This window comes from Haliotis asinina, chromosome 14 (assembly GCF_037392515.1).
Source record: "Haliotis asinina isolate JCU_RB_2024 chromosome 14, JCU_Hal_asi_v2, whole genome shotgun sequence".
Classification (NCBI taxonomy): Eukaryota; Metazoa; Mollusca; class Gastropoda; order Lepetellida; family Haliotidae; genus Haliotis; species Haliotis asinina.
In genome coordinates this window covers 6,070,556-6,142,644 of record NC_090293.1, presented here as the reverse complement: position 1 = coordinate 6,142,644, position 72,089 = coordinate 6,070,556, and the positions used below count along the sequence as shown (strand labels likewise).

The window sequence follows — 72,089 nt, the reverse complement described above, 5'->3', positions numbered from 1 at the left end:
CTGCTCAGGCACCACAACTTCCACTTCCATGTGCCTGACTCTGAGGGAGCAGGTTCGAATACCGAATGGTACTCAACCAAAAAAACGTACCAGAATTTGTATACTACTACGAAAGTGAAATCGGAAATATGACATGTTGCAAATAACTTTAAATAATCTTTAGATAATCTTAAATTCTCTTCTTAAATATAATTTACAAGTCATCTGTCTGTCTTCATAGCAAATGTTGCATGCTTTGTGTAAAACTGTGAATTATGATGAAAGTCACTGAGCAAAATATACAAGCTCCACTAACAGACATGGAATAGTTCCTCTCTGAAGGTAACAAACCCACAAGTCTGGGTTCAGTTCTACACATGGGCAGCCCAGCTGTGAATCCCATTTCTGGTATTCCCTGTTGTCAGTATTAGTGATCTATATTCTATTTATTTCTGTGAACGTAACAGTGAAACACACAAGAAGACAATGGCACTTCAGAATGAATGTCAACATCAACCAGCCCCTGCCATCTGAGGCAGAAGGGAAATAACTCATCCTAAACCTGGGTTACTGCTACAGCATCAGATGAAGGAAGCCCTGGTCTATGTAAAATCCTTGATCAGTCTAATTTTAAATATACAACACCCATACTATTTGGCTAAATCAAGAAATGGTAAAGAAAAGAATACTTAAAATGAAATCAAACTAAAAAGTATGCAAGTGTTTCATCGTGATCCTATCTTCTTGGATGAACTACTACTATGCATGTGTGTGAATCAAGCCGTGGCCATCTGAAGCTCTGATTAACTGAACTTAAATCACAAATTCAAGTTTCAGCAATGTAACTCTGTAAAAGAAGATTTACTAGCACAACCTTCAGAGTTCTCTAGACGACACTGTGGATTTAATGATGGTGAGAGAAAATACAGTACCAGTTCACAATATAAACCACAAATTGACGCAGAATATTAGGTTCACAGGCTTACCTGGTTCACGGGGTGGACTAGGCTTAAAACAAAGATTTGGATGGCTGATAATGAGTGAAATAATTTACAAAATGCTTTGAGCAATAATTCAATCTTTGTGTCAGCTTAATAGTAGTTATTTATGACAATTGCCTAATACAAAATGCATCATGGTATTTTGTATACCATATATATAAATAGCAATACAGTATGCTACCAGCAGACATACAACTATCCCAGATACAACATGATATCAGAAGCTTTGTATACCATATGTACAACAAAAAAACAAAAGCAAGATTTATTGATGTCACCTTCTTCATTGTGGATGAATTCTATACTATGCTTATGAGCAAGCATACACACAGAATGGTTGTTTTATTCACCATAATGAAACTGACATCCCAGATTGTTGCTTTTCTTATTCATTCCACTTCTAAATGCCCTTCGAAGATTTCATATGCATAAATAACAATATAGTATACTAATAGTAGATATACAACTATCCCATGATACAATATGTATAGCATATCTACAAATAACAATACAGTATGATAACAGTAGTTATACCACTATTCTTGATACAACAATTATAATGATACATAGTATGGCATATGTATAATTTATCATACACTATGATTAGATATACAACTATCCCATGATACAACACATACCATGATACCTATTATAGCATGTGCATAAATAACAATACAGTATGCTCACAGTAGATACACAACTATTTCCTGATACAACACGTATCATGATACTTTGTGTATTGAATGTACGCAAAAAAAAACAGTAAACAGTATGAAAAACTCTAAGAGACAACCAATTCAAGTTCAGTATACATATGTACCAAAGTATGTCTACAGATAGGGGCTGGAACCAAAAACATTTCCTTGCACCAAGTAAAACTATATCTATCTGCCAGTCATGAGCTTGTTACAAATACAGTTTACTTGCTTAATTCACAGCAATGTTTTTCATGAATTCAAATATTTCCCATGGTATCAATGCTAAACAACAGTTATGAAACTTCCTTAATATCTCCTTTCAATGGTGCTGCAGAACACTTTCGTATCCGGAGTTTCTTGTCACTAGCCTAGTACCTCATACTTAGTGATTTACACATCTTACCAAGTCTTTTCACATATCAAACATATATTGTTAATGTTTGGCATCAGTTGCAGCATTCACTGAGATTATAATGTAAAAACGTTTACCATTTGCATATTTATCCTTTGTCTAAATCAATGGTCTGCTCTACTAGCTGTCATGAAAGCTTACAGGTAGAGTAAAGCTTAGTCACTGAATATATATCACTTTGACAGTAACAAATAAACCTGTTTAAATTGAAAAGGAGAACTCATGAGCTAGGACATTGAACCTGGTGAAATCTAGACTTGCTTCATTTATGGCTTTAGCATTGCAGGGATCAGCGAAAACAATGGGTTTCAGAAACTGTGGGACAGGCTATTCTACAGGGATGAGGGATCATACAGTCGCTTTGCGGAGTAATGCCATATTGTCTGCACCATTAAATCATTAATTATTAACAGCAATATGTGAATATGTGAAGTGTGGCAAAAGGTCATGACAGCAAAAGGCTCTATCTAGGGCTGGGTTGGCTTGACAATGTTCACTACAAAGGTCGTCAATAAACTACCTGGACACATTGTCACTTGACTGCTCAGGTGTCAGTGACACTCTGACATAGAGAAATAAAAAAAAAAGAATCAAACTCAGTTTATATTCGTTCTTCAATGAATAAAATATGCATGGCAAAATTGCTCATTCATTTTGACTTACAACATCAGTGACTTAGGCAGGGGCACGAGTCCCTCTCAGTGAATGAATGAGGTTAGTTTTACACCGCTTTTAGTAATAATACTAATATTCCAGCAATATCACTAACCACTAGGCTACCCAACTGAACCTGTGTTACAGTCAACCAATCGGAACCTATCATCCTGTCACTGCACATACTGACACTGACGAGGCAAAACATTTGACTTGTACAGTTTGAACACATTTAAATCATCCATAAATGGGTGATGGAATTATAAACTCAAATAATAATATTGTGACTTGTTTTGTAGAATACATTGTAAGATGATATTCTTTGGAATTTTTTTATTCATATGGAAGCAAACACAAAACCATGATGAGGAAGTATAGTTATAGGAAAAAAGAAATGTCAATCATGATGTTCGTCTTGCTGAAAAAAATCATTTAAGTGACTATAAATTATTATAAAAGTAAGGCTACACATTTATGGAAACATTTGCTTGACTCTAATATATCCAAGAAAACAAAAAGTAAATTTGTATTTTACAACACAACTTCAATTTGAAGTTAACTGATGATCATGTTTAGGGAAAAACTTGTAAGGAATTAAAACTTGAGTCTAAACAAGGAAATTAATTCTAAACATAGCTGTATCAGGTACCCGAATGGATCAGGTCAGGTACTGAAACCTTGGATACCCAGGTCTAAAAACTGAAATGTCCCTTATCCCAACCTCATTCACTGAGCATGACTGTTACACCTATAAACAATACACTGATTCCTGTTGCCGCGTTGTAAATATACATATCAGACATATCAAATGTTTGATTTCATATGCACACCCAAGACTTTTCCAACAGAACATCTTATGAAACACTGCTCTAAACAGAACTCAAGTTTGCAAAATACGTTATTAAACATTTCCCCTGCAAATCTCCTAACATTTATAGCCAAACATTAACAGCCTCATGCTACATCTGTTAGTATTGATTCGTATTAAAGTTATTAAAATGAAATCGAAATGACTCAATAGCCACTCTACAGCTCAACACACATTGATTCTCAACACAGACAGTTCCATGCTCACTGAATACATTACTAGTATGTCGTAGAGTACAATGCTCTCATGATATATGTTATATACAACACATGGTCTCATAGGAGAATCCTGTGCACACTCTCATAGAATAATATTTTACAGACCACCCTCCCATGTTACAGCCATGACAATGTTATGCATTATACAACCCCGTATGACACACTGTTCTATAAAGTGCATCCTCTTAGAGGATAATGTTTTATGCTGAGTGGATGAGTTTATTTTCACACCTGACTCGGCAATATTCCAGCCATCTGAAAATAATTGAGTCTGGACCAAACAATCCAGTGAATAACAGCATAAGCATCAATCTATGCCACTGGGATACAATAACAAGTGTCAAAGGATCCCGTTAATCGGAAAAGTTTTTGGAACACACACTCCCTTGCCCATTATCATGAAAATATACAATCACTGTACTTTTAGTCATAGAATTTTTATTAAATGCTTCACGAAGCCACAAATTCTGAAGATAGGCTGTTTGGTCAAGGAAAAAATGTTAAAATGAGACAAAATTACACCGAAAAATGCACTTGATTCTCATTCATTGCAATTCTTATTACAATTTCTCACATTCTTTGGACTTGATGCAATTAAGATTAGATAAACATTGACAAGGTGGTATGTTTTTAGTTTGAGTCAGCTGTGTTGAAAAGAAATAAAGGAGTTGTGGGGAGAGGATAGACAATAAAATTAGAAGGGTTGGTCAGGTGATGAGAAATATAAAAAATATAAATGCTGGCCCCAATTCCAAGATTTATCAGTGATTATCACTTGCCTAAGGTCAATAAAAAATACTGAGGTCACCGAATCAACCTCAGTCAAAGTCAATAATTGCTTTCATATGTCACAAATGTGTCATGGCCATGATTTTCAAATGCTGACAAATCTTTAAAATTTGTTATCATTCTAGATTCAGCTGAGTGGGATCTACAGATTTTTATATACATGCCTCGTATGAACAAAATGTTGTGTCAAGTCATCCAACTGACAATTCAAACAATCAGATGAATGGAATTATATCCATGACATTATTACAGTATATATAACATATCCTCATACAGTCTAATGTTTTAATTAACACACACTCATGAGATAATCATGCTGTTTCATACTACACACCCTCATACAATATAGAGAACATCACATTTAACAAATATTTTCATGGGACAACATCAGACAGAACCCATGCTCTCTTATTACACAAAGATGAAAAAGAAATTTCCATTTTATAAATTCACATGGAATAAAAACAAGACAGAATGCAACACTCTATGGTACTGTGAGGTATATTTTGCCATAAATATAACTTTCAAGGACCTGACAGGAAATATGAGTACATCAAATAATAATCTAATTAAGCAGTATGGTGTGTTTTAAGATTTCAGAATTACTATGAATGCAGGACCATATACCTGGTTCACACATGGTCTGCAATGGACTGTGGCATCCGTACAGGCGACAACTGTACGATTTTACAGTTGAATTTCGAAATAGCCTCTACGATTGTAGAAAGTTTGACAAAGTTGAGATCTGTAAGTCTGGAGCCAATGGGTGGCACTGCATGTTCACAAAACATAGGCCATAAACGCACAATTGTTTCTAAACTAAATGATCACAGGAATGACGGATATCTGCACTCAGCCGTAACATTTCCATTAATATCTGTACAATTTCTGTGCAGCATCCATGCAGGTTTGCCTCAGAATGTCCCCAAGGAAATCACAAGATGCCCATAGACAATGTGAACACAAACGTTGTAACCCTCAGACATCCACGATGCTTTAGAAATCGTAAGGAAAGTCATAGACTACTTCATCATGCGGTGCCTGTGGCAAATGTGATCCAAGTCTTAATACTCCATGTCAAGAACTGGTACAAATTAACAATCATCATGATCATTATTGTGGCATGCAAACATGCCTTTAGAAGTAAGGTAAAAATTCTGAGAATATCTGTCAACAGTTTAAGTCAACATCACTTCAACAACAAGACAAAGTCATCAATATCCCCTGCAATGGCAAAATACTCTTCATTAATATATCTAATAGTTATGACTAAGTGGAAGGAGAGTACTGAAAGGTTTTCAAGTTCTGCTCCAGAAAGGAACAATACGACCGAATTCAGTTGAAGCCAAACTTGTAAAAATGGAAGCACAAAAAACATTTTATTCAGAAATCCAACAGATACCAGTATACACCCAGACCTATCTTTGCGCCAAGTTTGGTGAAGAAATAGTGAATGGTTTTAAGTTCTGCTTCAGAAAGAGCAGTACCACCAACTTCAGGCAAAGTCAAGCTTGCTGCCCTGGAAACACTAAATATACTAATTCAGAAATCAAAAAATACAAAAAGGCACCCGTACACCACCAGACCTATCCACATGCCAAGTTTGGAGAAGAAATAGTGAACAGTTTTAAAGTTCTGCTCTGGAAAAGAGCACACCCACCAAATTTGGTCAAATTCATGCTCGTTGCCACAAAAACGCAAAAATGTTTTAGTCAGGAATCCCAAACTACCAAAAGACACCAGTAAACCACCACTAGACCTATTGATGTGCCATGTTTGGTGAAAGACAAATATGCACGGACAGATGCACGCACACACAGAAGGCATTTTAATAACACACCCCCCATCCCCGCAAAAAAAAATAATTAAATCCATCTTTGTACTTCTGTGTATTACAATATTTGTCATCAGTTTCTCCAGAAAAAACATGTTAACACACACATATGAATATGTACCTTCAACTGAAACATTCATACTGCATTTGTAAGGCTTGCATGGAAATCAATATGCAGATATATCAATAGGATTAGGAAAGGTCTCCATGTTTGATGTCAAAACCCAATCTAAGAGTATAGATCTCAAAATATTTATTGCATCTTGAACATAATGGCTTAATTTCAGCCGACCTTCATTAATTCAAATATTTTATATTTTTAGCTGCAAAAGCTTATTAATTAAAAGCCTCTGAAAGTCCACTCGGCAAAGGAAATTGATCAGCACGGTTATTGTATCATCAGTGATGTTAGCAACTAGCCTAAGGCCTGTGTCCAGTACAGTTCAATTTGGTCAAGTTACTAAGCTCAGCAAATATGAGTCCAGGTAATAATGTCTACTTCAAGTTCATGCTCAGTGTTTCAGATGGCATTTTTTACAGCTGGACATTGTGATGAGCTTGCATACTGGTCATTTGTACATTTCACTGGTCAAGTGACTACACTTTTCATTGTGTGCGAGACCTTGCACCCTAACAACCAATCAAAAAGGTATCACAAAGCGTCAATGCCCCTATTTTTGGCCTTGCTTTTTATTTGGCATTTGATTTCACCTCAATGTCATTGTGAAAACAGAATCTTTTTCCAGAAAAATAAAACTGACACTGAGCCATTAATGGCCAACAAAACTTTGCTTCTTGGTGTCACACACAGTAAAATTTTAGCTGTGGGATAGCAATCAGTCAAAAGTCTGAACCAGACAATCCAATGACTGACTTAATGATAAGCAATCCATGAACATACAAGTGAGTGAGCGAATGTGGTTTTAAGCCATGTCTAGCAGTATTCCAGCAATATCACAGTTGGGGGCAGCACAAATGGTTGCGGGGATACGAACCCAGATGTTCGACATCACGAGTGAATGATTTAACCACTGGGCAACCGCATTCACTCTCTCTAGTAGGTAAATGACACTACTTGTCCTTAACTTTATGTTGAAAGTGAGTGAGTGAGTTTAGTTGTACACCGCACTCAGCAATATTACAGCTATATGGCGGCGGTCTGTAAATAATCGAGTCTGGACCAGACAATCCAGTGATCAACAACATGAGCATCGATCTGCGCAATTGGGAACCGATGACATGCGTCAACCAAGTCAGCGAGCCTGACCACCCGATCCCGTTAGTCGCCTCTTACGACAAGCTGAGTCGCCTTTTATGGCAAGCATGGGTTGCTGAAGGCCTATTCTACCCCGGGACCTTCATGGATATTATGTTGAAAAGGTAAGGGTGTTGCCTATAGGTGGAATAATACACTGCTACAGACTCTCACACCAGTGAACGACACATTCCAGCTACATAGGAACCTATTGAGACTTAGTTTAATAATATTCAACATGAACTGGCTCCCCAACCCCGTCTTGTGCCCGACCAATGTATAAAGTATAATGACTATAGGCAATGACTTGATCCTCAGACTTTCTCAAATGATTGGTTTGTTTGTTGTTAAATGCCACACAGAAATATTCAGGATGCACTCTGTAAATAATCAAGTTTGGACCAGACAATCCAGTGATCAACATCATGAGCATCGATCTATGTATTCGGGATACAAGGAGGTGTCTAAACCAAGTCAGCAACCAAACAGTTCCTGATACATACACAGAGAATACTATACCAGGTCTCAATACATACAAATTATACAAAACGAGTGTCCTTCCAATGATACCAAAGGAAGGTCATGAGTTTCACATAATTCATATGTAATGAGACCACATGTGGTATTTTATCTATTACCCATGTTTTATATGGATTAAAATGACAAAATAGCGGTTTTTTGTATTTTTATGGTTTTAAACCGAAATCAATTTCAGAAAGACGTTGCGGAAGAAAGTTGTCTTTTTGCATGATGTCACACTGTAATGATGTCACTACATCTGCTCCCTTGGTAACCGATGACACAATGCATTTCAGTTGTCATTGCCTCGAACATCCTCCCCCAGTAAACTACTCTGTAGCACCCCATTTCTTGTTTAGCAGTTGCTTGACTCGGCTAACATCACTGGTGGAAACATTGCGTTTATTTTTTTCAACAAAGATATAATGTCTCAATTCGACTCACAATCAATGCATATAGCTTGTAGAATGAATGAATTTACATGTTTGTTAGGAATGGAAATGCAGTTCAGTCTCAACATGACATAACTGAGAGGTCATCAGTGATCCAATGAAATTGTTAGAATCTCAGGTCAAGTTGTTAGACACAGGTGAACGCGACATGACACGTGTGACGTACAAGTGAGTGAGTGAGTTTAGTTTTACGTCGCACTTAGCAATATTCCAGCTATATGGCAACAGTCTGTAAATAATCGAGTCTGGACCAGACAATCAAGTGATCAACAACATGAGCATCGATCTGTGCAATTGGGAACCGATGACATGAGTCAACCAAGTCAGCCAGTCTGACCACCGATCCCGTTAGTCGCCTCTTACGACAAGCATAGTCACCTTTTATGGCAAGCATGGGTTCCTGAAGGCCTATCCTACCCCAGGACCTTTGTGGTTCGTGACGTACAAGATTAGTGTGCAACTACCTATACGTTGACCATGTGGGTAATAAAAAAATACCACACATGAAGGCATTCTGACAGGTCCTGACGATCACTGTCATAATAAATTTTCAAACAGGAGCCACTTGACTCCCTGTAGATACAAACGCTATCACTGACCTTTCATGAAGTAGCAGTCATAATTTGATAAGTGATGTTGTACATACATTGTATTCCAGCCATCAAAACAGATGTGCATGACATGGTTTCGGTTTATGTGATTCAAACTCGTATGTCATAATATTTATAATATATAGCTGGACATTTGATGTCAGAACTCGTGAACTGAACAACGATGTTTGACTGGAATCTGCAACTAATTTTACATTATCATGAAAAAACAGTATCATTCAGTTCGCCCTTGAACCAACATTCATCGGCTACATGATATGTGATTTCATCCAACAACAAAAGCAACAAATGTCGCTAAAAACTCATCACATGAACTGCTAAAACAACTCCGTCCCTCTCATGATCAACATGACCATTTGGAACCGTCGATTCTCGTCAAACACAACATGCAACATATCTATTACTACACTTACCAGGCTGTTGATAATTACGTCTTGTCTACAACTAGTTTGTCGTTAACGGATACATTGGATAAACTTATAAATAGAAAAGCTAATTATCTACCATTACTTTCTAATGTGGTACATCCGTCTGACTCGCTAGTTTGTTTATGCATGGGCTTGGAAAATGGCTGATAAATTCTCCCTCTGAAAATCCTTATCTTCTTCGATTTTGGTGATAATTAATGAGCCTATGCTTGTGGTTCTTCCCCTGTCAATGCCTCATGTGACATGTATTAGGTATGTGTGGTTATAGGGCGAAATATCTCTACGTTATTGGGATATTTGATTCTGAACTTTTCGCCGACAAGGGTTCAAACGGATGATGGAACAGCGGAAGTGAAGGACACGCGAGAAATATTCTCTGAAAATATTTTTCCACATGTTTTCAGACGTCACTGTTCTGTGTTTTTATTTGCACTTTAATACGAGGTTAATATGATAAGAGTTTCTCTGCATGTTTATTTTTGACAACTACGATACGGTATAGGCGATGACCATTTGGACACCTGTCTCCTCATCCTCATCCACGGGCCATTTGCCAACAGCAGTGTATTAAGAGTTACCTCCCCTAGATCGACGAGCACCTGTTTCTGAACGTTTACGCAATTCAAAGATTCCAGGGAAATACTTGCCATGCAATGATGCATAGATAATTTGGCTTTACTTCACACCCCACCCCCATATGATATTGTCATGTATTTTTTATACGGAAATTATATTTTCATCGTTTATCTTTTTACTGTCTTTACAGATATACTATCTCTTGTGAAGGGAGAAAAGAACACCGTTGGATATATTTGGATATATTATCCTCTCACTTAGAAGGATGAAAAATTCAGAGATACGTTGTGACTTAGGAAGTGCAGTTCTAAACGGTTTGTTTACAACTACTTGGACATGTAAGGACGAAATGAATAATATAGTCCGTCACACACACGCGCGCGCGCACGCACGCACGCACACAGACACACACACACCAAGTTTTAACTTGACTTTTGAAAGAATGAATTTTTGGAGTGTTTTATATATTGTTCATATAATTAACGATTAGCTGACTAATTAAGCTGATTAACGAGGTAGCTGACTTTAATGAAGTGAAAAAGGTGCTAAAACTTCTTAAAAAGTTGAAGCTCAACTTACCCCCAGAAATTAACATTGTACTGGATGTTTTATACACATGTGATTTCTTTTTCTTTTTCGGTGCTTGTTGGTGGTGTGTGCTGTATGCCAGAATCTTGACCACACTTGTTAACGTCATGCGATCATATAGTTGTGAGAACTACAAGTTATTCATCTGTTTGCCACGTGTGCCTCTTTGAATAAACTAGAGGCTTCCGTTCCTTTTGCATTCAGATTTGCTATCTAATTGTTTCTTGAGGGTCAGTTTATACAGATAATAGGTTGAATTTACTTTTGAATAACCTCACATGCATTGGTTAATAATAACATTGATACTATGAAAAATATGGGGCCCTACAATATTTATGTTCCAGAAAGTACATGTGCGTGCTTCTTATGAAAAAGAAAATACTCGTCCACCACTATCTTCTCTCTGAGAAAAAATCTACGAACAAATGCATTTATATGTTGTCTTAGGTACGACTGAGTAATATATTACACACTCATTTCTGAGCGGTAAACTTTTTCAGTCTAGACTGTTGACACAAACGCTTATAATCTATGATGTAGCTTTGGTGATGTGTTTGCATGTCCGTCGAGTGTTGTACACGTTGTTATAAACTTTGATCGTTTACTTGCATTAAAGAGACAAGCATTGTCACTAAGGTGACATAATCCCCCGCCGCATATTATCAAATCAAACTTAAAAAGAAATGAAAGTGAAGGTCGTAGTTTAAGATGAAATAAAATGTCAACAAAAACATTACTCTCAAACTCTCTTGATTATCTTGCACTGTAGTTGTTCAAACACAAACATTTTTTGAAAAGTCGCAGAGACCTTGACCAGTGTATGAAACTCCTGAAAACACAGTCGCCGTAAACTTGAAAATTAACTGAAGGTCAACAAAATCGACTGGGCCCTGAGCCTTCCCTAGATAAAGCTTGGTTTGAGTATGAACAAAATCCAGTGAACGGTTCTTGAGATATTTTGCTGACAAGGTAAAACGCTAAAGTCCCCTTGTGACCTTGAGATGAAGGTCAAAGTCACCAAACCTGACTGAGACATTTCTTTCACCGTGATAAACCTAAATACCAAATATGGAAAGAATCTAGTCATTGGTTCTTAAGATATTCCAATCCGTACGTAGCGCGAAGCAGGGGATAAAAAGGCAAATAGAGGTTTGTGTTCGACCCTAGCACGAGTGCAAATACTCTGGTTCAACAAAATCATATGTACATGAAATTCCGCACTGTAAACCTGAATGTTTTGTCCCATTTTGTTTCGGGCTCTGGGGTAGCTCACTGGTTGAAGCCTTCGCTCGTCAAGCCGAGCACCAGGGTTCGATTCCCCACATGGATACAACGTGAGAAGTCCAGTTCTGGTGTCTTCCGATGCGATATTGCTGTAATATTGCTAGGACCGGAGAAACACCTACTCACTCACTCACTCCATTATCATTGAATATACTGGCATGAACACATAACAAGTCTAGTTGTAAGTCAGAGTTCTTCATGAAACAAGTAGTGAAAAACAATGATGTAACACCGTCATTACTTTATACTGACAACCATTTTATACTTTCTTGTTGTAATTTAAATTAAAGTTGTGCCTAAGTTACTCCTAGTTAACTCTGGATTGGCCTAACCATGTTAGGGGCGGTGGGGAAGCCCAATGGGGAAAGCGTTCGCTCGTCACGCCGGAGACCCGAGTTCTTTTCGCCACATGGCACAATGTGTGAAGCCCATTTCTGGTGTCCCCTGCAATGATATTGCGGACATATTGCCAAAAGCTGTGTAAAACCTCTAATCATTCTTAGTTTCCTTGAATGATGCATCAATAACTGGTCAGCTTGCGCAGTTCTCCTTAAAGCGGACTATTCCAAGCGCCGTATAATTACTCAGAGTTTATAGTCCTTTCACTCACTCGCGTTTGCACAGGTAGGTGTTGTTTAACCCCACACTCCGCAATATTTCTGCGGTGTTACGGCAATCTGTAAGTGACCAGACAATCCAGTGACTAACATCAATAGCATCGGGTTACGCAACTGGGTTACGATGACACGTATCAGCCATGTCAGCGTCCCAGACCTCACGATAGTCGCATGTAAAGCCCACTCCTGATGTTTCCCGTCGTAAGATTGCCAAGGACGGCGTAAAACCAAACTCACTCACTCTTGCGACAGACACAAGTCGATGAAAACTGCTCATTACACGGATCTTTAGTGGTCCACACACGCTTGATCTTGACATGTTACCGGTATCCAGTGTGCCCTTCACAATGTCGTTATTGATTGAGTCTCCCGTATTTACGTATTCAACAAGAGTATCAAGCTTGTGTTAACAGTTTGGGCATGCTCTGAAAACTTAACCTAATTAACCTGTGCAAGCAGAGGGGTGATCTGCTACTTGTCCCTTCCACAGCAGTCAAATATTCCAGCAGTTTAGCAAAGGACACCAGAGATGGGTTTTACACACTGGACCCACCAGGGAATGGAACTAGGTTCTTCAGTGTGGTGGGCGGACAGATCAGTTGGTAATGCTTGTAAACTGGTTGAGGCATGTTAGCCTGTGAGAGTTGCGTAGTTGGTGTTCTTGTCTTTCACTGGACTATCTGGTCCAGACTTGATTATTTACACATGTATTTGTGATATGGAGGGCTGTGTCCTTGAAGGATAAAGCACCTTTGTTAGATACTAATGCTATATGAATTATTATTATAGATATCAGGGAAACTATATATAGATGTTGTAGATTATCCCTGTTGATTAATTAATAATCAAAATTGGGAAATTTTAGTAGTACTCTAGTTACAAGATTTGACAATGCAGTTTGAGCTCAATACTAACTGATGTAGATAATTATATACATGTATTGAGCTCAAACTTACTTCCACCCAGAGTATTCATTGCCATATCATACCCTCATATGATTTAACTTTGGAGAACATGTCCTTAAAATCAGTGTAGGAGCTTGATGGTGTGGGTGAGATCACAATTTGAAATAATGTAACATATGAAAAGATTTCACATAAAAAATATCTTTATTTCAAAATTTTATAACAGATTACTTAGTAATCAGTAAATAAGTGATGTTTGAATAGTGAAAAGATTACAAATGAGGTTAACTGTTCCAGGAAAAAGACAAATAAGAAATATTCTATTTCTTCGTGCATCTAACATTTCTCCTTACCCTTCTGTGTGATAGGCCTGAACAGCAATCTGTGCCCTGCCATGCTTTACGTCACATGATGTGTGAACAAAAATAGTTTTCATCTCTACAATGTCATGCTCATATTTTACACCAACAAACACACTGACTGTCCAATCAATATGAAGGGTGTGTGTTCCTCAGCCAATCATATGCCACATGTTTGACTGCTTTACTATTATAATTTAGAAGTTTTCATTTTCACAATGGCCTGGCTTTGCATACAATATTCCCAACAAATGTTGTTCCATCATTATTATTTCCATTCAGAACTCATGGTTTTTGTTCATTTTCACAGTACAACATATTGTTCACACCAAATATTCAGAAGAAATATTTGTCAGAGTGTAGAGAGGTAGTTTAATTGGAGTAGCAAGTCTGACAGTGATGAGATTCTCTGAACCTAGAGAATATGAATTCAATATCAAATGTTTGATGATTATATTCATTTTGTTGATCTTGGATAATGGACATCAAGCAAGACTCATTCTCCTAGTATTTCATACTGTTTTCCTGATAACTGCTTTCACAGTTTGCTGGATGTGGAGGCCCCCAGCTGCACCACCACTTTTCCCTTGTTGGTGCCTTGATACATGTACTGCAAACATAACATAATACATTGTCTCTTGCATGGCATGATTCTGGCTCACTGAACAGCCATCCCTCACAGCAATATATAATGCACTGATTATATAAAATTTCTGCAACAACATAAATATTTTTTATTGGAAAAAAAACCTTCCAAAAACCTTATTATCTTTTCTAAAGCCTTATGAATTTTTATTCACTAAAAATACACAACCAGAAACTTAATTATCTGTTCTGAAGCAACTTAAATATTCATTACTTAAAAACTACTACCAATACTCTGTTCCACAGTCACTGAAGTAAAACATTTGCTTGTCACACTGAAGACCCAGGTTCAAGTCCCCATATGGGTACAATATGTGAAACCAATTTTGTGCTGTTCCCTGCCATGATATTGCTGGAATATAGGTAGAGGTGGTGTAAAACCCAACTCACTCACTCACTCACTCACTCACTCACTCACTCACTCACTCACTCACTCACTCACTCACTCACTCACTCACTCACTCACTCACTCACTCACTCACTCACTCACTCACTCACTCTTGACCATATTATCCCTACATCCTATCCCTCCATGCAGTGGCTGTTGACTTGAAACTAGCAACAGTATGCTGTGCATTTTATTTAAGAATATGAATCATACTTCATGATCAATCATGGGACAGAATGGAATCTCAGCATCTCACGACCTGGATATTTGTATGTCATCAGCCCCCAAAACATGGATGTTCATGTTATCAACCACTGATTTTCTTGTCATTTACAGACTGAGTGAGTGAGCAAGTGTAGTTCTTTTACGCCACTTTAAGCAATATTCCAGCAACATCAAGGTGAGGGGCACCAGAAATGGGCTTCACACATTGTCCCATGTGGGGATTCAAACCTGTGACCAGCAAAAGCCTTAACCACTATGCTACCCTACCACCCCAACTACAGGCTGGTATGATGTAATGGATGTATTGCTGATGACAGCAGCATTAACTCACTTACTGAATCATCCATGTGTACTCACATCTATAGCATCAGGAACACTGTCCAGTCCTACAAATGGTCCTTTGGGAGTTGCCTCCCCTAGGTCAATCACGCTCTGCAGCTTGCCTTCAGTGAAGAGTGTGATGAGTTTGGCCATGTATTCCTGTATGTAGTTGGCGTAGTGAAACAAGAAGAAACCCCGCACACTGGCTGATTTGGGCAAAAGCTGGTGAAACAAAAAGTTACACAATAAAACCAACAAAACACACAACTTCAAATACAGTATGGTTCAAAATTATTGAGAATAGCTAAAGCATTTCATATTATTAAACGAGAACAAATCAGATAAAATTGAATGTATTGTGAAAGTGAACTGACCTTTTCATGTCGTGTAGGTAACAATTTAATATTTTATCAAGTCTCCTTGAGCTTCACGGCACAGTCTAAGACGGGTAGGCATACTTCCTATCAGAGAGGTTAGTGTTTCGTGAGTTATGCTGTCCCAGTATCGGACCACTTCTCTCTTCATGTCTTCAATTTTTGTCAACCCCTTTTGATTCACACATTCCTTCATCATCCCCCAAATGTTCTCAATGGGATTTAAGTCAGGACTATATGCAGGAAATGGTAATGCAGTCACATTTTTCTCCTGAAACCACTGCTTGGCATGTTTTGCGGTGTGTTTAGGAACATTATCTTGCTGCAAAATCCAGTCATTTCCATAAAACACATGTGCACTTGGAAGGAGAAAATTATCTAATATGTTAGTGTAGCGTTGACTTGTCAGATTTCCCTCAAACACACACAGCGGGGTCGTTCCTAATAAGGATATCCCTCCCCATACATGAAACTTTGGGCTGTATTTAGGTCGTCGATACAACGGTGCTGACGCAGACTTTGTCCATATTTTCACATTATTGGGATATACCCATATTGAGCTTTCATCAGTAAAAATCACATTTTCCCAGTCAAAGTTTTCATGTGCCAAACACCACTCAACACGCCTGTCTTTATGTTCTTGTTTCATGAGAGGAGAAGGAATTCCAGTCTTTTTCTCCCATCCAAGATCAATCAAATTTCTTCTAACTGTAGATTTTGATACAACTGTTGATCCCCTTTCTATCATTTCATACCTGATGGTGGAGATGCTTGCCCTTTGCTTTTTAGACGCTAAAATTCCCAGCCGGACGCGATCTGAGAAGTCCAATTTTCTGGGTCTCCCTGCTCCTTTCTGGTGCCCAAAAACCTTTCCCTCTTTAAAATTCTTCCTAATCCTATACACAGTAGAAAGAGGAGTTCCTGTTCTCTCTGCCAATGTATTTACATCATCAATTCCTTGATTACACAACTCAAAAATCAACCTTCTTTTATCTTCAGCAGACATTGTTGACAGTGCTGAGGAAAATGACGTCTGCTACAAATTCAGGGGAGGTAACTCTAATTGTACTATACTCAGTAGGCCAAGATGAGTTACCTCCCTTATACCATTACTTAGTTTTAAGTATCAGTGAATCAGTTGAGGTGTTAGGATAGCTCAAAGTAAGAAGAAAAATTCTCAATAATTATGAACCAGACTATATATAAAGTCTTATTGAGACTCTGGGATCTGTAGTTCACTGCAGGTGCTATGAAAGTGAGCTGGGTGTTACATGTAAGCACTGTGTGCTGATAGATGGCTCCTACATTGAGGTTTTTTCAGTATGCATGCAAATATGACTGAATTTGTTCATGCAGTCTCTGATGTTAATTTTTTCTGACTCATTATACTGCTCAAAATGGGGACACACACACACACACACACACACACACACACACACAAAACACACACAAAAAACACACACACACACACACACACAACACACACAATGAATGTGTTGGTTATGACAATGACAATGAATGTGTTGGTTATGAAAGACTAATATATGTAAACACAGACATGCATAAATAAAATACAGATAATGTAAATTCAGAGGTCACTAATCAGGAAAACAGGCATACAACCAGTGTATGATATATGGCCCGTCCGATCACCCGAGATGGGGTAGATTTACAGCTAGCCAGCCTGATGGTCTGGTAAAAATTTTAGATGTTCATCTGAGTATTTCATACACTGATACAACATTTTTGATGACTGTAAGTTAAATATGTAAACTGGTTTCTGAAAGGAAAAGTGTCCAACTATTTGTACTTGAGGTTGACTTACCCGCTGTGGCAAGGCTGACAGCCGTGAAGGTTTGAACCCAGCTTGACTCTCATAGCCAGAGATATAGCCGATAATGATCAACCGACCTTTTGTTGCCAAGCTAAGAACACAAACATATCACACTTGAGGTTGTGAAGTTAGAGTTGAAAAAGGGTTAATGTCACGTTCAACATTATTGTGTCATATTCTGATATGATGCTGTCTAAGAGTGAACCACCAATACCCCAGCAGCCTCGTGTCATATGGTCCAATAAGGTGATACGGTAGATTCTATGTCATCAAATACCAACGGGACAAAACGTTCACTCTCACTGATATGTCTGGATTAAAGGTATTTTGCTGAGTGATGTGTTAACAGCAGATAATTAAACAAAGTAAATATCCCAGTGATAGATGATAACAACAATGGACAGAACTGATTGTGTTTAGTTTTATATGCAATGTTCCAGCAATATAACAACAGGGACACCAGGCAGATTTTCGAAAGGAAACTAACAAATACCTCAACCAGTGTTTAAGAGACCTGGGTTAGAATTGATCCTGAACAAACCATGATGGACATGTTCGCACTCAGAGACTTGCACGTCATTGTGTCCTAGTTTTAAGGAATTTTGATGAATGTGCCATAAAACAACAGACAAACACAGTTTACAAGAACATCTACCTGTTGACACACGTGTCAAACATCTCCCCTCCCACAGACTCGTACACAACATCAACACCGCCCTGAAAAATAACAGAGACTCAACAAACATGCTATATTACTTAGGAAAAAAGCTACACTTCACACTACGGAATATCGAAACTGAACTTGATGTTTTCTATAAAGATCTGTGCTGAGTTTCACAATAATTGATTGTTATTTAATGCTGTACTCAGCAATATGGCATCAGTCTCAATAATATGGTCTAGTCCAGACAATCCATTCTCTAGTAATGTGATCAACATGATGACATGTGTCAACCAAGTCAGCAAGCCTAATCACATGATCCTGTTATGACAAGCTTCGATTGCTGAAGACCAATTCTCCCCAGTTTTACAATGTGACCTTAATGGTGATCATCACTCCCATACTTTAACACTGGCTTTCAATCAATCTTAGCTCAAGGATTACTTTGCAGAATGAGGACATGTTCTGATTCATTTACACAAAGAAATGTACTTAAATATAACATTTAACAAAATATGTTGCAACTTTGCTGACTTAGTGACTCAGCCTCAGGTATCTTTCTGACAATTTAACTGTGTTATCCCTTAAAAATTTATTCATACAGAAGTCAAGTTCTGTTTTCAGACAACAGTGTAACTTACTGGGTATTCATTCTTCAAGACATCCTTGACGTTCTCGACCTTGTAGTTGATTGGTCTGTCACAGCCAAGGCTCTATCAGAAAGATGTCAACAAAAGTTACAGGAAATAATACTTATTACTTTGATTTTCTGAAAAGCACAGTTTTTGGCATTTGCATCTGATGTCATAGAAAACAGCAGATTCTGCAGTCTCACATTGTGTTATAAACTACCCAGTGATTGCCTGTTGATGGGTGACGTCAATATAAGCACATTTTTCTCAAAACTCTTACTGAGACAGTAATGACTCCCTCTCATATGACATCACCTTCACAAAACATGTGTTAGACTTGATGTGAAATGAGAGGGATGCTATCCATACCTGCTCAGAGATCGCTGTTCAGTCACTTCAGAGTGAGTGAGTGAAAGGTGTTACATGTGACTACAAGCAATGTCATGCTCTGATCAAGTACAATGAGATAGTTATTCAATAACTGACCCAGGTTCTGCTGCCTTAAAGATTCAGGATTCATAGTGTATTCATGTGCTGAAGCCACTATGGCCAGACTGTGAAGGCTTACTAAGTACTGACGTTTCCATTCTGATATTGGGTTAGGCAATATCTGCCAGATGTCTGCACATTCCAGTAGAAAAATGAGTCCACTCTTAACAGGGAAACAAAACGTATTAAAAAAGGTAGTTACTTGGTTCTGGTATGGAGTTATGCTATAATTGATATTTATCAAAACATACCTTTAGAAACTTCACTTTTTCCTCACTGGAACATGTACCGATGACATGACAGCCTGCTAGCTTTGCCAGCTGGACCTGACAAGAGACGGTATAATCCATGCTATTGGCATATACAATGTAGGCCTGATACTGAACTTAAAAGTTTTCGTACTTTTTCTACATCAGATGGTAGCCGTTATCCATTTCTTAAAGGATCTGCTTTAGCTGTGTGCCTACTTTTTTGTCCAGATGACAGCTGCCTGCAGTGTGTGAAACAGTTTCCAAACTTTGCTAACAGGCTAGCTATGCCTGAAAGTTACAAGCTCACAAAATTATTCACAACACCAAAATTTGAATGTTTACACAGTTTTCGTCATTAAGCTGCTAATATGATGAACATTCTTATGAGACCATAATCTTGCATGATTTAAAAGTGTATTACAACTAAACAAGTCGGCGAGAGTGAAAAATTTACAAAATAACCCAATGCAAATTCACTGGCTGCTGTGTAGATTTACTGGCCCAAATGGATCTTCACTAGCCACAGGCTAGCAGCCATTTTGCACCATGGGTGCTTGTTAGTAATAGTGTCTGGACCACATAATCCAGTGATTGACTTCATCAGCACTTAAACACCGAGATGGAATGAGAAGCTAATAAGTAAGTAAAACATGAAGTCATCTGCGCCATCTTGGAATGATGGAATCAGCTAAACAACAATACAATACTATGACTGAGACTGACTCTCGTGACATACATGAGATACTCAGTCACATGGACATACTGAAGGAAAAGAAAGACCATCTATAAGTTCAACAAGTAACGTTAGGTGCCAACTCACAGCAAACTGACCGGTGCCTCCAGCCGCAGCTGCAGAAAGAAACACATGACATCTTTATTTTGTCAGTCAGCAATATCGTCAACAACAAGCACATGATATTTTCATCTTGTCAGTCAGGAACATCATCAACAACAAACATACAACACCTTTATTTTGTCAGTCAGCAACATCATCAACAACAAGCACATGACGTTTTTATCTTGCCAGTGAGCAACATTGTCAACAACAAGCACATGATATTTTTATCTTGTCAGTCAGCAACATCGTCAACAACAAACATACAACATCTTTATTTTGTCAGTCAGCAACATCATCAACAAACATACAACATCTTTCTCATGTCAGTCAGCAACATCATCAACAACAAACATACAACATCTTTATCTTGTCAGTTAGCAACATCATCAACAAACATACAACATCTTTCTCATGTCAGTCAGCAACATCATCAACAACAAACATACAACATCTTTATCTTGTTAGTGAGCAACATCATCAACAACAAACATACAACATCTTTCTCTTGTCAGTCAGCAACATCATCAACGATAAAAAACCCAACATTTTTCTCTTGTCAGAACCACAAACACACCATCTTTTTCTTGTCAGTCAACAACATCGTAACAACAAACAAACAATATCTTTCTCTTGTCAGTCAGCAACATCATGAACCACAAACATAACATCTTTTTCTTGTCAGTCAGCAACATTGTCAACAACAAACACATCTCTTCTTAATCTTAATCAGTTAGCAAACAAAGACTGCCTTTTTCCAGAAGATTTTTCATGTTTTGAAGTAAACACTCAAAAATGATCAAATTTGTGAAACATATCCCCAACCAATTAAAATGTTGGCTTCCCGGTGACAAGTATTATCTCACACTACAGCTTCTAGGACTGTAATATAAACTTACCTGTCACAAGAACTTTCTCTCCTTTCTGTATCTCCCCGACCTGACAAACAGACAATCATCATGTTCTTAGTCAGACAGACAAAAATACACCTCAGTCATGCCAATCCATAATGATCAAGTCATTATATATGTCACAAGTTGACAGAAGCATAAAGTCTGAGGCTCGACAAAGTGTTAAATAGATTTATCACACCAAGTTCAGTGTTAACTATGACCAAGTGTAGATCTCTGTATGTTGCGTATCATCTTACTCCCACCAAAACGATCCTACTCTCACCACATGTTCTCTTAACCGTGCAGCTACAGTATTGTTTCACAATAAGATTTCCCTGAAACCACCTAATTTTCATATTAACAGTCAAAGTTACACCTTGAACTCCCAAAACATTATCACCCTAAAACCTCATAATCAAGTATCAACTCTAGTGTAAGTCTGATGGAGGTTGGCTTTGACCCTCCACTGAAGACTTACCTTATCTAAGCTGATAGCAGCCGTTAACCCACTCACGGGGAAGGGAATAAACTTTGGGTTGGAACTTGGAACAGGAATTACGTGTTTGGCTGGGAGGAGCTGAAACATACATTTAACTCCAACTCAGTCTAGTCAATCTGATTCTAAGGTCTGTTGTGTAATTCCAAAATTTGAAGGATTTTATATTGTAAGTCACCAAATTATGTTTTCTTTCACATATCACTGACCCTAACAATAGTAACACCTCTGGAGATACTGACTGTATCAACTAAACTACATGTCTGTTAAAATGTAAGCAATGTGTGATGCTATAGTTTGCTGAATCACATTACTTTTCAACTCGCTGTGTTTATATGCAGAGCATGTAAAACATATCCAATAGTCAAATTTCCATTTGGTTGTATGTGTACTGATAGTGAAAATACACAAATACACAATGAAAGCTGTTATGAATATCATTTACGTGTAACAACTGTTTATAGCTGAGTGCATGCATCCATTTGACTAACCCAGATAGCAAAGGTTTGTTGAGCCAATGTTAGCATATGGTTCGTTGGTCAAACTGTTGGTCAAACCGTTGGTCCAACATTGTCCTAATGACTTAAAAGTAACATTATCTTTGGACATGTTGGTTCAACACTGGGCCAACATTTGAAAAATGTTGCCTATCTGCCTCGATCTTACCTGTTTTACAAAGTTGGCTCAACATTGGACCACATAGTGAATTAAAGAGTGAGCACATGACCATTTTCAGCCTCGATTTCGTATTAAGATCTGATGAAAGCTGAAATACTTACACAGAAGAAATGAAAGAATTTGTTTCCTTGTCTTTCAAGTACAATGCAGTGAATTTTACAGAACAGTTTTCTCCAAACTGAATACCAAACTTGTCACCACTGTGAGCTTCACCTGACATTCAAAGAGCAGACGACACTACATTTCTGGAGGCGGTCAGTTGTTAAGTACACATTGTTAGTTCTATGATGCTTAATTGTGAAAATAAAGTGAAATGATTGGTTACAATTATCATTTAAGTTAAAGAAAGTGACATATACTGTACTGAAAGGCAATTTATTGAGTAGATGAAAGATTTTTCACTAGGTGGCCTACTTTAATCACTTTGATAAATCTTATTTCACTTTACATTATGTGTATTTACTGTGTTTACTATATTAACATTATGTGTCTGTCAGTAACACTCCTGTTTCCATCTATTTTTCATCCCCCATGTTGCTCAGTGTGGCATAAAACTAAACTCACTCACTATGTTATTCATCTGCACAACCTATATAGTGTCATTATGCCAAATATATGTGTCACGGTTATATTAGTAAATCTAACACTTCATGTACAGGGATGCAGAAGGAAATAATTTAGAAAATGTAGCAGATTTTGATTTAAACATATTTATTTTTGAAGCATGTGTTAGTAAACAACCATTTTTATGTAGCAGTGAACTGTCTTAGAATCACTTACAGACATTTCTCTGAAGAAAGTATTGTTTATTGTTTATTGACCTGTGTACTTAAGAGTAGCAATGTTGTGGTGCATACGAAACGAAACACAAGATTACTGATATGCCATTAAATTCCATTCAGTACTGTAAATGTACTCTCAAGTTGTTCCAGTACTTCTGTATTGATCAAATTAAGAAGTACATACTCCTGATGTTGAAAACTTGTCTGGAGCCACGATATCCAAGTAAAACATTGTTTGATCAGCTTTCTATATTGGACAAAATAAGCAAGGGATATTGGTATTTTTATGATTGATATTTCATCAGTGTGTCAATGAACAAACAGATCATTACATTTATCCCTAACTATTTTTGTCCAGTACAGAAGATGGTGAGACAAAAGTAAAACATACAACTTTATGCTTTAAGTTTGATGCTCTCAACAGGACGGGAGGTTTCATATATCGGTATATGAGTCACACATTCACAATTACTTTTGGGATGTTGCTTTTCAGAGAGTGGGTTACGGCCATAGCTTGGACGATGGTTCTTATGGTTGGGAAGTCAGCGAAAATGGTGTCGATGTCTGCATGATGCCTTATATTAGAAGTCCGCTCATCTGATGGGAGGTCTTACCGATATATGGTACTGTGATTCAGATAGGAGTTGATTCAGGCTTGGTGTTTGGGGTTATTCTAGAGTGTGCTTGAGATGGTCCTCTAATTTGGTGGGGTAGTGACTGTGGCTCGAGAAGACATGTAGGTGTTTAAGCATGTGTTCTCGGTCATGACTGCTGGAGCAACTGTTCTTGGTGCACTTGGTCAGGGCTGAGATGACGCCAGACTATGTTTTATGGGAGCTGCTTTGAGTTGAAATGGCAGCAGATAGGTTGAATTATAATACTTTTCAGTACTTTGGTTTTGTGTTTTTGGTAGTGAGAATGGAATGCACTGGAAGGACAGCAGTGTTGAGATGTGTTTATACAAGTGTTTGTTCACATAGATTAAGCTATTTATTTCACTAATCCTGGACTTTGTTTCATAATTGACTGAGATCACCTGCATTCCACATATAACTATGTATTTGTTTTGATTTTGGGTTTTTTCGAGTGTATTTTCACACTGTGCACCATGAGCCGAAAATTAATGTGAAACCAAATAACATGCCGTTAGCAATAATTAATCACTTCTTGTCCACCATTCTGAGTCTTTTTCAGGCATGTTCATCACACAAAGTTAGAAGATGAAAATGAAAGAGGAAGACTCTACCATCTCCGCCTACATCAACATAAAGCAAAATGACATGGAAGTCAAGCTTCACTACATATGACAACATGTCTCAAAAATCACAACTCTGACAATCTGTCACAGATCTGAGAAAAATCGGGACTAAGCAAATATAAAGACTAACTTAAAAACATTACATGCATTTCTGATCGTTAATAAAAAAACTAGAATCTTCAAACCTTGTATTCTGTGAATGCTCCCATCACCATGTAGAGGACAGATTGGCCGACCTTCACCTTGCTCTGCTCACCAGCAGCCACCACTTCACCAATACCCTGGATATTAAACACAACCACATTACACCCTAAATATTAAACACAACTACGTGACACCCTGAATAATTAATACTTCACATTGTACCCTGAACTGCATACAAACACTCATTGTCATGACCTCAATGTGAGAAAAATTCTTTACAAGCCCTAAGTTACAAATGGAGGAATCTTACCCTAAAACCATTAATCACATTATCTGACAATGCATGACATATTTTTAATGATGGCAGCTGTGTGTGGAGCAGCAGCTAACAGCATAGATAGGCCTAAAGTATTGCTGACAATGCATGACATATTTTTAATGATGGGAGCTGTGTGTGGAGCAGCAGCTAACAGCATAGAAAGGCCTAAAGCATTGCTGACAATGACGTGGACTTTGACAAGATATATACAGACCCCATCCACCCAGTGAATGTTCATGGTGATGGATATCATCATCATTATCATGACTGGATTCCACCCCATTTGCATTTTTCAACTCCCTTGGGACCATACAAGCCAAGTTACCTATTGGTGCTAGGCTGACATTTACATCAAAATTTGTTCCTACTCTTGTGTTGGTCTGGAGTGAAGCCTTAGAAACTTTAGAAGTCTAGCTGCTGAACATGGTCACCCATTCAACTACTCTCCACAACCAACACCACCCCCAACACTTGACTGTGTGTTCCCACAACATTTTTTCATGGTTTCTTTTCTTGTAAAGCTTGAATTAGTTAGCATCTTTGCAATTGCTATGTTCCTACCTCAAACCCAGTGTCAAATGGTGGTTTGAGTGTTGCATCATACCTCCCAGCAGTGTAGTTGATGTCCGAGGCATTGATGCCCACATATCTGGAATTATACATGTCACTGAAAGCTGTAAACTCTCTGATCATGCTTATTGTGACATAAAGTTACGTCAGCATTCAAACATCTAATGAACATATCCTGGCTGAAGAGTGGATGAAGTTAATGGATTATCTGGATCACAATTTCCCAATTAAGGAATAAATATAAAATATTTGAGTTTATTTTATGATGCCTTTTTTAACACTCGTGATATACTGTTTCTTTCTTGGGTATGTAAGATGGATTGTAAACTACAGGAAACTGACATAAGAAGAAAAAAATTTCTCTTTTACTGCATATGTAAATACACTTAAAAGTATGTAAGCTGTCAAGTAAAACATCATTAAATCAAACCTCCCTTTCCTTAATACATTATTCCTTTTAAAGGGATCAAACATGTTTTGACTGAGGCGTTATTGACCACAGACCCAACATATCTCCAAGGGTATACGTCCCACTAAGTCTCCAGTATACCCTGGATGCATCTATGGCTCAGCCTGATAAATCTATTCCCTCCTTTGGTTGGCTTTTTGTCCTGTCAGGTGTCTGTGCTGGAAAGTTCAACAAACCAATCACAACTCACTATCTCTTTTTAAATTATCTCACCGATTAAACTTGGCTACATAAATCATGCAGAGGTTCTCTGAAAAAGGTATAAGGAGTTTTGCATACATCTTTTTAAAATTTTTTGGACCCAGTTTAAGTAAACTTATCCTCAGTACTTTTTGCTAGACTCCACTCCTGAGTCTAACAAAACCTTATGGGAGGTCACATCAGGTAACCTTTGAGACTGACCAATCAGAACACAGCTTACCAAATCGCGAAAGTGGACATTCGCACATACCTTTTGAACTTATTATCTCGTAAAGGTTTGTACCTGAATGATTCTGAATGCTATTTAGCGTACGCTCGCTTCCGGGTGATGCACACGCCGTACATACAACCATGACAACGGTGAGTAAACAGTAACTGAAAATAGTGTTTTTGGCAATATAAAAGGATGCTATCTTGTGAAAATATTAGATAGTGGTAACCATGTCAACAGAAACCCCAAAGCATATATACTGCAGGTCAAATAACTGTGTTATATGCGGAGTTTTGTTTGTGGAGAGATCTGTGTCAGTGACCTGAATATTTTGAAAGTCCCTCTGATCCCTAAATAATAGCTGTTGTCTGATTGGTTAGATCTATTTAACGGTCGCGCGTTTGATTGGATGGTCATTGGTCGCTCAAAGGTTACCTGACGCGACCTTCTTCTAGGTTTTGTTAGACTCAGTGGTGGAGTGTAACAAAATACACTGAGACTAAGTTTACTTTTGGACCCATCACTTTGTTGTTATGATTTCCACAAAATCTGAGTCACACTGTGAACAAACCTTCGCATCTATGGCCGTTATCTTTGCTGACTCTGGCAAGCTCGGTTCTAATGGCCACTTAGCTGACTGGCTACTGTGAGAATGCGGAGCCAGCAAGGGGAGGTAATAAATTTATTGGGCTGAGCTGTAGATGCATCCCGGGTATAATGGAGATTCATCAGAACATATACCCTGGAGATATCGAGGATGAAGATCCAATGGTCTTGGCCATAATCTGTAGCTGTAGATGCTATAAGTTTTATTGACCACAGACCAATTGGTTTTTGCCATAGTCTAAAACAGCTGTATATAAGTTTTCTAGACAACCCACTTGTTCTGTACAAGCACATCTTTCGGACCAATCTGGGGAACGGGTGTGTCGATGATGGCGGTGGACTCCCTGAACTTTGGACTCAGTTGTGTACAGATGATCTTCCGCATCGTTTGTGGGATCTGTCTTGATGCCATTATTACAAGCTGCAAAATTGAGTGAGTGAGTGAGTGAGTGAGTGAGTGAAAGATGAGTGACCAAGAAGGAAAGTTAGCAAATGAGTGGAAGGGAGGGTGGGTGACTGGTCAGGTGAGTGAGTGGATGAGCAAGCAAATAAGTAGGAGGGTAACTGGGTAGATGGGTAAGCACGTAAGTAGAAGGGAGAGTGGGTGTGTTAAAATGAGTGATTTGAAGAATGAGTGATTGAGTAGAATGGTGACTTCATGAGTTAGTGAGTGAGTGAACATATGCTTATGCCTATATGGAGCTTCAGGTAATAGTGAGTGAGTGAGTGAGTGAGTTTAGTTTTACGCCACACTCAGCAATATTCCAGCTATATGGCGGCGGTATGTAAATAATAGAGTCTGGACCAGACAATCCAGTGATCAACAACATGGGCATCGATCTGCACAATTGGGAACCAAGCCTGACCACCCGATCCTGTTAGTCGTCTCTTACGACAAGCTGAGTCGCCTTTCAGGTAATAGAATCCTCAGTCATTGACCTCTGTGAATATGTACACGTGTATGTCATAAGTAATTGGTCACTTACGCTAAAACTGAAACTATTTTTGTCAAAATCTTACAAGTAACTGTCACGAAATGATATGCTTCAGGCAAATAAGTACCTTTGCTTAAAGTAAATGCATATAAGAACTTTTTGCTGAGTCACAAACATTTCAGCATCACATACGTACATCATACAGTAAAAATATATCTACACTAAGATCTGTGCAAATGGTTTACAGGGTTTTATTACTTATGAATTCCCTTTTGTGGCATATATTCCATAAAGGTATCGGAATGCGCTTTCTGAAAAAGTTCCAAGGTAAGTTATAACTCGCATATGTATACATACAATATCATACTGCTCATTGCAAGACTCAGGACTACCGATTAAAATACAGCCATTAATTTAATGGCCAACTGTAGAGAACAGGCGACGTGACATGCATACATTATTCTAGAATTTTCACAGATGTACGTAAGTAATGCAAAAATGCGTACTTTGAACGATGCTTAGTTATGATCTAGGGTAAGAAGATCTCGCACATTTAGCAGGGTCTCGTCAGGTCATAGTCCATGTAAACAAGTCTGCAACTTTTGAGAGTAGCCTCCCCTTGAGAATTCACTCAGTTCATCGCATGCTACGCATTGCAGCTCCCCGCAGCGACAATCAACCCTAAACCGCAGTCTTGAAAATTTAATTATTTATTCGGCCTCTTTACAGGGTACCAATTCTAGCTCACCATTCCCAATACTGATATGCTGAATGGATATCTGGGTGGGTGTTTCAGTAGAGTAAGTTTGTTTCAGTATTTGATAGAGATCCGTATAACTGACAGATCTACATTGTCAGCACGAGAGTTACAGGGAAGGGCAAAACATTGAAAGATTTTCCCAAATATTGGTTGTTTGAGTAGAAAATCGTTGAATGTATGAAGAATGAATGAATGAATGAATGAATGAATGAATGAATGAATGTGTAAACTACAGAGTTTAGAGTGTTGACTGTAATTCGTAACCACCAGTGAGCTCTCTACAACTGCTGAGGCAGACGTACTATACATGTCTTCGTTTCACGTTTCACGCCGCTTGTAAGAATATTTCAGCAATATCATTACAGGGGACGCCAGACATTACCTTCACACATTGTACCCACGAGGGGAATGGAACACGGGTACACCTTCGCCGCGACGAGCGAACGGTTTGACTATTAGGCTACGCTACCGCCCCGTATGAGATTGGAAGGGAAGAATGATCTTCCATGACAACTTACCTTCACGTCAGTCTTATTCAAACGCGCACAGCAATACTTACTCCTCATTCACAATATTCTTTCGCTTAAAGCTGCATTTTGGTGAGTGAGTATTGTTTACGACGCTTTAAGCAATATTCCAGAAATATCACTGTGGGACACACCAAAAAGTGGTTTCACATATGTGGGGAATCGAATCCGGCGGGTCTTCACTTGGCCACCCCGCCGCTGCCAGTTTAATATCAAACACATACAGCAGAAAATATTCTATTTTATTGATCTGCAGTTACAAAAACTGCATTGTGATCAGCAAACAGCCTTTTGCATACATTTGTGTCGTGATCGTCACCCGAAACAGTATATATTATGAGCTAGAGCTTTGTTGTGGTTACGTCGGTGTTTACCTACTGGGCTAGGTAGTCATCAGGCTATCTATTCTCGAAACGTTCGTAACGCTACGAGCTTCTTAAACTCATTCTGAACACACTGGCTACGATCAAAGTTAAGAATTCTTAGATCTACGAACGTTACGAGACTAAGGGCCCGGTTCCAGAATGTATTAGGCACAATGAAGATTACAGTGAAAGTAGTGAAGTGAATTAATGAACAATGCAGTCTAATATGGGACATACGCGAAATATTAGACAAATATTAATGTAAATAATTTAACATATGGCCATCACCCCAACCACACTCATCTCCCATGCCTAAATAAAAAGTGAAACACACACAAGTACACATTTCGTCTGGTGAACTAAACGTAGCACGTTATGTGTCAGGTGTTTGTTACAGAAAATGTCCAAATGTCCATACAATCAGGATCTCTGTAACAGCCACCGGTGCCCGCATTAAGCCAGCACCTGACTTGCCTTCACCAGATACTGGTGAGGGGGTACGGAAGACGTTGCCAGTGTCCGCCAAACGGTTTCCCTTTACACGGCCAGCGTCAGTCACATGTCCCGATAAACGGCCTGCGTTGTCATCGTCAGCTGTGACGCGCGGAAATGCAGTTGTTTCTCTTCCAACGATGTGACTACCATTAACTGCTGATAAGGTGACTATTGATAAGGTTGTCATGGAAATAGGAAGATTGGAAAAGGGACTAGCTGAATGGGCTTCATCTTTCAGTTCACAGTTTTCTGGAAACAAAGATCCCAAATATCAAAATCATGTATCATCAAAATGAAAGGAAAACATTGATATAGTGATCCATAAGGGCGGACATACGAGAACAGCACAAAATGCATTTTAACCACCAGCCCAACTGTTAAGCTGTAGCAGTTCAATCATTTAAATGTCAAGACTGCTATTTTCATACCCTCTACAATTATGTATAGGATAAGAGGACATTGGCCTCCATGTTATCCCTACAGTATTAGCACGATAAAGGTGATTGTCACTCAGAAGCTGCACAATATATTCCTGACAACTACATTACTTGCAAGATGCACCACTTTCCCCCGAGAAATCAAACGTAATATTTGTTTAAATTAAATAATCAACTCCAATGTGTCTTGGGGCTACATACAGAATTGTTATTCTCGGATATGTGCACGGATTTGTAATGACTGTTAGTGACTGAACCAAGTGAAAGAAGCGCCGATAAAATGTCAAAGATGTAAAATGGAAGCAGATGATAATGGTGGATGATGATATTACAGTTTTGGGGCAGCTTGGACCAGACGTAAGGTCTCTTTGCGTCTAGCATATTAACTGAAGTTGAAGTATATATTCACTGTCTATATATGTTGATCAAAGACAGGATCGTCTGCTTACTGACGTGCATTAAAACATCAAGCAACAAATTTTTGTTTTAGAAAAAAGAAACAAACCAAAGCACACAAAAAATATTATGCTCGTCATCAATATCCTTCATGATTATGTCTACAAGTTATGATTATGCCAAATGTTTTGGTGTGTATATATATAGAAGTGGAAGGAGAATATTGAACGGTCTTAGAGCTCTGCTCCGGAAAAGAGCACTGACAAAAATTTCAGTCGAAGTCTGAAAAAAAAATTATGCAGAAATCCAAAACTAGCAAAAGGCATTAGTATACCACCAGATCTATTTATGTGCCATGTTTGGTGAAGAAATATTGAATGGTTTTAAAGTTCTGTTTCGGAGAACATAAACGTGCACGGACGAGCGGACGGTCAATGATTGTAACTCCCATTCCTCAACATAGGCTTAAGAAAGTCGAAGCGCTAAGATTGCTTTGCGCAAGTGAGCCCTGGACGACATATGCCTATGTATATAGATTGTAACCAGATCATTACTGTGTGATTAGAGTTACCTCCTTTGGTTCTTGATTTGCCTTCTCATGCAAGAAGTTCAGACTGACAGTTTCTAGAAACCAGTTTACACCTTTTAACGAGGCACTTGACAACCATCGTGACGTGTATTTTGCCCCTTATGTGTTCATTAAATCTAACACTGAAATCGAATAGAATGTGTTGTAAATTGGTTTTCTGCAACGCACACTGGTCTTTAAACCGTCACTATTCAGTTGACTGTAGAGTTACATCCCTTATTCGTCACTTAGCTGGTTATTGTTTCAGTATATAGGCCACAAGCCCATAATATACACGTGACAAAACGTGTGTACGTTAGTAATGTGCACCAGTGAAATGAATTAAACTAGACATCAATTGTAATATCTAATATCCAGCAACGTTTCCTTAAACCGAGAAACATGTACTTGGCAAACTTGTTAAGAAAAAATTGATTTCTAAATTTATCTGTTTCATGCGAGCTGTAAAACGGAATATGCATTATCTTTGTCGATATACATCTGGGCAGTATTTCAAACCTTAGGTTATCATAAAAAGAACATTCAAACGTACAGTGATACTCGTTTTCCTGTCATGGAATGGTACATACATGACACAACCTTTCTAATGCTGGAATATTTTGTTTTCTGCCTTCTTCAATCATTAATCCATGGCTGCAAAATCTGAACCGACAAAATGCAATTTTATATGAATTTACCTTTATAGACGATAGATACAGCCAGCATGAAATAGATAATTTTACATACGATAAAAGTCTAACTTATAGAATATTTAAGTAAATTCTCTGTGATCAGTTCGAATCTAAAGTGTACTTTGATATGGTTTCATGGTTTGTTATACGACAAAATGTTATGGATGTCAACTTCGTCTTTATATTTTCACAACGTTTCTGGGCATTTCCTTGCCCCCTCGTCATGTCTAGGCAAGAGGGAATAGCCCAAAGAATGGCCCAGAAACGTCGTGAAAAAAATAAAGAAGAGGTTGACATCCATAACATTTTGTCATATATACGAATACCGACTTCTAAATGCCTCTCAAGAACCTTATCTTAATGTTTATGTTTCGTTTAACACTACTCCAAATTTTAGCTTTATCAAAACGTTCTGTAAATATTTGGCTCTGGGCCAGACAAACCATGGATAACTATCATTAGCAATTGACAGGTTAGTCTTGGTACGCCGAGATCCACCTAGAGCCAAACGGTTTTAGATATATCACGCTATTGACTCACTCACTCGTTAAGCACATTAGCTTACCGTTGACCGAGATATTCACTGACTTGCACTTCGAAACACAATTGATCTTTTGGGTGTTCACTTTCCCGGAAAAGTTGCAGGTCTTCGGAATCGCATCGTAGCATTTATAGTCTTCCTGGTACATGCTGGAACAATGTTGAATATTTATATATCGGCCGATCGAAATGATCATTTCCCATATCAACTCAATAAAAGTAACATAAATATATATCAGAGGTCAAAAATGCCAGCAATGATCTCTCTGCTCTTATCGAAATTTACCAATGTGAACTCTGCAGAAAGAGTTTTGATGTATGTTCCGATTGTAAGAGGTATAAGTATGTACACATCCAGTGGGGCAGGTAGGGTAGCCTAGTGGTTCAAGCGTTCGCTCGCCACGCTGAAGACCCGTGTTCTATTCCCCACATGAATACAATGTTTGAAGTCCATTTTTTTGCTGGCAATGATATTGCTGGAATATTGCAAACAGCGGCGTAAAACTAAATTCACCCACTCATATCCAATGGGCGGATGGTGTGGTAGAGGGTGTCGCTCTGTATCAGCACTATTGGATAATGATTCACCTTTTCATAGTCCTGTTAATGATATTGTCGGAGTTGTATAATGGACACTGCTTTATGCAGTTATTTCTTTCGGCACATGGTTTTGAAGTTTCATACGAACAAGAGACAGAATGAACCCATGTGGTGATCATTGTTCAACATGTCAATCACTAAATTGTCTGGCCCAGACCACTACCTTATTGCTGCACTAGGAGGCTGTGTATGCCGAGTCCAATAACTAATACAGGCACGTTTGACGTAAGTCGTTTTGTTAGCATCCTCGATATCTCCAGGGTATACGTTCCGATAAGCCTCCACTATACCCTGGACGCATCTACGGCTCTGCCAGATACATTTATTACCTCCCTTGACTGTCTTTTGATCCCGTCAGGTGTCTACGCTGGGAAGTTGAGCGAACCAATCACAACTCACTTTCGTTTTTTGAATTATCTAACCGATTATACATGGCAACAGAAACCATGCAGAGGTTCTCTGGAAGAGATAGACGGCGTTCTTGCATATGTTTTTTTAAAGTTTCGGACCTTTCAATTTGTTTGTATGATTTCCCTAAAATCTGGAACGCACTGCGAGCAAACCTTCGCAGTTGCGACCGCTACCTTTGTTGACACTGTCAAGCTCGGTTATAACGGCGGCCTAGCTGATTGGCTACCGTGAGAAGGCGGAGCCAGCAAAGGGAGGTAATAAATTTATCGAGCAGAGCCGTAGATGCGTCCAGGGTATAGTGGAGACTTATCGGAACGTATGCCCTGGAGATATCGAGGATGTTTTGTTAGCTGTTGCTGAATAAAATTAAGAATGATTAAGATGCAGTGTAAAGTAGGTATCAGTCGATCGCGAGATACAACATCCGGGCATCGACTGAACACTGGGCACAGTCCAAACATAAGCATACACTGTAGATCGGGTGATACCCGATTTCGGCAATCTCGTCGTAGAACAGGCTGATAACTATTTCTTTGTCACTCTTATTTCCTTTCATGTTGATAGACGAAACATGGACCTTTTAATTTTTCAGACTTGCTGTGCATGAACACATATCGCCAGTCCATCAAAGTTGGTATTCACTTAAAGCTGTGATATTTTTTCGTAGGTCATTAAAAAGTAGAAATGGCTGTTGTCTATTTTTCACGATGCCCTCAGTAACACTGAAGCTTAATCATGATGACCGGTGAATGCAAGTCTGGACCTGGCAAACCAGTTCGATATGTTATTCAGTATGATCCTATGCCGGAGAACGTCGACTCTCAATCAACGAAGTCATCTCCCCCCAGTCCCTCCTCCTCGACCCTTTCATCACATCCCGAGACAGGAAACTCTGGACTAATTATACAACCAGGAATTGTAAAGGGACGGTTGAATCTGGTTTTAGAAGTGAATTAAAATCTCATCCGTTACCTGTATTTCCTTTCTATTAATTGGGAAGCAGTATTTAAATGTTTAGGGATGATATAAACTGGACAAACTTTTGAATCTATTTCCAGTATGGCCAATATCCCTCCTATGGTCGACCTGAGCCCGGATTCACAACCACCACAGCCATCTTATTCACCCAGTCACCATCGGGTTCCGACCTCACCTGCATTTTTTATGTCTGAACGCAACAACAATGGCCTCTTTAGCTCTTCTACGGCACTCCTGGTCTTCGTGACATGTCTCTGTACAGGAATGTTATACTTCAAACAAAATAGACATGTGACAAGAAAACACATCACCACTTCACGAGTATGTTTTCAATATGTTCCTACGTGTATACATTGTAGAGAATATTGCCGATGTGACCTAGTGAATTGATACATAAACTTATTCCAGCCAGTGAAGATAAACTTACTGCAGTCGGTGATAGATAAACTTACAACAGTCAGTGACAGATAAAACTACTACAGTCAGTGACAGAAAAACTACTACAGTCAGTGACAGATAAAACTACGACAGTCAATGACAGATAAAACTACTACAGTCAGTGACAGATAAAACTACTACAGTCTGTGACAGAAAAACCTACGAAAGTCAGTCTCTAAAGAAATGCTGGAAGTAGAAAACCCTACGCCGAACATCGACTTTGTTCCAACCCTATCGCTGTCTGATATTACATCAATGTGTAGAGCACGAAGTAGTTTGTGCTACGTGCATGGAAGAGCCTCTGACTCTTCTCTGACTATGTCACTTACTGATGCCTTTACATAGTTAGAATATTTACATTTCAAGTATATTTTCACGTGTGAGTGGGAATCGTTTTGTATCTAACCCGTGAGGTATTGTAGATGACGTGTTTGTACTGCACGTAAAAAGTTGAATCAGTCCAGTCACCTTCAAATGTATTTTATGAAACATTTTCGTGATTTTGGTCTTATGGAAGACCTTGCCTTCAGATGATACACCTGGCGGTCCTGTGTAATATCGAAAGTGATACTGGAAATCGGAGCAATACCTATAGTGATGTTCTGTGACAAGACTAATTATTCAAGATAACATTACCCTCGGGTTGAACCCAAACCAATAATACGAAATGTATACAATTTCCGAGCCAATAACATCATATTTGGCATGTAAAGGCATGCCAAGTGTAGTATAAGTACAAGTTGATCATCCTTACACGGTAGTTATTTAACGAAACTCTAGCCCTGGCAGAGTTTACTCAAAGAACTACGGTTGTTAGGTGACTGAACGACTTACATCACGAGGACATACTTCTTTGACACGTATGTAATGTGTTAGGCATGATGGAGATTATCCAAATAGTGACAGTTTCATATAGAAATAGTTTTTTTTATATAGAAATAATTGCCTTAGGGCTGTTAATCAATATACTAATAAAGGACTCCCAAGAATAATGGACATAACTTTCTCTACCCGTTTAACGAATACATTCTTCCTTGTAGCCTTGTGGTTAGGACGTTTGGTTGCAACGCTGAAGACCCGGGTTCGATTCAACACATGGATACAACGTGCGAATCCCATTTCCGGTGTACCCCGCAGTGATATAGCTAGAATACTGCTGAGAAAGGCGAACAATCATATTTACTCGCTCTCTCAATCAGTCACTCCCAGCCACGTCTCTGAAGACTCACCCTCTTCCTCATTTCTGCTGTTGACATTACTTGCTGTGAACCCGTCAGCTTTACTGCACATGGCTAAAACATAACAAGGATGCATAGAATTACCTGGGAGTTGGTTTCAGAAATACGTTCCCGTGTTGAAGCACAACTTTCATAAGTCATTGCCGTTGTCTGACACAATGTTTCCATCCAAATGACAGCACCTACAAAGCATAGATGGTGGCCGACCTATCCTTGGCACTCACCTTTGTCGCATTTTCCCCCCTCATCCAAGCAAGATGCTTTTGTCTTCTTCAGCACAATTGCTTTACACCGTTCACTCATTGATGTTGTCTCACTCAAGCATGTCAACAGAGTGTCGTAAAACCTGCACATGAAAGTACACGTGAGGTAAAAAAAAACAGCATTGTGGCATTCGCCCGTCAGTAACTATCAGTTTCGCCAACACCTGAATTTCTCAGTGACCCACATTAAAAATATTCACCGTAATTTGATTTCTTGTCAGATTTTCGTGAACATTTTTTATGCTGACTGACATGAGTATGATACTGTTAATGGATGAGTTTCTCGGTTACCAACCTGTCCACTGGGGTTTCACAAGGATGTGTTTTGTCACCTATATTGTTCATCATTTATGCCAACAAAACAGCTAACTGTTTCGTTACAAAATTTGAATTTGCATCAAATTTGACGCAGCAGTTTCTATATTCTATATTCTGTTGACCTTGATTAAACAGAAAATGCACTCTTGAAACGGTTACCTGTTCAAAATAAAGCTAAACACAACAAAGTTCTTACTAAAGCACGCCAAACACAACTGCCTATTTGACGTCATCATATCAGTTCATAATATCGCCAGTTATAGTGCTCTCATCTATCTGTTTGTTTACTATCTCAGTGCTTACTGAAATGTGTCTGAAACTGCAGTCCACATACGTGTACTGGCACAATTACATAAGGGAACAACAAACAGTTGACATTGAACAACAATATGAGAGAGTAAGAGCTACAGATAATGCTTCCTTGGGAAAAGCAACTAAGGATGCACGTCATGGAAGTATGAATGGCGCCAAACCAGAAAGGGCGAGCAGGATTCGAACCTACGATCATGTGTTGTTGGCATGACAAGGAGACGCAACTCTGGTAAACTGTTGCGCCTTAGACCACAGGGAAATCATGCACCTGCACATTAGGATATTGTAGCTGTTGAAATACAAACAACAGTTTTGTCCGTCATGAAATGGTTCACAGACTTGGAGGTCAAAGATATGGTTCTTTAAAAGCTGTGCGTGACAGGGGTCATTATGGTATTGCGTGCTAAAGGTGATCGACGGATGTATCCTTGCGTCGTCGGGGTAAAAACAGAAAATAGGTTCAAAGCAAACAAATAGTCCGAAGCACGCATATACACACGTTTATATATTTTCGGTTACTCTTATACAAATTATATTTTTAGATGAGAGTTCATTTATCAAATATGCGTTTATATATGTACACATGAAATAAACAATGAACAAAATTGCTCATACAAGTCAGTTTTAATTTAATTTGATGATTTCCATAAATATTGCAAACATATGTGTGCATGTAAGCAGGGACGTAGAGGGTGCTCGGTAGTTAAGAGGACCCACGTGAAAGACCCAGGTTCGATTCACCACATGGGTACAATGTCTGAAGCCCGTTTCTGATGTCCACCGCCGTAATATTGCTGGAATATTGCACGAAGCGGCATGAAACCAAACTCACTCACTCATTGTAAGGTTAAATGAATCGCAGTCACCGTACAGGCACTTGTCATTCAGTTCTGCTTGATGGCGGATATGCTGATGGAGCCTTGATTGGCAGTTAGCAACGGAGTCGTAGCAGTGTTTGTTGAAAGTGTGGACAGCTGAAATTGTAATAAGGAAATACATCACATCTACGTGTGGAATACAGCTGAGGGTGCAAAAATGATTTTGAATACATGACACCTTTTGAAGGTCTTTTTATTCCTTATATAGGAACAATTGTTATCCATAAAACATGTCATGTATTCACTCCGTCCAAATCTAGAACCCCTAAAAGCGTTGGAATAGTCTTGTGGTGGTGGTGATGATGAGGTGTTGGCTTGTCGCTCTATACATGGGTAAAATGCTATAGGCCCATTACTCGTGTCCCCTGCCGTGATGTTGCTGGAATCCACTGTCATTGTTATCAAGTTCCCTAATAGTGAGTAAGGATATAAAGTCAGTACCGGTCGGCTCTGAGAAAGGTTTGTCCGAGTGGATATTCATGATAAGCCGACATTCGTCTTATACAGGCTCGCATATACTGTGTATGCCATACAGCCTTAGGGACATCTTGTCACTTTGAATAATCAGGCAAAGATCTCATTGCGAAACATGATTTATCAAAGGTAAATTCTGTGAAAACGGATAATTACTTAACCATTTAAACCGATACAGTTTGAATGTGGAATGACTGACCAAACAGATACTAAAAGAACGGAATATAGATAAGACCAAAAACTATATACTATATATGGTTTCACTAAAAGTACGGAATATAGATAAGACCAAAAAACACCCGTTTCTGTTTCTGCGAGCAAGTTGTCTTACGTTGCTCTTAGGAACATTCCCGCAATACCACGGAGACACCAGAAATGGGCTTCACACATTGTACCCACGTGGGAATCGAACCCCGGTCTTCGGACGAGCGAACGCTTTATCCACTAGGCTACCCTACCTAAAACATAAAACGTCAATGCAAAGGAACACTCCTACTTGAATAAAATAAAACAAAAACAAAAAACAAAAAAAAACAAAAAAAACCCCCCAGATTCATTGGATGAAAACATAGCCGTAGCAATTGCATAAATAATTATTGATAAACGATAACATCATGTGTCCCGTATAACCAGTAACACCGACCACCCTTTGTATCCCAAAGTAACGGGCTACTATAGGAAAAATAGTGTTCTTGACAAGTGAACATTGACACCAGATAGAAGCCCTGGCGTATATTCGGAAACATGGGCTTTTTATTCACAAATGTTTTAAAGTGACAATCATATTGAACCTCACAATAGGGAATATAAATCATAAGGCAATAAGCGAAGTAAATCTTCGCAATAGTACTTTCACGAATATTTCAACGACAAAACAATGAAACGGAGCGCATACAAACTATAATATTACTCTTGTAAACTTGTTTAAAAATTGGTCAGGAGGTTCAAATGAGTCAGTCCATCGCACTAGGACAACGCTTGCGCCATTATCTATGGGGCTTCTGACAAGTCAAACAGCTCAGTTTCACCGAAAAAATCTTCGTCATCAACGTCGCTTGCGGCATCATCGTCTCCATCCATGTCCGAGGCTCCCTCGCAGTCGACTGTTCAGATCCGTTATAGCCACGTTTTCTCCGTTCGGAGAAATACCAGAAAGTTGGGCACATTTGACACTATGGTTGAAACGGGTACTCGAGTACGAGGCGGGTAGGAGCATTACTCGAGAACTAACATTCTACCAGAGTTCTCGTCCAAGGAGAGTTATTTCCCCGCCCACTCTACGTGTAGTTTGTCGGCACCAACATGGCAGAGCAATCACGATCCATCGTTTGTTTCTATTTCAAGCTAATTGAAGCTGAAAACAGAATGCTTGTTATGTTCCAAAAGACCCTCATGAAAAGGTGACACAATCTCAACTATGAGGAACCACCTCAAGATGAAGCATTAATCTACATTTGATACGCTCGCCTCGACATCAAACTCAAAAGCAGACTACCCTAGGCAGTTTCGCTCAAAAGGGACAATACAATATTTCAAACTTTCAGATGTTGCATATCGACAACATAAAGTTGTCAGAATTAGCAAACATTATGAAATATCTGAAGGTTGTAAATTTACGACCAACAATCCAACTAGGGGCCACGCAGGTAGCGAAGGCATAGTAAGTCCCCATGGTCCCTAGTCTGGTGACCTAGCCTCTACTTTATGTTGTATTGTCCAAATAGCGCTATTAGTTTTTACTTTCCACAGTAGTTTTAATTGTAACTGTCATATTCTAGTTATTTTATTGTCCTTTGACGACAGGTTTTCATGTCATACACACATTTCATATCAATGTCACATATGTCCTCGACACGATTTGGTCGAGATATTACCGATGTGACGTTAAATCGTAACTCACTCACTTACCAGTCACATCCTATGACAAGCATGGGTTACTGAATTACTAATACTAATTTGAATCTTCATGGGTCTCCCTCTGATATTATTGAATCTAGAAGGTATTTTCACCACAAAAGGGGAAAACGCATGCTTCTGTAGTGTCATGATTTCAAAGACAGCAGTTGTATGAAGCTCAAATTTTCGTCTTGGACACCAGGTCTAGATCAATAAAAGCATGGCCTCTGTTGCTGTTACGTGAATGTATATATTGCCGTTAAAACTGCTTTTACTGTTCATATCGTCACTGAAATTGGACTGCAATCAAATTTTGTACCTCCAACCGTGTTTTCCCTATCGTTTGTAATACCCCTCGACCCTTGCTGAACCACCCAAACATCCAAGACATCACGGAGGTATACTGGACGGCTGGGTGATCTTTCAGGAATAAGACGGAAACTGAAGCTAGTGTAAAAAAAGAAATTACATGCCTCCTCCATCATTCAAAGGAAAGATGCTCTCAAAAACTTATAACTGGATTTCCCTGTCGCTTTTATCGACAGATATGAAAGCTCGACACAAAGTTTTTCACAGCCGGTAAACTGATATCATAAGTAGACAATACATACCCCCACAACTCAGGAGGAGAACCAACCCAGCAAACACTGCCATATCAAGACAAGAAGCTCGACTGACTGATAGAAGTAACAGTACTAGCGTCGACCTTGTGCTTGACGTGTACCACAAAACACGGCAAACTAGCGTGATGGCTTGCCATTACAGAAGGGAATGAAACAACCCAATACGTCATGCAAAAGGTGTACATTATCGTCTGAAACAGTAATGACTTTGATCTTTCTTAAACAAAGTTACAGATAAAATACTGCCTTGAGGGACACCCTGGTGATGTTTATAACGACTAGACACGTTAGAACCCACGGGGACTTGAAATTAAAAAAGTTGGATATGAATAGAGGTAAACGGCCCCTCAATCCAGAATATTTCGTTCATGTTCTACTTTGGATATTTCGATTGTAGTTTTCGGGTAGAACAATCCTTGGCGGAAGAGGAGTGATAACCAGAACAACTATTCTAAAAGACTATACCAACTGTTTTCAGGGCTAGCACCGTGACAAGCAGCTGGATCATGACATTATCTGTATCCATGGCCATACTTTTGACATGTGTAACACCTTAGGGGATGAGGGATAAATGTATCCACCTTGTTGTTATAGTCAGCTTTCAGTTGGCGTGTCGGAAGACAAAATGTGAACATATCTGTATTAGATTTTCTGAAGGCATCATTCTTTTAAACAGAGAAACGTTTGACATTAGAAACTCCTTGGGAGTGCAATTCTAATGATGCCAACCTCAGCCATATCTGAAAGGCATGTATGTACTGATGTAAAGTATTGATGCCTACTTAGGGGTACCAAGTGATATCGGATCACGGATGTACGGTCTAATCATACTATGGGATGAGAAGTGGTGTCACAGATATTTCCAGTGCTTCCATAGCAACAAAATAGGTCGTTGTGTTACCAGAAATTCCAACATGGCTTGGTAATGTAATAGGCTTTTCTGCCCAGTGACAGCTGAAGTTGGCTATTCTTTGGTTTTGGACCGTGCGTTGTGTAATTATTTTATGCGGTAAAAATAACTTAGCCAACTTCAAGTAGGCTCTATGAATCAGGCCTCATTGCTGGTAAAACAGAACAAACAGACAAAGGAAACTCAATAATTTATTTATAACAAAATTCCTGAACCTATCCTTACCCACCAACCTAACCTAATCTATACCTAACCTAACCACCTAACCTAACCACCTAACCTAACCTATACCTAACAACCTAAGCTAATCTATACCTAACCTAACCACCTAACCTAACCTATACCTAACCACCTAACCTAACCTATACCTAACAACCTAAGCTCACCCCAAATCCTACCAAGACATGGCTCTAATTTCAAAGCCTATGCCTAAAACAAATAAGTATATTAACTTCCTGTGGTAAACTAAGAAAAACTTATCTACTTGGTCTGGATCACCAGGACTCAAACAACTAAAATAAATGTCCTCACCTCTGACGGACCAGTGGACTAAAGACAAGGAGTGCTATGTAGCTACTCCTTTTATAGGGCTAGAGACAGGCAGTGCATAGGCTGCACATGCAAAGCAGACCACACTAACCTACCGGGTGTGTTGTGGCCATGCATAACAGCATAGCCAGGAACACAGTAATAGCCCATATTGAACTATATCCAACCCTAAACTACCACAGTAACAAACAAGAGACGCTGTCACTTTGTCCAGCAGCAAGATCATTGTGTAATTCAACTGCACAAATCATGTTGTTATCGTTTTGCGTAGCATCAAATAATGCTCAGTTACTTTATTCCAGTAGTATGATTATCACTCTTCTACAACTCGCTGGGACGTAATACGTTGGAATACACTGGATACGAGGGACACTTTCGTACCGGTCTTGACTCCCTGTCTTAGGAGTGAAACTAACACACCACTTACCTTGTTGAACCTCACCAGGTACATTGTTATATATCTTTGTACAATATCTTAGACATTTGTCCTTCGAATGAAAACTGAGGCAGCATTGACCCCCTGAATGAGTGAGTGAGTGGCTTCAGTTTTTATCAATATACCTGCAATATCAGGGGACACCAGAAATGGGCTTCTCACGTTGTACGTGTGGAAACGAACCCGGATCTTCAGCGTCTCGAGTGAACGCTTCGACCACTAAGCTACCACATCTCTAGTAACTGTTCGTCAAGGTGTCCACAAACCTACAGCATAATGTTCCCACAGGGTCATTATCTCTTATTAAAACAGCGGGGAATTAACTCATCTCATGACACAATACATGCTGTCATGTTTGGTCCTAATGCACATTCACTGACGTACATTACCCACATTCATGGACAGAAGAACCTCTAACCTGTACACTCTAACAAGTTTTACGTAGAATCATAAGCGAAGACCAAAACGGCTTTATGAAAGGCAGTTGTATAGGGATGTACACGACTGGTTGAAGATATGATGGAATATACTGACTATATGAATATACCTGGTGTTATCATACTTATTGATTTTGCGAAAGCTTTTGATTCGATCGAATGGAAATGTATCGAAAACTCTCAGGACCACCGTTAAAAATATGGATTGGCACTCTATACAGATGTGACTTCTAGTGTTTTTGAAAATGGATTTGCATCGTATTTTTCCCAAATTACAAGAGGTTGTAGACAAGGTGAGCCTCACCATATATCTTTTAGTGATTTGTGCTGAAATACAGGTACTCATGTTATGAACAAATGAGTGAGTGAGTTAGTATTTAACGTCACATCGGCAATACTTTAGCCAGCGATTTGTTACAAAACTACGTATTAATTAATGGCACGTTATAAAAACCTGCCAAGAGAGGACAGTAAAACCAACTAGAATATTACAGAGAATGTAGAACTAGTAATTAGATCTAAAACAGTTCAACTATAGAGGACGATACAATATGAAAATGGGCGATAGATTGCCAGCAACTGAGGGTAGATCACCACAATAGGGACCATGGGGCCTTACATTACTTTTGCTACCTGCATGGCCCCTAGCTGGATTTACACAATCCCTTCAGCTATTGGCTTTTATGCGGAGAATTTGCCATACTTTAAATGACAAAAATACTACGATTAAAAACCTGGAAACCTTAAATTTACATTAAATGTTTCGGGACTTGCGTACCCTCTCAAGGGACAATAATTTTACAGTACTTTAACCCATTTTGAGGGTACAGCCACTAACAAATTGAGTTACTAATTTAAACTTCCAATTATAAAATATTTATCTATTTACAAATCAGTTAACAGATCCAATTCTTTTAAAAATCCTATGATTAAATGAGAACTAGTTTTGTTAAAAAGATCCTTCATTGTTCTTGAACTGAAATAAGTTCCCTTGTGGTGGAATACTCCATACAGTCAAGCAAGATATGCTTGACTGTGATTCTTTCATCACAAGGGATAAAAAACGGAGGATCCTCACCTTTTAGTATATATTCGTGGGTGTATCTTGTGTGGCCAATGCGATATCGTCACATGATGACCTCTTCAAATCTCGACTGACAATCCAAGTAGCTATAACCAATATAGGGTTGGGAGTCTCACTTCTTTTGCAGATCACGGATATAAGATCTAATGGTGACTTTATAATCACTGTAAGGAATAAGAAGTAGTGTTACAGATTTGTTGAGTGCTGCTTTAGCAGCAAGTTCAGCCAATGTGTTACCAGGGATTCCTACATCGCTGGGTAATTAACAGAAGACGATGTCGTATTGGCCAGTAGCAAGATTATTATACAATTCAATAATTTCTATTAAAAGTGGATGTTTGCAAGAAATATTTTTAATAGCCTGAAGGCAAGAAAGAGAATCTGAATAGATTATATATTGTTTATGTTTAGGGTGTCTTTGAACATATTTAGGAGCCGCTAGTATGGCGTTAGCCTGTGCTGTGAAAATAGAACTGTTGTGTGGTAATCTAGAAGATATTGTTCTGGATCCAGTGACAGTGGCACAAGCTACTGTGCCACCGTCCTTGGACCCATCTGTAAATAATTGCTATATTTATGTTTCAATTGATTATATTCTTGTTTATATTGTAATTCATTCGTTTCTGATTTTTTAAATGTAGTTAATGTTAGGTCAACTTGAAAGAGCTATATTTTCCAGCTCAATGCTAGAAGCAGCAAGAAATGGCCTAATTCTGAGCCCAAGAGGCGGAACAAGGGAAGACTTTTTGTTATACAAATCTCATAAAGAGGATTAAAGACACAATTAAATGCAGGATTAGACGGATTAGAAGCTAATTTTGTAATGAACCGTAAAGATAGTTTTATACGGTGTTGGTTGAGAGAAGGATCATCAGCTTCTACGTAAAGACTGTCGATGGGAGAGGTTCTGAAAGAACCAAGACAAAGTCTTAGGCCTTGGTGATACACAGAATCAAGTAGTTTTAGGTTGCTTTGACAAGCTCCACCATATATGATGGAGCTGTAACCAAGTTTAGATCGCACCAGTGATCTATATAAGTGAAGAAGGGTAGTTTGATCCATCCCCATTTTGAATTAGAAACGACCTTTAATAAATCGAATGCCTTCAGGCATTTAGTTTTAAGGGTTTTTATATGCGGCAAAAAGGTCAAATGTGAATCGAAAATAAGTCCCAAGAACTTAACTTCCTTGACCACTTTGAATAGTTCTGGGTCTTTATGGGGTCTGTATTTACGACAGAAGTGTATGCAATTAGTTTTTGATTTAGAAATTTTAAATCCGTTTTCAAGGCATCATTTATTTATTTTGTTTAAACAAAACTGCAATTGCCGATCAATATCATGCATATTTTTACCACAAGAAATATTAAAATCATCCACACACAACTATCCTTCAATTGAATAAACTATTTATCTATATACTAAAAAGTGTGACAGACAAAATATTGCCTTGTGGAACACCCTGATCCTGATTGTAATGATCAGACAGAGTAGATCCCAATCGGACTTGAAATTGTCTTTTATTCAAATTGTGGGTGTAGTGTTTGTATTGGATATACCATGGCATCTTGTTTTATATACTTTCATGAAACTTTGTACTCTTTCAACAATGTGCAAAGTGCTATGCTTTGCAGTGTAGACATTTTGTCTAATTGCTCTATGTTGTCATGATAGTGATGCCAGCGTTAATGAGGAAATTCATTCTTAAATTGGCCGTATGAGGTCTGGCGTTATCCTGTTGGAAAGTCAGACCTGGGCCCACTTGCACAAAACGATCTTAGAGCTACAATTTTTGTAAATCCTTAAGATCGCGATCTTAGGCTTCGGCTACAATCGCCATCCACTTGCACAAAGCAATTGTAGGCTAAGATCATTGTAAGTTACAATCAAAACTTACAATTGGTCGGAAGCAATTGTAAGGAGCTAAGATCATTGTAGTCAGTAGCAAAACGTTGACGTTGGTGTCAATTTCACGCAAATAATTAGCTTTACGTTTGGGGATTGCTTTTACATTGCATAAAATTGTATGATTCGCCTCGACACTTCAGCGACACGGAGAATGCAACATCGATTTAACGTCAGAAATATCGTTATTAGCGGTAGTGAACAACAGAAATATCGAGTCGATATCATAGAGTACAATTCTCACCCGATTCAGCATTGGAAAAAGTATGAACACCATGCCCTGTTGATAAACGAGGAAAGGATAGTAACGAAAGGTGTCTGCATGCGATTAGCAGTGGCCATGACCTTTTCAATAACTCAAGGGCAGCTAATCTTAGTTTTTACGCAAGGTGGGAGTGGTTTCCCTTTGCATATTATGCCGTTGCCGTAAAATCCTCAATGCCTAAATACAATGCATGTTTTGTTGTGACAGAACAGATCTCAACGTGTTTCTTTTTGGTTAATGATTTTGTCTTAGTTTATCATTGAAATAATCTACAGTTGGATAACGTGCAGAATTATGTTTTTTCTAGTTGTGAAAATTGAATCTGACGAGAGACAAGAGTTGTAAACTATGCATTTTAAATAAGTATTCTTCAAACGGGAAAAATACACATGCTGGGGTATGTGAAATTTGCATAAAACGTTTAACAAAACGAAAAAATAATTACCAACAAAATATCATAAAGTAATTAATATACTGTGGATGAGCATTCAACAACACATACAACACACACGAAATAAGTTACGTTTTCATGTTTCCCTGTAATGAATTTTCCACAGCACTCCAACAGTCATGTCACACTTTCATATCTTTACAAATCTAATGCTTGTGGGATATATTTGGGATTTTACTCCAAATAACACCTACAAGATGCCGAACATAGTTTGACAGCCACTGACAAATCATGGTACATTTAGGCGTTATGTCATAAGAAAATTTTATTTATGTGCTATCTTTTAATTTCATGATTATTATGTCAATAACTCAAGACCCAATGTGTTAACGTATTTGTTTGCATTTCATTACTTGCATAAAACATGATATTTCTGTGGTTACAGTATCACGTCTAGTTCATAAAAAAATTAGAATGTAGAAAAGTTAGAGAATAACCCCTGAGGTACGAGTGATTATATATGTTACCTTCCACGTTATCGCTTCTTTCTTCAACGTTATCATTTCCTTCAAAGTGGGTTGGGGTTTTGGGGGGTTTTGTTATGTTTTCATGAAAAATCTGCAAGGTGCGATTAAGGAAGGGGTGTCATTTGCGTGTAGTAATCAGTTCCACGTTTTATTTGCGCTGCATGCTATGCGCACTTGAAGACAACTGTAGACAGGAGTCGAGTTTAAGAAAGGACAAGGTATGATAGAGGCCCTTATTGGCCCACAACATGTCATGATTATCAAAATTTTACAACACGATAATTTTAGCATAAAAGGAGCTAAAATAATTGTTGAAGTTACCTCCAATTGCATTTTTATGTTTTTAGTGTTGTTAGTTTTCTTCTTTGAAGACCTCAAAGTTAACATATTTTACAATATCTTCTAGAAACCTACATTTTCTGATTTTCAGAGTGATAGAAAAGTGTGAGCAAAAGCGTGACCCATCCCAATTTTTTCACCACATATGAAGAGAGTAACTGAGAATGCACACCTAAAAAATTGTGTTGGGTCACGCTTTTGCTCACATCAAAATCTTAAAAAAAGTACATTTTTTCGGTTTATGAAATTGCCCCATACAACATCTAAAAAAATAAACATTGACATAAACTAACATCTTTAAAAACAATCCATCACATTTACACATCTGTGCCATGATACATTATATTTTGAATGGTTTTGTGCTCTAAAATACACATATCAATAAGGCATAAGGCACTCACAAGGCTGATTTATGAGAGGTAAACATTGGTGTTTGGTTGTTGGTCACTGCTAGAAAAGTAAGAAGATGTCTGAAGATTTCAAAATATGATCAAGCAGCACTTTAAAGGTGAGAATCTTTGTTATTATGTAAGAATTTGATCAAGTTTTTCTATCATCTGTGTATCAAACACCTTTGAGTTACCTGTCACTGTCAAAATAACACTGTCATTCAACGGGATTGCCTTGTAAAAACATATGCATTTTCCAAGAACTTATGTAGCTTGATGCTTCCAATGACATGTTAGATTTCATTTACAAAATGACTACACTTAACTATATGAAAAGGATTTTTTTTAGCTAGAATAAGAACATTGTATCAAAGTCTAGCAGATGATGAACACAAGCAGACGTAAAGTCATACATAGTTGTATAGTGTAATATATAAGCTTAAATTCACATTGTGAGGCAAAGGAATATGTAGCCTAATGGTTGCAATAGTGGACTATTGGGGGTTTTTTGTTATCAGACATGCAAGTTCAAGTCCATGTAACTTTTTTTTCTTTTTTTTCAAAGTTTGTTTATCAAGTCTACAATGTTTAACTAAACTGTTTCACATCAAATCCAAATATTGTAATTTTTTTCTTAAGTTTGGTAATCTATGTTACAACACTGGTGAAACAAGCTTTAATTAACATCATGTAAATCTTTTCTTAAGACACTGACCATTCACCCTTTCAAGTCGGTCTAGTTGCCTTTGTTCCCAATATTTTAAATTCATATTTTATACATTTTGATCTACTTTAGGCTTATACACTTTTGAATACTGCAGTTCTTGAGAGTGAATCAGATACTGAGATTGATGACTGTGTGAATGAAGAGTAATAGTGGATGTTTTATATCTTTAAAGTGGATAAGTTGTCAATAATTACTCTGTGACTTTAACATGTGCATGGTGTTAATATGAACCTGCGCTGACAATGACATTTCACCCGAAATGGGCCCCATTGAGGTCAAGACCTGTAATTTTTAGTGCAACATGGTTTGCTATTGCAATAACATATGATGATTGAGATGTTAACTGTATATTTGCTAAAACTGGTTGTAAATGCTGACTTGCAACACTCACTAGTTAGAATCAAGCTGTGCCCAAAATGAAGCTTTACCCCAAAACAGGCCCCTGTGATTCTTAGTACAACATGATTGTTACCATGCTTACATGTTGTACAATGGACCCATGGATAACATTTGCAAAGAATGCTGTGAATAATGACTGAGTTTTGGGGACACAATTGGCAAGTAACTGTTTTGCAACCCTAATTGGGCCCCTTGGGGTTAAAATATTATGATTGACATTGGCATGTTTTTCAGCATGACTACCTGTCGTAAAACTGCTGTAATTTGTATGTAAGTAAAACAACAGTTGTAAATAAGCCATTATGGCAGACTGATATTTCAAATTTCTTGTTATTTTTCATGGGAACTGATAAAAGCCATTTTGGGCCCCTCTGCAGTAAAATTACACCTCAGAACATATAAAATATAGCATTTTTATGCAAAGCTGACTTGTCTCTAAACAACTAACATGTTTTCAGCCAATTCTGTTAGTGGGCCAAAAACCACCCTTATCATACCTTGTCCTTTGTACCTCCAACGTTGAAGAGTTCGATCTTAGTTAAGATTGCGATCTTAAATTCATGCTGTCTTAAGATCGTGTAAAGTTGATTGTAGGGGCCTAAGATTGATTGTAACTAAGATTGCTCTGTGCAAGCGGGCCCTGGACCATGAGCTGCCATGAATGGCAAAAGCTCTGGAACGAGCACCTGATCCCTTCATCACTACACACAAACCTATTCCAATCTCACTGGGTCCATCTCTCTTGCCCAGAGAAGACAATGGAAACGGGTCAGAATTGGTCCACGATATGGTCGACGTGCATGAAGACTAGCAGAGTGCGGGCGATTTCGTATGGTTTGGGCAGTCACTCGAACTCGAAAGTTTCAAAACACTATTTAAAAAATAACGAGTGTCAAGTGCTTACTTCCGGGAGACTACAAGAGAATTCTACGTTAATGGCGATGGTCATATTGTGCTCGAATATTCAAGAATCGGTGACTGTGTATATAAAGGCTGATTGGTGTGTTGACACACGGACACAGACACGCACCGATAACTGGAGTACATCAATGAGGATGCCTCTGTCAACGCTCGACCTATATGACTGCTGCATGACCGCTGGCCGTGTTACATTCTGTATAACTGTTTCTCACTTTCAAACAAAGACTTTTGTGAGTTGATATTATACTTGTGATCCATTACTTTAGACTTGACTCAGTTGCATTGTACATGAAACCTCTCTTGTGAATTTTTGTATCTTGGCCTTGTATGCTGAATACATATTACTGAAAATGTTAGACTTGTCAGTGTTACATTTTGCTGGTTCTGAGGGGATTTCTTACACTTTTTGTCATGGCAATTATTCACCGTAACATAAGAAAATGGTATTTACAAATGAATTGTAATTTTTAACTTTATTAACACCGTCTTTATGTACTTTACATCGAGGTTCAGGCGGCAACTATGGAATCACAGACTGCCCCTGTTTGATGAGGTCGTAAAATGAATCACAATGCATCTGGCTCACTGGTTAAACCTGTTGTGTGTTTTTTTGCGGTTATTCAGCGTAGTTCTGTAACGCACAATGAGGCTGATGTAATATTAGTTGCCTTTCTGGCGAAGAGCCTCGTTTTGAGATTTTTATGATCTCCAGGTTTCTGTTTGTCAGAGCTCGCTGTAAGACTAATCACGCAGTACAGCGTGTGTGCTAGGATTGGAAGGAGCTTAGTGTTGCAATATAAAAGTGCGTAGACTTATCAGATCATACTGATTAATATTTATGTATCCAGTTAAATGACATAGTCTAAAACTTCTGGACTGGTTATGGCACTAAGGTGAACAGGAAATGAAACTGTTCTCTAATCAATGTTTTTGACATGTATTGCTCTCACTGAATGCAGCGGCTTGTAGCCTATAAAGCACAGTCGACTGAGAGGGGTTGCCATAAATGTTACTTCCAGACAATATGCTGGAAAAGGTGGGCAACTGTTGTCATGAGGCAAAAGTAGACAGGACAGGCGACGTGTGGAGACCTGACTGTTGTTGACACATACTGGACTGGACAGGTAGAACAATCGCGTCACTCTTGTCAGCTGATGTAACGGTGTAAGTGGCAGTAGCAGTGGATGATTTCTTGGACAGGAGATGGGATATAGACATCTGATGATCAGGATTTAACTTTGAATAGTTGTTTATTGAATTGACATTGTGGAGCCCTGAAAGCGAAAATAAATTCGATTCGATTTAGAATAGAATAGGTTGTCCTTTGCTGTTGCGTTGAAAATAGTTGAAGTTTCCTTTTTTATTAGGGCTATAAATAAAAATCAAAGACTCTCTATACATATAATTAATGACCAGTTCTAAATACGCAATGGATATTTTTACAATGCTACTCAATATATGATACTGTGTTTATGCTCCATATTTATGTGTTACTAATTAAGTAATAATTTTACATTGCATAATTTATATATTTTAACATTTTCATAGACAGTAGCTAATACTTGGATTATCTGGTTTGCAGGGAGTCTGCATCAGGTGTTTTCTGGCACTAGAAAAGATAAAATCATGATATTAATGTAATTGTAGAATGGAGATAGATCTACACTGCACAGGATAAGTATAAACATACTATTTATCATTAAAATTGTATTTTAAATGAAAAGGTAATGCATTTTGTGAATTTATGGTAAGAACTTTGATCTTTAACCTGTAAGGAGTTATTCTGTCTTTCAGTGTTGTGTCTTCTGTCATTGTCTTCATTATCTTGTACAAAGAATTTATCCCGATCAGACATTTTGGGCATCAAGGTGTACCTTGGTAGATGGTACTGACCACAAGAAAGAATGGACTGTCCAGTTCTGACAAGCCGATGGGTCTCTTTTCCGAAAATAATCGCTACTGTACAACAATGTGTGACTTGCTGCCATCAGTTGAGTATGCTCTCGGTTTTACAAAACGGATATCTCGGGTATTTTCACCCGTTCTCTTCTTCATTTGGCGTTCCTGTGTGTAAATGAGATATTCTACTTCTTTTTCCGTAATGAGTTTCACATCTCCCAATCTCAGATTATGGACCTCTGTTTCTGTACACATGCCAAATTGAACAGTACAAATTATCCACATAAAATTGTGTACGGCAGTGGGATTTGACCAACCTAAAGTTTGGTACATTTCGTCAATGTTGTTAGTGGTTAGCAGTTATGTAACATGGTGTTTGTTCCCCTTTCCTATTGATTTTAGGTGTTTTTGTTTAACTTTTCAGAATGTTTATGTCAGTTTCATTCTTTTTCATATGAAAGTCGGACAACTGGTAGTCTAGACTGCGTACTTTGTGTACCCCTCTGATAAGTGTGAATTGGCACGGCCCCACGGCTGAAAGCTATGATTACACAGTGGAAGTCGCGGTGGCTGAGCGGGTTAGGCGGCTGACTTTGTCTGCTGGCGATTAAGTGCCTGTCTCTGAGGGTGCGGGTTCGAATCCCGAATGGGACTCAACCAAAAAAGTACTAGAATTTGTACTTTACTGAGGAAGTGAAATCCCAAATATGACATATGTTGCACTGGCAAAATACCTTCACATCACTCTCTGTTTTTTATTTGTGTTTGCATTCTCTTTCTCATCAAAGGAACTGATCCAAAACTTGTCTGCCTTCTTGCAATTCATTAAAGTCAGTACCCTCCACTACTTCTGCAATTTCGTCCCCTGAAATGTCAAGCAATTTACGTATGTCTAATTCAGCCATGTTTCTAGCAGACGAACAAATAGACACAATTCTGTCGCGCGGGATGTAACTTCTTAATCAGAAAGTAGTTACAGGCAAAATGTAATATTCTATTCAAAGAAATAACATGTAATTCTACTCAGTGAAAATACCAATTTTATTTTTAAGAGTATTTCACCCTCAAAATTATAATAATGCAATATACTATTTTTATGGTAAATTCTAATTGAAATTTGTTTCAACAGTGAGCGGTCAGGCATGGAGTGTCAATCTTGAATGTAGTTTGTACGTCGAATGTTGTTGACAGTTGAAGATAGGCAGAGGCAACCCAACTCCAAAATAATTCCGAGTGTAGATCCGTGTGTGTGTGTGTCCCTCAACACAACAACCACCCTTTACATATACGACACACAGTTCACGATCAACATCTGCGCGACGACGTAAACATTAGCTTGCCAAGGGCATATAACTGGAGCGCTCTCAAGAAGGCCTGCACTTATATACTATTACCCTGCTTCGAAATGTGAACCACAACTCAAACCCAAAACTCTAAACATTGTGACCCAGTGATAACCTATGACTTGTGTTACGAGTGTGTATTTTCTGTACATTTTGTTATTAATTCAGTAATAATTGTTATTGGGTCACAAATGTTTAGTGTTTTGAATAAGGAATATGATGGGTTTCATTTCGTATAATAGATGATCCAAAGTTTTAGGATTTTGGCAGCAGGCTTGTCCGGGAATTATCTGCTATTTACTTCATGTTTGTTTACTTCTGGGAGGCTGTTTCGAGACTTTTGGCGATGGCCGTAGGTGCTCGTACTTTCGGGAAATGACTGAGAGTATATATAAAGGCTCGTTGCCATGTTTGACACGGACACACATTTATATTTAACGCCTGATTTACTGCTGTCAGACCGCTCACTGTGTTCATTCTGTACGACTGTTTTTCTCTCACACTAAAACTTTGGTGAGTTTGCTACTATATATTTTGTGACCCATTGCCTTAGATTTTGTCGCATTTGTATTGTATTTGAAGTCTGTATTGTGAAATTGACGTGTGACTTTGTATAACTTGCTCTCTTGTTGCTAAATAATATAATATCTGAATATTTTAAACTTGTCTCTGTTCTGTTTTGTTGTTATTTTCTTACATTGTCACGGTAAATTCTTAAACGTAACACTTGGTAAAAGCTGCGAACTATTATACTGTAGGTAGATCCTATCAATTTGTATAGCTGAATCGGTAGAATCATCATTAAACGCAAGAAGTTAGCGAGATACTGTAACTTGATAATGCAACCAAATCGCTTCATTATCAAACCGTTTCTAGTTGATGTCATAAGATGCTCGTTTGAACTTGAGTTCAATAGTGACAATAAGTGTGACGCACATTCGTCACATGTACCTGTGCCATTATGCACTTTCTTGCTAGTGTCAACCGTAACAGTTGTACAGTAAATTGAAGCAGTTAAAACATGGACTGAATCTATAATGTTGTTGAGCATTTAAAAAACTGGTGGTTAGTAATACAAGCAAAGGTCAAGGTGGAATGGCGTCACTCTCAATCTGTTCTATGACGTTTCCATATTTGTGAAAAGAGTTTCAGTGACCTCCGTGGTTTGTTGCTAGTGGTAAATGCATAGAAACGAAAAATTGTGTTTGTTTTTATTTCATTACAAATCCGAACCATTTTGGCTATAACAACAGTTACGGTCTATTCAACTGCTGTTCTTTATCAGTAAAGAAAAGACCCCGGACTTCTGCAAAGAACTATAGCCTGAGAAATAGCATTACCGTCATAATGCTGGAAATTAATAAACAGAATACTAAACGCGCTTCAGTGGAATAGCTTTTTATTGAACTCATGATAGATTTAGTATCATATTTGGTTTGGCTCGTTTGATACCAAATCAGTAACTCGTTTAATAGAAATGCTGTTGCACAGGTGGTCATTAAGTATCCTCTGTGACATACAGAGAGCGCAAATGAACAAGTTAACTTTCATCTCTTTGGTAACTTGTCATCATCATTATCAGAGTCAAGAAAGTCAAATTTTGAGGAAAAGTACTCACCTTTATTACACAGCTCAGTACCAACCAGAACTTCACACAGTGTCAGAGGATTAAGGTAGAATGGTAACCGTTGGATCTTAACAAATCTGGCAACTACTGGCTGATCACAGGGCAAGGTTTCCAAGGGAAAACGTTTAGATTAATATTGTCGTCATATTTTCCTATGTTTGAAGGCTATATTTTGAAACTTTGCTAGTGTTAAAGTTGTCTCTGTCCACAAAATGCATCTCTTCAATAAGGTGCATTGGCAATATTTCAGCCATATCAAGGCAAGAAATGTTTTGGACATATTACATGCTTTGACCTAGCCACCGTGAACTTTGGTCTTCGTGATTTATGTGCACACCGCCCCAGTCCTGGGTTCGCCCCCAAAACAACAAAACAGACGATGTTGTGGACCACTAGAATGTAAATATAAACCTAGATTATTGAGGACAAAACATCACATAAACCAGGATATGGATTGCTAAGAACTGAAGGTAGATCACCACATTGATGACCATGGATACCTACAGTTCTTTTGCTAACTGTATAAGCTCTAGGGATGTTGACGATTATGTGAATGATTTATCCCGTCTCTTTCTTGGCTGCAAGCTTTGTACCCTGGTTTGCATGCTTTCGGACCCATTCCTCTTAAGGATCGTAACTTACTGAAACGTTATGATGACTCTTGGCACTGTGCCAGTTTGTCTGTTTCGTGAAGACAGTAAATTTGAGGGGTTTTATTTGTCCATAGTTAGTTTGAGATATTGCTTTTTAAAATGCCTGAAATAATTTCTCCTTAAACAAAATTGCATCCAGAGCACATGTGGGCTGTGGAAGGAGTTCTGCAGTCTGCATGGATGTTTCGAGTGACAACATAGAACAATTAGACAAAATGTCTACACTGCAGAGCATAGCACTTTGCACATTGCTGAAAGAGTACAAAGTTTCATGAAAATATATAAAACAAGATGTCATGGTATATCCAATACAAACAATACACCCACAATTAACCCAAGTCAAATGTATTTTTTCAAGAAAACAGAAATAACAAGAAGACAAAGCCATCAATATTCCCCACAACGACAAAATACTCTTCATGGTCTACTAGTTATGATTATAGTATGTCAGTGTGTTGGTGTGCATTTGGTAGTGGAAGGAGGATATTGTAAGGTTTTACAGTTCTGCCCTGGAAAAGGACACTACCACCAAGATCGATGTTGTTGCCACAGAAATTCAAAAAATATTTTATTCAGAAATCAGAACCTACCAAAAGGCACCTGCATACCACCAAAGCTATCTATGTCCCAAGTTTGATGAAGAATGGTGAGTGGTTTTAAAGTTCTGCTCCGGAAAAGAGCACAACCACTAGTTTTAGTCGTCAAACCTGTTGTCATGGAAACTACACAAAATAAGATTCACTCAAAAGGTACATCTAGGGATCATGTTGAACATGTGTACCAAGTTTGATAAAGCTAAAATTTAGGAGATCTGCTCGAGACAAGAAAACATCCTCAAAGCCGCAACTTAAGTCATGTTTCCATGGTAACCACATCTAGGGATCATGCTTGAAATGTGTACCAAGTATGCTTAAGCTATCACGAATAATTTAGGAGATACGCCTCGGACAAAGTATGCGGACGCACTCGTTTCTATACTCGTTCTAACTCTTTTGCGGAGGAAAAAAGGTAAAAAAGGTCAAAGAGCAAAAGGTACTACCCCAGTACACATGTGTGTAGAAGGTTTCAGTCTCTCAAATGGCTTTCAAGCTACACTCTGGACAACACAGTCCCAAGTAGCAAAAGAAATTGCTTTAGTACTTCACTGACACAGATAGACAGTGCATGATGGGTAATGTCCTCCGGTGCAAGTGCTCACAAGTCATGCAACTGTGGAAAATGCCAATCTCTGAAAACCTGTACATTTCAAATCAAACAAAGTGATGATGTTGTTAATGGTGACGTTTGTGCGTGCGTGCGTGTGTGTGTGTGTGTCTGTGTGTGTGTCTGTGTCTCTGTGTGTATGTCTGTGTATTGTCCGGTATTCAGACTGAACGACCGCGAGAAGGATTATGCATCTCGTAGGAAAGGCCCTGGGGTTGAACTGGAAGTCCGCTCACCTCATCCATGTATACGTGTTTGTCATGTCTTGTGTAAACAGCTAAAGAAGTTTGAACTCAACTATGCCTTCGTCTTCGTCAACGTAATGTTCATCTTAATTATAGTCCGTTTGGCTCAAAAGGGGGTCGATGAATTGCTATGTAACGCGAAAACTAGTAAGCATAACATACTAAACGAAATGCTGATCATAATGAAAACATCATACCAACTCTGAAGGTTTTTGCAGAATTTATGTTCTAATAAAAAAATATAGAAAGGTTGTTTAACAAACTATCATTAAAATACTGACACAGTTCAGTGTTTATTACGAGGGAGTAGTGCACAGTCAGGTGTTCGAGAAGCACGTGCACAAGTGCCGAGAAAGGTATTTATTCGTTAACCTGTGCTGTGCTATCTCCATGCTTTCTCGCACACCTGGCTGTTGACTATAATACTGTAATATCGGAGGATCATGTTGACTTTCGGATGAATAGTGAGTAAGGGAGCTTTTGGCATCATTTAGCAATATCACGTCAGGTCACATCAGAAATGGGTTTCACATATTGTAGCCATGTGGGGAATCGAACCCCGGTCTTCTGCGTGACCAACGTACGCTATAACTACTTGGCTATGACCACCACTAACATATAGCACACAAATTACCAAATGTTTATACTGAAGCTATAATCATCAATGGCAATCGCCAAGGGAGAAGTTGCACTGTCTCATCGTTGACCCTTCTAAAGTTTTTGGTTATGTTAATCGTTTTACTCTTTACCGGCGTCTCAAGCAAATAGAAGCTGTAGCTTCTTCGTTTTCCAAACTTTCAGGCTGGGATAGGGCAGGAACCAGTCTAAGCTGGAGGTCTATGGCACAAAAAAACTATTTAGTTTTGACTTGATATCTTACATATCGGTAGCATGATCGAGTTTACAATGGAATGTACTGACCACACCGGCGATGTGTCGATGTTTTAGCTCAGCACCCTGTTCGACTTGTGACGTATGTATATGATATTCTTTCCCAAGGCATCTTGGAATGAATTCGTGAGTGAGTTTAGGTGCTAAGGCAAAAAAGCTCAGTTTGTGATACTACTTCACACCAAAAAGCGTGATTAGAAATTACATTTTACGTCCGTGATCAGTAAAGTTAGTGGTAAAACATTGATTCTAGGGCTGGAACGATAACCCACCCTCTTCACCATGTTAATTCATCACATCAAATCTGTAAGAAATGACAATATTTTCTTCAGCTCCGAGGCTAATATTTCGAATTTTTGAATATCTCAGTCATGTATTACATTCAAAGCACCTGGCTATAAATAATGTCAAAATAATATATGTCATTTTTTAATCTATAAGTCACATGATCGCAAGGGGTCCAGGTATTTAGATGGGTACCGAGGTTCAACTCATTACCCACCCGTCCTGTGTATCCGGGCTACCCGTCCCAGCCCTAATTGATACATATGTTTTATGAATAGACTGATGTTATTTCATATTTGTAAATAAACAAGGATGTCCGATATCATTCCCTATTTGGTGGCTTGTGCCATATGTTCCCATGTTTGTTTTTAGGTGGACAATTCATTAGATTTAGTTGGTGTTGTTTGATTCCCAACGCGGGTACAATGTGTGTCCCCCATTTCTGGTGTCCCCCGCCGTGATATTGCTGACATATTACTAAAAGAGACCCTGTTCCTGTTGGAATACTATCAGCATCTTTAATTTGGTTTTGGTGTTTTGTTTTGAGCAGCAATATTTCAGTTATATACTGGTTATGATGACACGTGTCAGCCAATCCCGTCTCTCACCTGAAATCCCACTTTAATCCGGATCTTCACGTGTGTATCATAAATACAGAATGACTGAAGTGGGACGCTTAGGTTGTTTGTAACCTAGTTTTGCTGTCTGACTTGGCTGTAGAGGATTTGTGTTTTTTTAATGCGGGTGTCAACAGGGCGGGAGGTTTCACCTATATATGAATCGCCACATTCACAGTTGATCTTGTAAATCACTCCTTTTGGGGGCTGCGTGCTAGAGGGTAGGTTACGGCCATTGGCTTGGAGGATGATCCCCAGGGTTGGTGAGCCAAAGAATATGGTGTCGATGCCTGCTTGGTGTTTAAGCAGTCTGCTAATTTTATGGGATGTCTTGCCAATGTAAGGAAGGGTAATTCTCCTGGAGCGTGATGGAGATGGTCCTCTTGACTAGGTTAGATGGATACTGGTCGAAGTTGGTAAAGACGTGTTGTAAGTGGCTTAGGGTAGGCGGCTGAAGATTAGATGCCAGAGGGTGTGGGTTCGAATCCCGATTGGGACTCAACCCAAAATGTTGTAGAATCTGTACTTTACTACGAAAGTATAATCCCACATTTTAATGTGTACAGACGAGAACCGATGTGGCAACAAAAACCCTGTTCTCAGAGTATCTTAACTTATGTGCCACTATTATCCACTCCTATCGTTTAACTTAATGATAGATGTTTACTCTGAGATGAAATGAAGTCTTGCGACAGATGTGCATAAATGAAAGACAATTTAACCAACTATCCCGTATTATTGGCAGTCACAAAGGTTAATGTTGGAGTTGTGACAAACATTTGAGAGCACAAAAGCAGTTTAATGATTGTCAAACCAGATATTTGCAACATATCGTATTTCATAAGGTATTGACCAAAACAGAAACGAAGGAATAATTGGTGAAGGTGACATTTTCAGTATTGCTGCTCTTCACCATCAGTTTTCAAACTACCATGCCTAGGAAACAATTTGTTATTTTAAGCATATGGTTTCGTAATGCGACCAGTGTGGATGAATCACTATTTGCACTTGAGACACCATCGTCATTACAAGTTGACACTCCTTTGTAGCTCTGTTGTAGTTGAATCCATAGCATCTCTGTTCACATAGACACGTGATCACACATTTTGTGAGTGTAAAGCTCTTGAGGTCGGTCCTTGAATCTGGACTTACGTCAATGTACTTGTCCTTGACTGGTTTTATGTTGATGCTGGATAGAGATGACATAGCTTCTGAAACAGAAAATCACAGAACTATTGACAGTCACAGTTCTATAGATCAGACATCTTTTACAAGGAAACGTCAAGATGCTTGTTGAGCTAATGATTCGTAAACATATTCCCTGGAAACAATTCGGTGAGTGTCTCCATGAAATAAAGATTGAACACATCTGAATACTGAAAGACCATGAGTGAGTGAGTGAGTGAGTGAGTGGGTCAGGTAATATTTAATGTCACATCGGCAATATTGCAGTCATATCATGACGAGAACAATTTAGTTTATATTGATATTAAAATCAATAAATTGATAACATAAAATCCACCCATCGAAGGACAGTACAAGTACTAGATTATCATAGATATGAACTTAAAACTAGCATGTGAAAGTAAAACATTGTAACTAAAGAAGACAATACAATATAAAATCGGCTATTGATCGCTACCAACACTGAGACAATGTAACATGGATTTCTTTGTGTAGCTTTTCAGTGTTTTTCAATCATTAGGATCTAGCTTGTGTATTCTCATAACCGTATTTCCTAATTATCATTTGACATTTGCATTGGAACAAGCTTAAAATTTAATTTAGAATGTCAATAGTAGCTCAAAAGTAGCTATATAGACACAAAAGTGTATTACATTGTGTTCATTTGGAGAGGCAATGGCAAGTTTATGAGTCACGGTTAAGATTCACATTAAAGTAAACCTTCCGTAGCAAAATACCAAGTGTGTTGGTTGGTTGGTTGGTTGGTTGGTTGTATAGCGTAGCACTAACCTATGTTCCAACTACATGATAGCGATCTGTAAAGAATCGTGTCTGGAATAGACAATCCAGTGATTAACAACAGGAACATCAATCTTGCAGTTGGGATACAATGACATTTGCCAACCAAGTCAGGGAGTCTGATAACCCGATCGCGTTACTCTCCTCCTGACAAGCATTGGGCACTGAAGACCAATTCTAACCAGGATTTTCACGTGTTACCACTTGAGTCCACCTCGTGTGTATATGCAGTTTCATGTGTTAATAATCAATTGGTAAATAGTAACAGTTTTAAGGTTTAACGAAGCACGATTTAGACACACTTCATATGTATGCAGTTGCCCCATACCCATCCAGCGTTTCACAACGTAAACCGAAAGCTAACATGTTTTGGTTTCCAGGAAGTGTCCTCATTAGAAACAGACGTTCCGTGTCCATTGTTACGATAGTGTATTTTTCGTGATTTGAGTTGTTATTAATTATTATTGCTGTAGTTGCTGTAATTGGGTCACAATATTTAAGGCTTTAATGTTAGTTATGATGGGCCATATTTCGTGTAATAGATGGTCAGCACTGTTAGGATTTTGGCAGCAGGCTTTCCGGAAGTTTTCTGCCCTGTTGACTTCCGGGACACTCTTCGAGGGCATTCCACGTGATTGGCGATGGTCGTATGTGCTCGGACGTTCAGGAAATGATATATATAGATTTGTATGTACATTATATGCTAGTTGCCGTGTTGGACACGGACATACATTCATATTACTGGAGTATATACATCATCAACCTCCGTCAACGCTGCCAGACCGCTCGCTGTGTTACATTCTGCATGTGTGTTTCTCTTTCGCTCTAAGACTTGGGTGAGTTTGCTATAATATAGTTTGTGACCCATTCCCTTAGATTTTGTCTCGTTTGTATTGTATTTGAAATCCGTATTGTGAAATGGACTTGTGACTTTGTATACCTTGCTCTCTTTGCTTAGTAATAATAATATTTGAATGCTTTAGACTTGTCTTTGTTCTGTTTTGCTGGTTCACAGGGTATTTCTTACACCTATTGTCATGACAAAATTCTTAACCGTAACAGCTTGGTGATATCAAACATCACTTCCATAAATAAAGAATTCATTTCAGATAAACAGGTAGATGTGCGAATGACAAGCTTACTAGTTTCAGGTAAGAGTCATATTAAAGAAAGCCTTCCATATCAAAAAATTTATTGAGCTGGATAGTTGGTTGCTCCAACAAGAAGCTCACTAGTCTCACGTAAGATCGTTTTACAGAATTTGGTCATGATAACTGTCAAACTACACACGTCTTAATGATAGTAACAGGAAACACTGAACTCAATACCGTGCAAGGATACTGTAATTGAGTACAAATTAAAAGATGAGCAAAGTCAGCGATCATTAAAATTGATTGAATGAATGAATGAATGAATGAATGAATGCCACTTCACCAATCCTTGTTTTAGTTTTAGGAACAATAAAGACACAGCTATGACCCTGAACGCAACGCCGTACAAGGGTACTTTAAGCGCGTACAAATAAAAAGATGAACATTGTCAGCGACAATTAAACAAATGTGTCTTTATGAATGAATAATTATTGATTTGTATAGCGCCTGAATTCAGATTAAACATGACTGCTCAACGTTGCCTCTTAACGTGAGCGAAAAAAAACGTTTTAGAAAAGAGTTTTTTGTTGAACGATTTCTGATTTCCAGTGGTTGAAGAGCATTAAACAGTTTGGGGGCTGCAGAGCATAGAGCCACTTCATCCATCTTTGTTTCAGTTTTAGGATCTTGAAGGAGTTTATCATCGGCTGATCTTAAAGCTCTTGTGGGTTGGAGCGATGTAATATGCCCTTAGTATAGGCTGGGGAGATTTCATCATTTACTGCTGAATACGTGATACAGAATGAGAGTGATTTCTGTAATTTGTGTTATCATTGATTAAATGATAGTTATTATTGGGTCACATTACGTATCACGGTAATAATATTTTAGTGGGATGCCTTTTAATGTGGTGCTTTAGAGTTGCCTCCCTTTAGGGGGCTGTTGGTAAACACGAGGCCGAACGAGAAAGTTGTAAGTTAATGTGGTGGCACAGTGCTCGGACATTAGTGACTGTATATATGTGACAAGGACATGCTTTGTATTCTTTGTGTGACGGGGACATACTTTGTATGTCTGTACATATAATTAGTTGCTTAAGTTAGTTTTAAGTATTGTAAATAACCATAACCATTAGTTCTCTATATTTATTTCCGCATCCAAAAGAAGCTGAAACATGCAATGCAAATTGAAGTTTTAACATATTACTTCAGTTTCAGTTTACTAGAATGGCTGAACTAAAATAGATAATAATTAATGTATTTTAAACAAGTTCTTGATTTCAGATCGTATCAGCCCTGGAACAGTTCATAGAGTTTAATCGCTTAGTCTCAATAATAAAATCAACAGGCAAAGCCTAGCCATCTATTAAATCGTCACCAGGTTAGTAAACAAACTCTCTCAAACAATTTCTTATCACATGTAATGTAACCATAACATTATACGTAGCCTTAAACACATGATGTATATTAAATAGGTCGCTAATAATTAACCAGGGTAGCAAACGTGTGTAGTAAGCGTCACGCTGGTAAGCGGAAAGTTATTACTTTAACGTGCGTCATATGTTCCCTTTGAATAACAACAAAACGAGGCATTGTGAGTATGCTTTGAGTATGCTTTGAGTATGAATATTGTCCAAGAATTATTAGTGTATTTTGCACAAGTAATAGCAAAATACCTCAATCTAAGCTTTAATTGTGTATGAAATATCTTTCCATGCTTCTCATTTTGTCTGTATGGATGGCATACTAAGGGTATGTAATGTATACTGTACTGTTTACATCATAATTCTAACATAGAATCATCATCTCATGTTAACGTTCTAAGGTAAATATTGTATGCTATGCGGCTATTACCGCTGTTATCATTTATGACGTTTGTCTAAGCCATGTCATGAGTTATCACCCTTGATATTGACAAAGTTAAATCTTTGTGTTATTATCATGTTTAGGTAGTGTCGAAATGCGCACATAATGTGGTGGGCGCTCATACGTCTAAGCTGTATTAACATTCTTGTAATGTACTGACTATGTATACATAGATGTAAAATATATGTTCTGCACACATGCTGAACTTTGTTGTTGTTATATTGTTGCCATAATTGTTTCAAGACTTACTGTGTATTTCTGGCCACCTTCATCCACTTGGCAATAAACCTGAACTTACTTAAATTCACTTTGCGTGTTGTCATTGTGACCCTCCTACACATATCAGGTTGGTTTTTGTATTCGCACGCACGCACGCACGCACGCACGCACGCACGCACGCACGCACGCACGCACGCACGCACGCACGCACGCACGCACGCACGCACGCACGCACGCACGCACGCACGCACGCACGCACGCACGCACGCACGCACGCACGCACGCACGCACGCACGCACGCACGCACGCGGAGTTCTACTGGAAATGTTTCATCAGTCCGCCTACCTACAACTATCTGCCTTTTTTAACACTCCACCTACATTCAACGCCGCTCGCTGTGAAACTGTTTCTCACTGAAAACCTAGGCTTTGTGAGGTTAATATTATATTTGTGACCCATTACTTTAGATTTGATATTAAATATATTGTCAGTGTTATATTTTGATGGTTCATAGGGGATTTCGTACACCTATTGTCACGGCAAATTAGTTACCATAAACACTGACAATGAGTGAGTAAGGTCACACACCGCTCTCATTGGAGAACACTAGAAACGGGAAACACACATCGTACCCATGTAAGGAATGGAATCCAGTTCACTTTCTCTTTTGCGTGATGAACGGTTTTGGTCATGTATTTTCTCCACCCAGCTATACAACAAGACATCGCCTGTTGGTTCATGATATACGTTCGTCATGGGAATGTTTTGGAGCATTCAGTAAGTCTTTGTAATGAGTCATCATGCTTCTGATGCAGTATCCAATAGAGAAATTCAGGATCGATTTGATTGGTCTCAATTCAAACTGTGTACTGGCTTAGTGAGCACTAAAAATGCATTTCGCCTTTTTTATAAGCTGGGCATTGAATGTAAACGAATCTCTCACCCCTGTATATTCTTCTGGGCACGTGATGATTATTTTTGGCATACAGTAAATGTCCTCTCACCTGCTGTACACAGATCCCCACTAATCTGAACTTCACACAGAGTCAGTGCAGCATCGAAGATGGGCAAACGTTCGATCTTGACAAATCTGGCAACCACTGGCACATCACAGGGTAGTGTGTCCATGGCCCCTAGGAGCCCTTTCTTCTCTGTGCAGGTTAGGCGGGCTATACTGGCATTTTGCCGAGGGTCCTCTCTGAAGGTGACAATCGCTAAGTCTCTCAGTCTATTCGCTAAAACACAAAGAAATGATTTAAAACGTATATAGAAGAAGTGAAAAACTTACTTACATCATATAGGACATCCACAAGATCCAGGCCTATTTTCCTTATATTCAAAGGCAACATATCATTTGAATAAAGCCGCAACAGATTTAGTTTATCCCTAACATTGTAAATCTAAACATTTCGTGTGAGAAATATTTACATGCAATGTTTTCGCTATGCTGATAACAAATGCACTTTTCTGGGCTTCCGAATCCAGATTTAAGGTATGGCAGAATTAGAAACTTCACCCAAACGTATGTCTCTTCTTCGTAGTATGGTGACACTTCTGATTCGGAACATATCCAGGAGGTCCACCATCCACCAGGGCGAAGGCACAGAGCTCGTAAAGCAGCTACCACGGCACCGATAAGCATCGAGGTTTCCGTCCACGGCGTGAGACGATGATGATCTATAGTCGTGATTGGCACTGCTGTATGTTGGCTTGTTCAGCGCTATATTCTGTGAAACTGAGTAAACATTCCAGTGGCGTTATTGCATTCGTGTTATTTTATCAATTCACATGACCACCGGGCTTCTTTTAGACCCCATCAATTGAATTTAACTATTTTTCAATATAAGTTGTAAAATATTGATTATTCTCATGTTGTGTTTGATTGGCATTATTAGAAGCTGGAGAGTAATAGAGGGTGAGATTCGTTATGAATAACAACTTCTTTATTACATATATTACCTACATGTTGTTATTGGTTTATCCCTGTCCATGTATATATATCAGTCTGTTCTGTGATGTATTACTCCACTCTTGCTTCACAATGGTATAAGGATCTATACCAAATAGTCGCATCATATGTAATAAAGAAGTTGTTATCCATAAAGAATCTTACCCTCTATTCTCATGTTACAATGATTAAAACACAAAGTCACACTGTCTGTAGCCAGTAATGATGATCTTGAAAAAAAACCCCTCTAATTGACACAGAATCAGTGGGATGTAACAATTAATACGATTATTTAATTATCCTCTCACCCAACAGCAGCATTGGGCAGCTATGGACTTACATCATACCATAACCTTATCATGTGTTAGTGAGTGAGTATGGTTTAAGACGCTTTTAGTAATATTCCAGCTTTATGACGAGCAAGCTCTTTAACCCCTAGGTTACCTCAACGTACCGTATCATGTGCTAAGACGCCTTTAGCAATATTCCAGCTTTATGACGAGCAAGCTCTTTAACCCCTAGGTTACCTCAACGTATCGTATCATGTGCTAAGACGCCTTTAGCAATATTCCAGCTTTATGACGAGCAAGCTCTTTAACCCCTAGGTTACCTCAACGTACCGTATCATGTGCTAAGACGCCTTTAGCAATATTCCAGCTTTATGACGAGCAAGCTCTTTAACCCCTAGGTTACCTCAACGTATCGTATCATGTGCTAAGACGCCTTTAGCAATATTCCAGCTTTATGACGAGCAAGCTCTTTAACCCCTAGGTTACCTCAACGTACCGTATCATGTGCTAAGACGCCTTTAGCAATATTCCAGCTTTATGACGAGCAAGCTCTTTAACCCCTAGGTTACCTCAACGTACCGTATCATGTGCTAAGACGCCTTTAGCAATATTCCAGCTTTATGACGAGCAAGCTCTTTAACCCCTAGGTTACCTCAACGTATCGTATCACGTGCTAAGGTTCCTTAGAACGCTCTTATTTTGTAAAAAGGACTTTTGGGGTACAACGTTATTATTATTGGAGTATTGGACTAACGACTTTAGAAGTAATAAAATGACATACGGTTAACAGTTTCACCTAAACGTTTGGCGTCTTGCTCCAATGTCTTGACGATCACCTAATTAGTGTGACTGAGCGCCTTCTTTTCAACCACATACCCGTAATATCAATGTTGGGGGCGTCAGAAATGAATTTCATACATTGTATCCATGTGGGGAATCGAACCCGGTCCTTTTCTTCCGCTCATTCGAACAAAAGACAAACAACACTCAATGATATTGCCATGAACATCCAACCAAATGTAATTTCATCCAGCTTGTAAATAGTAATTCATGCATCTTGAAAACAATTTAAAAGGAATTTGAAAAACAATTTACCCAATGCAACTTTTGTTATGAGTTTTGCTTTATTCTCTGGGCCACGGCTAGTACTACACCATTTACAAATTCGGATCATGCCATGGTCTCATCATCTGTTAATGTTCGGTGCTACTAGGGGAAACCCCGTGGTTGAAACGTTCACTCGCCATGTCAAAAACAACATGGGTAAAATGTGTAAAATCTGGTGCTCCCCCGTCGTAATGTTGTTAAGAGCTAAAAATTGCTTGTATCTCCCATACTTTTAAATACATTCGTAGTTTCATTTCCAACACAGTGTTAATTTATCACCGCATTATTTGATTGAATGGTTTGTTCATAGGATTTTTCTGCCGATATACAAGGACATGGCTGATTTTCCAGGGACCCTTCAATACAATTCGACAAATGGGTTCTCAACCAAGGTTAATCGTTTGCATTGATTATACAGGCAGTATTTCGGCATTTTATAAAACAATTGAAAGGGTGTACAGGACTATAAGACAAGTGTATGAAATAGGGCACATTTTATGGATTTTAAGCGTCCTCTTTAACTATAACAGTTCAGGGAGGAAACTGTGATTTAGTACATCATACATGGTGGTACAGAGAACTGTATTTCTTGTCTAAGATGCGGTATTTAATGATTTCTAAGCCTAATTTCGATTAATCTATGGCAGATAATAAACGATGGTGTATGTGACCTAAATTAAGAATCCTCGCAAAGGGCTAACTGCTCTTTTGACGTGTCGGCTCCCTACGTTAACAAACGTTACTAGAAAAACAAATGATGAACAGTTTGGTGAAGTTTTAAGTTCGGGTTATCTTCTCTATATCATTTAATCACATCTGTGATTCTCTTAAACCATACAAGGCAATATGACCGTCTCATGTCTACTACCAACGGAAGTTTAGATCGGTACACCCAGCTGGAGCTGACTAGTGATGCGACACTCCACGATTGCATTGTGGGAATGTAAACATTGCAAACATTACCGTGTCTGTGTAAATGTTTGTTTGAGTCGAACATTTCATCCTTCGGAAAACATAAACGCAATGTTTCCACCGTGATGTTAGCTATGTGATGCAACTGCAAACCAAGAAACGGGATGCGAGGAAGCAGTTTACTGTGGGAGCCTGTATGAGGCGATGGCAACTGACATCAATCGTGACGTCGGTTACATTGTGACGTAATGCAAAAAAGTTCGATTACGAGGGGCAGACTGGAACGGCGCAGTGACGTCAACACATTGTGACGTAATGCAAAAAAGTGCACATTATCGTCTGATGATGTATTGTCGACGGCGTTGATCTCTCACCGAAGCATCTTAGAAAGCAACTTATTGAGTTTATTTTCTCTACTTATTTTATTATGTTCTCATAGTATTCCTGTTAGCTACTGGTATCATATTGTCATAGCATCGTGACGTCATAAGCATTGTGAGGTCATGGGCAAAGTTAACAGTTTAGCCTTGCTGTTCAGTTCAGCTCAACCTGATGAGGGGGCTAGGATAAGCCCCGAAACGTCGTGAAAAAAGCTCAAGAAGTCGCTATCCATAAACGTTTGTCCTATATTGTTATGCCAACTTCTAAATGCCTTTGAAGAATGGCTTGTTAGTTACATGGCGCGCTTAAAACTACATTTTATAGCCAGTCCTGTGGGCCAATACATTTTCCAAGGGTATACATTTGACCATGTTATTGACTTAGAGAAATATTTAGAAAATAATTCACAAATTAGCTAAACGATGTCTGTTCATTCAAACCATAAGTTCCACCTAATTTCTCCAACACTAAATGTGATTGGTCTGGAGAATGCTTTCAGCCAATGAACAGTGTTGATCATTCCTGATAGTATGTAACAATCACACATCAGTTTATTAATTACATTATTTTAACACCTTATCTCAGTTTCCTATTTTAAATAAGGGGCTGGCTACATCTTAACAGGGCCGGAAACATTTTCAGTTATCAGCCCTGAGTTTCATACACTGATAAGACCGTTGTAAATTCCGCATTTGCTGAGGTGCAGTAGTCCCGTACACCCCTTTACAACACCGGCTAACTATTACTGTACATCTGTAGTCAGTATGACAGTCATAAAACTACCCAATCAAGTCTGGGAGGACAATGAGATAATGTGTAAGTGATAGCTGTGTTACTGCGTGCGTGTTTACACCCACTTGTTACACTCGAGATATCATGGAAGTGGAACATGCATCTAATGACAGGGTTGTCAAAGTACAGTGAGAGCAATCGGTTGTGTTCTCAATGATTCCATCCACGTGGCTGGGTAAACAATAGTCTGACTAGAATCAGATCTCCACGGTTACAGGAAAATGAAAAACAGTCTCGGGCTCCATTTTCACTGCATACTATTATTAGTATTATTTCAATGTAAAATCTACGTTTCTTCTGAAAATTGTGTTCATTTCAGAGACTACCTGTGAGTCCAAGTAATCCACAACAGCCATGTCTCACTCTCCACTATTTCATAATTCAGCCATTCGTCATTTATGCTGCTATGGAGACAAAGGCTGTACGTGTATATTCTGGGGTCGTAGAAGATTCATTAGTTCCTGAGCATGAGCTGGACAGAAAACCAGCTGTTCTTTACGCATGTTTACTTTAAGGTGAATAAAGAGGAGACATAACTATGTTCACAGTGTTGAAAGACCTAAAGCAAAAAAAAAAATGAAGGAATGGAAGAATTACCAGTTTTTTCCAGCATACATGTAGTTCCATATCCTGTATCATTGGCGTTGGCCTCCATGGCTCCACCTGTAAATATAGGTTTGTACTGTATTATCCTGTTCCTGTTCATACTTTGAAGGAATACAAGGTGGATCTAGTTAAAGTTGGCAATCTCAGAAACGAACCAATTACAGTTCAGTCAACTATTTGATTATTTAAGTCTGTATCCCGTATTACGAATACAATTCCTCATTCTAGGGTAATTTATTCCTGGGTCTATCTTCACAGATCCAGGACAAGGGAGAGGAGGCAGCTCAAGAATGAAGTACTAAGAAAATAATTTCTGAAAAATCTTGCTGAACATCCTCAAAGATAACATATATCTGAAATGTGTGAGTAAGAGTTTCTGTCTTTAAGCTAAAGCTTTGGATGTGTTTCCCAACCTCTCACGTTGTGTTAAGTCAACTGTCACCTTAAATGGTTCACTTAAAGTGGTTCACTTCATATCGTAATCTCTGTTTCCGATGAGAATCAGAATATTTGTCAGTTATTTGTCTCGGCGAACTGTTTCATCTCTGTCAGTTTTAAAATTTAAATGCTACCCAGGACATCCTTTATAAACCCTGTTTATTATCCATGCCGCTGGGGAGATCCCGTCTAATATCTTTTAGATATTCGCAGAGTGTGCAGGTTTGTGATTCCCGACGTTAACTGGTCGATTGTATGTTTGTATATTTTCACTGGATGCCAGAACTAATTTCTATTTGACATCTGACCTTTACAAAGGAAGTTATATAGTATTTTCCAAAGACGTACAGCAAAATGCTGACTCTTTTTTCGAACTAATTGTGCAATATGCTTTTTAATTTTCAAAATAGATGAGTGAGTGAGTGAGTTAATATTTAACGTCACATCGGCAATATCTCAGCCATATCGTGACGAGAACATTTAACATTTAAATGAAATATATGCATGTGGTGAACGAAGGACACTAAAACAACTAGAATATCACAGTTTCAATAGACCGATCCAGTCTGTCAATCAAAGCAAGCGCATGCGCCGATTGCCAACGCTGACTGGTAGTCATCCACTAAGATACTTGGTCTGTGATGATGAAATTGCAGTGAAATGCATTCCCTTATATTACCACGTGTCGCAGTCAGATAACCAATGGAATGGTTTAGATGAAGTTCAAGTGGCCAAGCCGGATGTTTCTAAGGGGGAAGAGGAAACTGTAAATTGCCCATCTCTATTCCATGCGTGATGTCCATTTGGAGAGGCATGAGCATGCCAAAGTAATTCAAACATTTTATGCACGAGGTTGAAGTCTGTGGTGCGACGAGGTTTAAAATCACAAAGCAGCGGCATGTCAAAAGGAGGTGACTGAAGCTAAATGATTATAACTATGAGA

The 72,089-nt window shown here is 38.5% G+C and overlaps 2 protein-coding genes across 4 annotated transcripts; both read right to left on the bottom strand.

Moving 5' to 3' along the window:
* Nucleotides 1-13,873: 13,873 nt before the first annotated feature.
* Nucleotides 13,874-28,893, bottom strand: LOC137261700 (prostaglandin reductase-3-like). 3 transcript variants are annotated; one of them, XM_067799477.1, is made up of 13 exons: nt 28,771-28,893; nt 27,605-27,750; nt 25,834-25,921; nt 24,995-25,090; nt 22,074-22,172; nt 21,602-21,641; nt 20,688-20,716; nt 19,868-19,942; nt 19,137-19,208; nt 18,490-18,551; nt 17,826-17,925; nt 15,663-15,848; nt 13,874-14,657 (listed from the first exon to the last, which is right to left on the bottom strand). In XM_067799477.1, exons 2-13 carry the CDS (start codon nt 27,739-27,741, stop codon nt 14,586-14,588), a joined length of 1,056 nt encoding a protein of 351 aa, XP_067655578.1. In that variant the 5' UTR covers nt 27,742-27,750; nt 28,771-28,893; the 3' UTR covers nt 13,874-14,585. The 3 variants fall into 3 exon arrangements, with proteins under 3 accessions (XP_067655578.1, XP_067655579.1, XP_067655580.1); XM_067799478.1 differs by having other exon boundaries at nt 28,816-28,893; XM_067799479.1 differs by having other exon boundaries at nt 28,392-28,830.
* An 883-nt stretch (nt 28,894-29,776) lies between these two features.
* On the bottom strand, nt 29,777-42,934 carry LOC137262167 (uncharacterized). The gene is made up of 7 exons (XM_067799952.1): nt 42,915-42,934; nt 38,474-38,576; nt 36,934-37,055; nt 36,701-36,763; nt 35,209-35,287; nt 33,070-33,194; nt 29,777-30,660 (listed from the first exon to the last, which is right to left on the bottom strand). Exons 3-7 carry the CDS (start codon nt 37,010-37,012, stop codon nt 30,308-30,310), a joined length of 699 nt encoding a protein of 232 aa, XP_067656053.1. The 5' UTR covers nt 37,013-37,055; nt 38,474-38,576; nt 42,915-42,934; the 3' UTR covers nt 29,777-30,307.
* Nucleotides 42,935-72,089: the final 29,155 nt, after the last annotated feature.

Excerpts from the sequence above, each read along its gene's own strand:
- LOC137262167 (XM_067799952.1), bottom strand. The coding sequence starts at position 37,012 with ATGAGTGAACGGTGTAAAGCAATTGTGCTGAAGAAGACAAAAGCATCT. Across the intron at positions 36,764-36,933 it reads GGGGGGAAAATGCGACAAAG|CCATGTGCAGTAAAGCTGAC; the intron begins GTGAGTGCCAAG and ends GTTATGTTTTAG. Across the intron at positions 35,288-36,700 it reads CAGCAGAAATGAGGAAGAGG|AGACATGTCACGAAGACCAG; the intron begins GTGAGTCTTCAG and ends ATTCCTGTACAG.
- LOC137261700 (XM_067799477.1), bottom strand. The coding sequence starts at position 27,741 with ATGGCATCAAGACAGATCCCACAAACGATGCGGAAGATCATCTGTACA. Across the intron at positions 15,849-17,825 it reads TGTCAGCCTTGCCACAGCGG|CTTTTGCCCAAATCAGCCAG; the intron begins GTAAGTCAACCT and ends TTGTTTCACCAG. Across the intron at positions 14,658-15,662 it reads GTGTTCCTGATGCTATAGAT|TACATGTATCAAGGCACCAA; the intron begins GTGAGTACACAT and ends TTATGTTTGCAG.